The following is a 72,089-nucleotide window of genomic DNA, read 5'->3' as shown; positions in this document are numbered from 1 at the left end:
CTCAGATACTGCCAACAGAAGAAAACTTCCTATTATTTTTTAGATGCCAACAGCTGAAATCTAGTGAAGATTTCATGCAGGTAATCCACATACATTTTCACTTGTGAAAAATTGCATTGGCAAGGTGCAAAACTTTGCATATGGATGTATGCAATTTTTTCAGTTGCTATTTTCTTAATTTCAGACATGGCGAAAATATGATAGTGACCATAGTGGATATATTGATGCTGAAGAGCTTAAGGTAAAAAATTTATATAATCATTTCTTAGATATTTGGGGCATTCAACATCAAAAGTATTTGCATAAAGCAACAAAATACGGTAAACAAATCTTTAAAAGTAAAGGCTGTACAACATAGCTGTAAAGACCAAAGAGTTTAATTTACTGTGCTACTTCTATTCCAAGTACATTATGCCAGCAACATTTAAAAATTATAATTCCAAAGAAGAAAACTTACAGAATACAACTACAAATTTCTTTTAGAGTATATAACCTCCCTGAAACCAGTTTTGCAAATCATGAATGCCTACAGATTATTGTTTTCGGATTGTACCATTGTTCTGACTGGACTGCAGGAATAAACTTCGTATGGGAACACAGAAAGCTAAATATTAGGGAGAAAGCCCTAGCTTAAATTTCTTAAGAAATACTTCTTTCTCTGTGAAGATAAGGTATTCATCTATGTAATTACTTATTCCTGGAACCTGAAACAGTACAGCCTAGGAACTGATTTGTTTTTACTAAATGTGTTTTGCCCTTCAGCTAAATTTAAAACAACAAATATATAATAAAACACTGATAAAGAGAGTAAATTATAAAATTAACAGAATCAAATATAACTACATGCATCACAGTACTTCTTAATGTCCTATCCGAGATAAAGCCAAGAGATATAGCTAGGGCTTTAGTAGATGTCAACTGGCATAAACTTCTTCAACAATGGATGACTATTGTACTAAGAAGGGCTACAGAAAAATTGTTTTTTCTAAGCATAGACATACAACTATCATCAGATCCAGCAGAAGTATATTGTGTATCCCAACTGCTAGGGAGCTGCACTTGGCAGTACCCAGTGAGGCCAGCTTCATCTCTGTTGATATATGGAAGTCGCTCATAACTGGATTATGCTATCAGGCCAGGATATTCCAGGGGACAAGTGAGGTACTGTGAAAGTTTGAGGTTGGCATCTGCTGCCCTCAATTTAATAGCAATTTGTTTCCTGGATATTTTTAAGAATATATTACTGCTTTATACTTTTATTATATACCATCTCAGATCACTTTTTGTGATATGGGCAGCCGTATAAATTCAATGAATGACTAAATAAACAGAGCAGTGACAGCTGATTGCAGAAGTGGACAGATTATGTTTTGAATCAATCTAAGGAAAGTCACACAGATTCTATGCCTTATTTGATCTTAAGACCTTTCATAGTTTTCTCAGATACTGTAGAATAACGAAATGTCCTGGGCTTCTGTTTAGTTAAAACATGAGCAACCTAGAATAGCCCAGCTGAGTTTCCTACATTTTCCCACTTGTGCCCATCCCTATTAAAAGCAAGAATAATACCAAGAAAGAAATTTAGAACAAGCATATGTAGGGATTTTTTGTGATAGACATTCATAATTCCCCAGCTCTCAAAATTTCTAGCTTAATAAAGAATTTTATCATGTCACTAAAGTAGGGCAACTGGCTGCCCATCTGGGAAACAAAATTTTCTTGCAAGGTCAGGAAAGCAACTTCGGCTCTGCTAACTAATTATGGAACTTGCATTTAAAAGAACAGGCACTGCCAGAACTGAGTGATCAGGAATGGCAAGCTTGTAGCCTTAGGGTCACGCATAATACTTTTGGAAGGGCCAAGGGTTCTCCTAAGGGCTTGATGTCCTTTCCCCATAGCCTGTTGCTTAGAAGAAGTCAGTACCAGAGAAAATCAGGAGTGTTTGATGAGAAATGACCTTATCCAAATTAGTTCTGACCTCACCTGCTGCTTGTCTCAGTTTTCCCCAACATACACCTACCCAAAGGGAGTCCCATTCTTACACAAAGCTCTATTCAGAATATTAAACTCATTCAAATGATGACATTTAGAACTCAAAGAAGTACTGTGTTCAGGAAACAAAATTTTAACTTCAAGTTGAGGACCAGTTGATGGGGAAGTGCTAAAGCAGTACTACTCAAGTCACACGAGTCACATATCCCCTTTCTCCTAACACTTGGCTTCTGTCCTTATAAAAAAATAAGTCAAGCTATTTGTACTCTTAGAAACTTCCAACCATTTTCAAGTAGCCCCAAATCACAAAACAACCAACATTCATGAAGTCACCAACAGGCTTACCAGTTGGTCAGAGGAATGAAGCTGGGGCTCCCAACTTGTGACACTGTTAACATAAACTGGAATAGAAGCTTTCCTTATGCCTGCTAGCTGGACAGGGAATTATTTAGTAATATAATGCTAATACATTAGATTTATATTACGGTATAATGCAGGCTAATCTACCTGATCCTCCCCATTGAGAGGACTAGGCATCTTGAATGTAGGAGACAGATTAAGTTTTCAGTTGGCATGACTGTTACTCGCTATACTTCTGTCCTTTGCATTTCAAAGATATATAGGGCAATCCATGATTACTTAGAAAGATCTATTAAGGTCAATGATTCTTACCCCCATACGTGAATGAATTGGGATTATAGCTTTTATATTTTCATGGAATAATGAGGAAAAATGTTATTTCTCTATCCATAATTAACTAGAAGAAAAAGATTTTATTCTGCAAGGATATCAGACAAAGTATTGCTTTTTGATATATATATATTAATTTTGTTTCAGAACTTTTTGAAAGATTTACTACAGAAAGCAAACAAACAGATCGATGATTCAAAATTATCAGAATATACAGATATTATGGTAAGACCTATAACTGCTATTTCTTTATTGGAATTACAGTAATTGCCCTACCCCATTTTAAAATACCCACACAGAACTTAAAATAATATCTCATAAATGTATTTAGACTTTGTCACCTCACCCTTTGAGTTACAATTTAGTTGGCTCCATAGGGTTCATAAATAAAGAATGGGCAATAAAAAACTCTGAAATAATAACTGAAGAAATCCAGCAGGCTAATCTATAACAGGTCCATTTTGTGTGTACAAGAACAGTCTGCTATCATCTTTGTCCATTTGTACTGCATGGATTTCATTTACAGAATTGTCTACAATGGCCATCCCAGCTGGGAAATCTGGGAATTGAGGACATCATGTTAGGAAAGTCTGCTCTCTGTCTTCTGGAGATAATGAATAGAAACTCAAGAGAGTTTTGGGAATGCCATATACTGCATGAACATAACATAGTTTCAGCTATATTAATGTAGTAAACTGCCATCGCCTTGGGAAAATTTTTGCATAATCAGCCTCAGAAGGTGGGATTTGGAGATGTGGGGCTTGGGGAGTGCCATTGTAGTTAGAACAATGAACAATAGAACCGTTATTGTGCATCTTGTGCATTTTGGGGGTGGGTGGGATAAATAATAAATTTAGTTTCCACCATTTTAACTCTAACATTTGTATAGTATTTATATTAATTTTTATCTAACTTTCCTTTGTGGATGTATACTTAAAGTGGCTCAGAATTCTTAATCAGTATGAAAAACGTCTTAGAAAATCAGGCTCAAAGACTGCATTGTCAGGTATTTTTCTATGCAAAGAATGACTTTGGATCTGATGGCTTTTAGAGAACATGATAACCAGCAATTCTCCTGCATAACCTATACTTTCCTGGAGACCTCCCAAGCTTTCAGAAATGAACCCTAACTGCAGAACTCAATGCTAGGATTTGGGATCCAGCCTGATCAAAACAAAATGTAAAAGCAGATGTAACAGCTGTTGAAGAATATGATATAGTAAAGTACATGTCATTAAAAGATCTCCTGAAATCCAAACATTTGAAGAGTGACAATGACTTAATGGGGAGGGGGGGGCTACTGGGTTTCATTGAGTTAGCATATTTCCCAGATATGGGAGACCTGTGCTTTTAGTCAAACTTTTCTCCTTTTGATTTTTTAAAAATAAACTTCTCATAGACTATAATTTAACCTTTTCAGCTGAAGATGTTTGATGAAAACAATGATGGAAAGCTAGAACTGACAGAAATGGCCCGGTAAGAATATTTGGAGGAAAAAGTAGAAAATCTTATCAATTGGTTGTGGAACATGACACAATAAGGGTGGGCAAAAGGAATGCTGGTACTGAGTACAAAGTGCAAAGCCAGTGCTATAGGATGTGCTGGACTGGTTCCTCCAAGGATAAACAAACTGAGCAGTCCATCCTTGGGTGGAAAAGGTCAACCCAAGCAAGCAATTGTCTAAATGTCTACATGCACTGTTCTTTGACATTGGGAAGAAGGAAATGAGGGCTTCCAAGAGAAGAAACGACCACACTTGTAGGCCCAGCTAGCAATATCCCCTACTCTCAGCAATTTATTTGTATCTCTTTATTATTATTACAAATAACTTAAGGCAATGAACATATACATATTCCTCCTCCTATTGTCCCCACAACTCTGGGGGTGAGTTGGGTTGAATGTGTGACTTGCCCAAGGTCACCCAGCTACCTAATTCTATGCTTCAAATAGGCATTTTTTTTAAAAAAAAGTCTTCTCAAAGGATTTCTCTACAAAATACAGGATATGTCAGCTCATTTGACTTTCTCAGCATCTATTAATCTTTAAAGAGAGTGAAGTGTATGTGGACAAAGTGTTTTGAAGCCAAAGTATTTTGACCTAGAAACAGTTTCAATTTGAAATGCTTAATTTTGAGTTCAACCAGCTGTTCACTGAAAAAGTGGTGTGAGCTGGAAATAATTTCTAGTGGAAAACACCTACAATGAAACATTAATGTTTTCAACCTGAAATAACTCTAAGAAACTGGATATGGGTTGTTTCAAGCTCAAAGCATTTCAGATTTGAAATAATTTGCTTTGCTCTGTTCTCTGCTTGTTTAATCATTATGGAATTGTTCTGAATTCCTCGTTTTCTCCCAAGGTTACTGCCAGTACAGGAAAACTTTCTCCTTAAATTTCAGGTATGCCAGTTTAAAAGTGTTCTATATTTGTATACTGATATCCTGATTCATTTCTGTTCTAATATTTGTCCTTCTTTTGAATATTAGGGTGTTAAAATGTGTGGAAAGGAATTTAATAAAGTTTTCGATACATTTGATTCAGTAAGTATACTTTTTTTTAAGATAAAGTCTGTGAACCAAAGTTTTCAATGTATTTCTAAGCTGCAACAAGTCAATGAAAGCAGCAGAAATGAGTAATGCTGTTGTTTTTTTTCCTATTCAGGATGGGAATGGCTACATAGATGAACTGGAATTAGATGCTTTGCTAAAAGATCTCTGTGAAAAGAATAAAAAGGTAATTCTAAGATTTCCATTTAAATTGTACTTAACAGGCCTTTTTCTCTTTCAAAGTCTAGCCAGTTCAAGAAGTTCTTTTGAAATGCTCTATATTTAGAATTCTGGATACAAAAGGAATGAAATCATATATGTAATACCAGACAGCAGAGTTTACTCCTACATTAACTCAATTCGCATCAGTGCTTTAGTAAAACAGCTACCATTTCTCTTAGATGTGTCCCCAGGCTGAAAGTATAGTAGCTGTCCTATCATCTTCCTACTTTGAATTGAATACCTATTAAAATGAATTTGAAAAGGATCACACAATGCTCTGTCTTAACAAAGACAAAAATAGCTGCTCTCTTCTCAAACCCCTTTCCACTGTTTTCTTTCAAGCAGCCCACAGGGAGCAGCAATTAACCATATTCCCTTAGAGGACCATAAATGTCAAACAAGAAGTCCATATCTAGCAACACCCCTGATAGTTACCATAGTTAATTCATAGTAAAATGGTAGGGAATGTGCACTTAGTGACAAAAGAATGGAAACACAGTTGTCAATATGGCACAATGTCACTCCTGAGGCAGGATTCACATAGGTTGCTAAGGTGAGGGTTAGCATACCACAGACAATAGCTTCCCAAACCAAAATTCTGAAGTAAAATCATGGGGTTTTTTTGCTCTTTGCCCCCCCCAAAGTATTTTCTTTTGCCAAAATAAATTTAAAAATGTGTGCATGAACCTTTATTAACACAAATGTTTTGATTTGATTGTCCCAGCCCAGAAATTCAACCCTTCTCATTCGGTGGCACATCACTGGCTGTGCCCATTGTGACCCCTGAGAAACAAATAAAAAGTAAACAAATACATAAATAATCCTCACCTGCCAAAGGACTATTATGCTTACAGTAGGAATTTTTAACTTTTTTAATAACCCACAGTTGACTGGGTTAATAGATTGCACTAAACCAGGCATGTCAAACTTGCGACATCACATGACATATCACAACTTTTTCCCCATTGCCAATGGGGAGGGCGTGGTTTCGGTGTGACACATCCGGCCCATGGGCCGGCAGTTTGACATCCCTGCACTAAACCATAAAGCAGGTATTATAATCTGCAATTGTTTATTCATAACTACACAAAAAGCAAACAGTAATTTAGTTTAGCACAACACATAAACACAGCCCCAGAAATACACACTGCTTCTCACACACGCAAACTTTTCTAAATCGACTCCTTTCAAATGGCTTGGTAACAACTGTTCCTGTTCCCAACCACCTCAGTGTAAATGTGAGAAATGCAATTCAACACTACTGGAGGATGTCAAGTCAAAAGGAATGATATCTAGTGACTTTAAAATACATTTTCTTTTTTTAAAAACAGGAATTAGATATCAATAACCTTGCAATGTACAAGAAGAACATTATGGCCTTGTCTGATGGAGGAAAACTTTACAGAACAGAACTTGCTCTCATCCTCTGTGCTGGGGAAAATTAGAGTCTGTCCTCATTTCCACTCCAACTAGTAATATATTGTATCTTAAAAAACAAAAAAGGAAATAAACTGTGCATTATAAGAGAATAGGCTTTATTTCTTTTATACTTTGTAAATTTAAAATTGCATATATATAGATAATTAGCCAGGTTATGTGGCACATTCTTCTCAGCTTGTTCCTACTATGTTCGTAATGTACAGCTTTTGTAACTAAAGAGGATGTCTTAATTACCTGGGCCAGTCTGTCAATACATTTACCAATAAACATGGCTTTGTTTTTGTGAGACATAGGAGGTTTTTAGAGCACAGCTGAGATTGGTATTGGCTCAGTCTCCATTAAGCAAATAGATTTTCGACAATGTCAGAAAGAAACACTCATTTAAAATCAGTTTAGGATGATGGTGGATTTATTATTTTTCTTTCCTTTCTTGTAAAGGAATGTAGGACATGGATAGGAGGGAGACTGCTGGGATCCACCAGAATTTTTTGGTGGTGTCATCTTCTAGAAAGTGAAGGTTAGCCTTTTTGTCAAGTGTACTGTAAGTCAATCAATCCAAAAAGACTAGTCACCTCTTTCTAGGAGATATCCCATATCTAAATATGCCAGAAACCACTGAGAAATATTTAAGAAGTTCATTATTTGCAAAACAGTTTCAGGTGAGAAAGGATTTGGGCATAGAAACATCAGCAGTGCTTTAGATTACATTGATCAGGTCAACTTCCAACATGTTATAAATGTCCCGCTCTCCAGCTTCTTTAAATTCACTACCAAGGTCAACAGAGGTTCTGGATGTGAAGGTGCTGAACTTCCTGACGTGTTTTTAAGCTTCCTTGTTGCCTGGCAAGAAGAACATTGTATTTTTACCAGACAAATGGCATATTTCTAATCAGTTAAAGATTAATACATAAAATTGCCTCATATTTTACTTTCAATCTTTAGCATTTGTAAATCAGAGAATGTCAGTCCATTTTTCTAAAACTATTTACACATTTTGCATAATATAACTCCTGCAAACTGCTGTTTTTACATCATTCTGTGTAATCTATAATTAAATTTAATATGCTAATATACCGGTACACAATTTGTTTGATATTCTGTTCTAAAATAAAGTCTTCACAATCATATGGATCATCCCACAACCCCAGCTAATTTTCCTCCTATTCTCCACAAGAAATAGTAAATTTATCTCCTAATTTTTGTAAGTGGTTGAAGCATATGCAGCACCAATAAAATTGCTATTATCATCCATGTACCTAACCTAGAAATGACTCAAGGAATACAGCAAACATTGTGTCTGACTCTATACATACCTATGTGAGAATTTCCATTTAAATATTTTGAGTAGTTTTGTCATTTATTTGTAACAATCCAATGAAAGTACACTCTACTACTGTTTACTTCAAAAGGAAGGTAGAGAGGCTTATTGTCAATCATATCAATTCAAATGCCATTATATAAACATTTAAAATATTATTTATCAAATCTTCATACATTCATTTATTTTAATAGATTTTGGGAAACTGTACTTTACTGGGCTGAAATTTATTCACTGCACCCAGTCAGATCTTCCAAACAAATGTGATAATATTCCCAAGTCTGTATTAATGTTGATTTAATTTGCGACACATCTATTTTTATTACTGTATGCTTTCTTGATCAATCTATTCCTTTAAATATACTTTCAAGGACAGTTACTTAATATAATGTAAAGCTGCATTTTTTCCCTATCATATGACAACTAGAATGTACATTTCACTGATACAAGTAAGATAAAATTAGCAAGTGTTTGTATGTTTTTTTAAATTTATACTACCATTTAGGAGTGTTTCTTCATCAGAAAGATTACTGCATCAAGCTTACTGCTTAATCAAGTCAGAAGGCTATTTTCTTAATTCTACTTCAAGCATTAACCATTTAAACAATGGTAACTTGTATGGGCTATTGCATGGTCAAAGAATTTGCATACTACTTCAGTAGAAGGCAGCTTCATATGGTTATAGAACTGTTTAATTATTAGCATTTAGTAATACTGTGAACAGATAAAGTTACAGTGAAATCATTTTAGCTAATTGTAAATTATGTAAGACATCAATAAGTCACTTGATATATAATTATGGCTTTTGAAAAAGCTTGTCTTATAGGATATTCCTTTTATTTACCATGGTAGATATGTATTAATACAGGATCAATACTCCTGTTGATCAAAATATCAATCCTGACTCAAATGTTACTCAAGATGAACCTATAATTAAGCATCTAAATATACATGCCCTAATTTTTGTTAATACTGTGTGGCTACAAAGCCCACTGGCATTTAATAGAGCAGCTGCTGTGAATCTTCATAAATTAGGCCAATGAATATTAATTACTAATTCATCTTAGTATATTTTATTATAAATTAAAGCACAAGGATACATGTACTCAAGAATGATTCCCAGCACCATTAGTTTTCGTTTATGTCAACGTCATCCAAGGAAAACACTACAGCTTAGTGACAGAAAGCATGCTTTTCTGCTAAATTTTCAAGGTCTGTATAGGGCAGTGGTGGCGAACCTATGGCACGCATGCCAGAGGCAGCACTCAGAGGTCTCTCTGTGGGCACACGCACCATCACCTCAGGCCCACTTCGCCCCGCGGTCCCACCAGCAGCCCCCTGGAGGAGAGTCGCCCCCAAGTGCAGGCCATGCAGAGCAGTGCAGCCAAGGACATGGCAGCCAAGCAGTGGAGACAAGACTTCACCCTTGCACCCGTCACACACAGTTGATGCTGCGGGGTGGGGCTGAGGGCGTGGCTACCATGGCGTTGCTGGGCCACCTGGGCAATCACTGGGCCGTGGAGGCGGTGGGTGGCCCCGCAGGCGGGCTAGTGGGGGGCAGTTTTTGGCACTCAGTCTCTAAAAGGCTTGCCATCACTGGTATAGGGCATTAGCAGGTAGAGTTGAGAAAGATTCCTAACTGAAACCCTGGAGAGCTATTTACAATAAAGGGGATACGTCGGTGTTCTTTAAACATTTTTATTTCTATTTCTGGCCATGATGACTACAAGTGAGGGAAACTGCAATCTGACAACACAAGAAAGGCCATGTTTCTCTGTTATTTAGACAATGCCAAGCTAGACAAAACAACTCTGCTCTGATGCTGGATTTTCGCATATTTATTTGGCTTAGGGAATTAATCTATTTCTGGGTTTATGTAGTACAGATACATTAAATCATGACAAAAAAAACAACCCATACCAAATCAAGTGGGTTAGCACAATTTAATAAACTATATCAATCCAAATAAAGTTAAAGAGAATGTGAGAATGCTGACCTTGATTAAGAATGTGGTCCAAATTCAATAGTTTCAGATGTCTTTTAAGGATGATTTGGTTTACTTCGTACAATGCAGTATCAATTATTGAGAACTGAATCTGGTCCCACCTGTCTAACACATTCTGCTCCTAGTAATCTGTGACAAAGTTAGAATTAGCAGTTGTACATTTAAGCAGTAAAGTTATGCTTAAAATCCTACAAGCTAGACTCCAGCAGTATGTGGATCGAGAACTTCCAGAAGTACAGGCAGGATTTCGAAGAGGCAGAGGAACTAGAGATCAAATTGCCAACATACGCTGGATCATGGAGAAAGCTAGGGAGTTCCAGAAAAACATCTACTTCTGCTTCATTGAATATGCTAAAGCATTTGATTGTGTGGATCACAACAAACTGTGGCAAGTTCTTAAAGAGATGAGAGTACCAGACCATCTTATTTGTCTCTTGATAAACCTATATGCGGGTCAAGAAGCAACAGTGAGAACTGGACACGGAACCACTCACTAGTTCAAAATTGGGAAAGGAGTCCGGCAAGGCTGTATACTGTCACCTTGCCTATTTAACTTATATGCAGAGCACATCATGAGAAAGGCAGGGCTAGATGAATCAAAAGTTGGAATTAAGATTGTCGGAATAAATATCAACAACCTAAGATATGCAGATGATACCACTCTAATGGCAGAAAGTGAAGAGGAACTAAAGAGCCTCTTGTTGCGAGTGAAGAAGGAAAGTACAAAAGTTGGGCTGAACATTAAGGAAACTAAGATCATGGCATCTGGCCCTCTCAATTCCTGGCAAATAGATGAGGAAGAAATGGAGGTAGTGACAGATTTTATTTTCCTGGGCTCCAAGATCACCGCAGATGGGGACTGCAGCCAAGAAATTAAAAGACACTTGCTCCTGGGGAGGAAAGCCATGGCAAGCCTAGACAACACACTAAAAAGCAAAGACATCACCTTGCCAACAAAAGTGCACATAGTCAAGGCTATGGTCTTCCCAGTTGCAATGTATGGCTGTGAAAGTTGGACCATAAGAAAGGCTGAGCACCAAAGAATTGAAGCCTTTGATCTATGGTGCTTCTGCGAGTCCCTTGGACTGCAAGGCGATCAAACCGGTCAGTCCTAGAGGAGATCAACACTGACTGCTCTTTAGAAGGCCAGATCATGAAGTTGAAACTCAAACACTTTGGCCACCTTCTGAGAAGTAAGGACTCACTGGAAAAGAGCCTAATGCTGGGAAAGGTTGAGGGCAAGAGAAGAAGGGGACGACAGAGAATGAGGTGGCTGGATTGGATGCAGTCACTGAAGCATTAGTCGTGAGCCTAAATGGACTCCAGAAGATGGTAGAGGACAGGAGGGCCTGGAGGAACGTTGTCCATGGGGTCACGATGGGTCGGACACGACTTCGCAACTAACAACAACAACAACAACATTAAATGGACACCAGCAAATACATCAGATTTCAGGGCCATCTGGTTTATCCCCAATGCCTTAAATGCCAAATTGAAATGAAGAGAACTCCTATAATTTCCAAAATGTTATATTAAATATTTATGCCAACATTTGCAAAAAAATTTCAGTTCAAGGATGCACTCCAATAATCATCAGCATCAAAAAAAATGGAAACAGCATCAACAGCATTAACTGAATTAATCAGAGCAATGTCTGTAAACTTTCAAATCAAGGAGAATGTGATACAAATTGTCAAATATTTTCAGGCTTTTATAACTAGAATATTGTGTTATGGTCCCCTCTAGTGGACACTGCTCCTTCCAATATTATCAAAATAAAATCATGATAGGATTCTTCCTCCCATTTCTATAGTAAATGTAGGAGCATTCAGATTTAATCTCTGCCTCTTCTTCTTCATTAAATGGCACAATTTCTTCCTCTAGCCCAAGCAAACATATCTTTATTTTTCTTCATAATAGAAAGTATGTTTCATAATGTATGTTTTTAAAATATTTTCTTACCAATGCCATAGGTACAATAATTATATAATTGTACTTCAAATGCAATTCCTTCTGAAAAATTATGGACACCTGTCCGATTTTCACCAAATATGAATATAGACTCACAAATCTGAATATTAAATGGTATAGTTGTTATATCAAACTGTCTGATACAGAGGCAAGTCCCATCTTAAGATTCTAGACAATTCAATGACATGAGAAATCCATTTGTTACTCAAGATAGACTACTGATCATAAACAATAGTTCTTCAATTTACTGCTGTTCATTTCACAATGTTTCAAAATTACAATGGCTTTGGAAGAAGTGATTGATGACCTGCACTCACACTTACACCTGTTGCACCACTCCTCCTGACTGCAAAACAAGCACTTGTCAACCAGCTTACATTTATGACTGGTTGCAGCATCCTGGGATCATGTGATCAAGATTTGTGACCTTTTTTTGCCAATTTCTAGCAAAAAAAAAAACCCAACACCCTTTGGGGAAGCTGGATTTGCTTAAGGGCCATGATGGTTTGCTTAATGCCTGTCTAAAAGTTGTTAAAAAATTGGGCTCAACCTCAACAACTTACGATAGAAGTTCTGGACCAAATTGTGGTCGTAAATCAAGCACTACCCATATACGAAAAGAAACTATGAAAGTATTAACATATGATAATTTGTGTATGCCTGTTAAAATACTGCTTCTAAAGAATGTAATATTGTGATTTGTAAACTTAAAATGGATACACGTGGACATACAGATAATTATCAGCAGCAGTGCATTTTATTACTAGAATACAGAACATTTTAGAAATAAGCTATATAAAAAGTCACATAAAAATGTAAATTATGAGCCTTTTGTTTTTCGTATCATTTGTTCCATCATATTCCACTGGTCATTGGTGACCTAGCATAGAAAAGAAAACAGTGTAGTTGAGATGCCGATTTTCTACTATCATCATGTAGTGTGTCGATTTAATGGGTATGACCCAGCCAGGGATAATGTTCTTAAATTGCATTCAGAGCAGAACAGATCCTCAAAGTTTTCCAAGTGAAATCAATGGGACTTAAGCTTAATACTCCAATAAAAGTATATAGTAATACGTCAAATTTTTAAGAGGAAAAATATCTCTTAAAAGTGGCTGGATGTTTTTACCAAACATCAAAAGCTGATATTGGGAGGAAAACGAGAACTATGATGGGAAGTATAGCAGAATGGAGGGCAGTATTTTTTTTTGTCTGTTTTTAAAAACAAAATTTTACAATATATCCCCAAATCCCTCCCACCCCAAACCCGCCCACTTCCCCTCCCCACTTCCCAGAGCTAAATACAGGATTATAGATACAATAATCATATTCTAAATAAAAATTATGCATAATATAAAGGTAGGTAAAGGTAAAGGTTCCCCCGCACATGCGTGCTAGTCGTTTCCGACTCTAGGGGCCGGTGCTCATCTCCGTTTCAAAGCCGAAGAGCCAGCGCTTGTCCGAGGACGTCTCCGTGGTCATGTGGCCGGCATGACTAGACGCCAAAGGCGCACGGAACGCTGTTACCTTCCCACTGTAGTGGTCCCTATTTTTCTACTTGCATTTTTATGTGCTTTCGAACTGCTAGGTTGGCAGAAGCTGGGACGAGTAACAGGCGCTCACTCTGTTACGCGGCGCTCGGGATTCGACCCGCCAAACTGCCGACCTTCCGATCGACAAGCTCAGCGTCCTAACCCACTGAGCCACCGCGTCCCTACAATGCTTAATATACAATTAACCAAATTCATAATGTGCTTTAACTCCCCTTTAACATAACTACAAACAAAGTACCAATAACAATATCCCACTAAAATCTACTCATAAGCTAAATGGAACTTTTTAGTCCCATATTTGTTCTGAATATAATTTGTCCATCTCCTCCAAACTGAAATATATCTTTCCTGTGAATGATCTTTCAAATAAGCAGAAATCTTAGACATTTCTGCAAGATTCGAAACTTTAAACACCCATTCTTCTATAGTGGGCAAACTATCCTTCTTCCAATATTGTCCCACCAGTAACCGTGCTGCTGTTATCATGTTCAACTTCAAGTTAGTTTGGAGGGCAGTATTAACCAATTAAACATCCAATGGAGTCTTCCATTTTGCAACCTTTTGTTACAAAGTTTTCCTTGTAAATTATTACCTTACGTAATTCATTGAATTCTCCAGCTATATTCACATATTCACCACCATCGATTCTAATGACCTGTAAGATTGATGAAGAGGTTGTTTCATTAAGAAATTCAAATTATCAGCTGAATTAGTTCAGTAGAGCTTTTGTAGAAGAAGAAATACCTTTAAAGTACTCAATTTCTGTGACTTACTGAACTGTACTAAATTTGTCCATAAAGCATTCTTTCCACTAGGTAGTAGGTAGTTTCTAAAAAGTTAATGAGTGATTCATAAAGCATTCTCATCAAGCTCACAGAGCTCCGTAAAAATGCTGTAATTAAATGCCTTCAAGGAATCAGGCGACACTTGTGTGAAATTACACTTTTCTAACAGCAGCAGTGAGCTTCATGCACCCAGGATCAACTTACTGCTCCATTAACCCAACTCGCATAATCACTACAGAGGTAGGTGGCAAGGTTGGCGATCTCTTCCACAGTTCCCAGACGACCACAAGGAATTCTCTGGATCACTTCTTTCTCAAATATCCCCGTGGGGTCCATGCGGCTGAAGGCTCCCTAAAGAAAAAGAGGGGGGGGAAAATGATTGCTATAGCAAAAAGATAAACAGTAAAATAAAACATGTGATCTCAAGGAAGCACTGCTCCACTCTTCCCAGAGTATTTCTATTTCTAAAAGGTCACTCACAATAACAGGAACTCTTTGAGTTACGACCCATCACAGCTCTAACTCTTGAGAGTTGTAAATTGGGTCACTCATCTGATCATCCCAATTTTATGACTTTTTTTGTGCTGGTGGTGGTTAAGCAAATTCCCAATTGTTAAGCAAACCATTGACTTCCTATGGGCGTGGCTTTGCCCCAAAATGGAGGTAAATACAACCCTCAGTGGGGCAGTGCTTCTGGACATTGCAAAGATCTCAGTTAATTTCTTAATGGGTAATAACATACCTTTGTCTTTATTGGACCTGGTTGAATCACATTGAATCTCATGCCATATCTACCCCACTCAGCTGCAAGAGACCTAGAAATCAGAGATTAAATATTCTGCATCCAAAGATTAATATAGCTGCAGCAAAATGTAAGACTGGTAAATGAGCACAGACTACAGTTCTGTGAAAAGTATAGACAGACAGATCTAAAACAAAGGTTTAAAGTAGAAGCAGTAAAACAGCTAAATTTACCTCTCAAGGAGAGAATCAAAGGTATTAAGAAAAAGTAATGCATTTTTAAGTAGTACTCACTTGCACAGGGCTTCTACACCTGCTTTGGCAGACGCACTTGGCACCACAAACCCAGACCCGCTTTCTGCATAGACTGTTGTAATGGCCAGAAATGCTGCCCCTGAAAAATACAGGAAAATAAATGTGGGCCATAAGTTATAACTTTGACCTGACAGTTGACTGAGCTTTTCTTATATTTCTTGTAGATGTATCAGTGAAGACCTAGATATTAGCATTTACATGTAAATCTTTATGGACATGTTTGTATCTTTGTATCATTTATTCATACAGATGCGCATTATGCAGTAATTTCAGTTTTTTGCTTTGTAGACTTTAAAAGCATCCATTTCAAAAATAAGAATACAATTTTAAACAAGAAATTCATACTCATGTTGACAGCACTATTTTGGCAACAGAAAGGGATGATACATACTGAATAATTGTAAAAACTATTATTTGTATTATTTGTGATTTGCAAATATGCTACCATCTATTAGACAAATAAATGAATTAATATATATTTATTTCTTTACTTTGCAGCTTAGTTCCAAAGGCTGCAGTTTTGTTGGCCAACTGTTAATAAAACAGAAACAGAGCATATCTTTGCCTACGTTTCCACATTAAGCAATAAGAATATGTTGAACATGTTGAATAGGTTGAACATGTTACTGGCAATATAAAGTTAAAGAGAAAATATATGACATATAATTAAATTGCAGATAATATTTAGCATAATTAATGATCTTATTTTTTTTAAAAAATGTTCTTTACAAATGTTGCAAAAAAGTTGCGAAATCCCCTTACAAATGTTGCAAAAAAGTTGCAAAATAATGTTTAAGCAGCCATATTTTTTATTTTATTTTATTTTATTTTATTTTATTTTATTTTATTTTATTTTATTTTATTTTATTTATTTTATTTTATTTTATTTTATTTTATTTTATTTATTTTATTTTATTTTATTTTATTAGACTTATATACCGCCCTTCTCCCGTAGGACTCAGGGCGGTTCACAAGGTTTTTATTTTTAAAAACAATACAAGAAGTTACAAAAATTAAAAACAATTAAAATAATTACACTAACCTTGAACTAAAAACCCCAATTACAATTAAAATACTATTAAAACCCGTTAATACTCTCAGTCCAGGCCAGAAAGCTCGAAGAGCCAGGTGTTCAGGTCCTGGCGGAATGAGCGAAGGTCAGGGGCAGTCCTAAGCTCTACAGGCAGCTGATTCCAAAGGGCAGGCGCACCCACAGAGAAGGCCCTCCCCCTGGGTATAGTCCGCTGGCAATCTTTTACCGGCAGTACCCTGAGAAGACCCTCCCTGTGGGAGCGCACAGGATGAAGGGTGCTTAATGCCGGCAGCAGGTGTTCCCTCAGATATCCCAGATCCAAGCCATTAAGGGCTTTATAGGTCATCACCAGCACCTTGAATCTCACCCGGAGGGCAACCGGAAGCCAATGCAGCTCGCGGAGTAGAGGTGTTACATGGGAGTATCGGGAAACCCCATCACAACCCGCGCGGCTGCATTCTGCACCAGCTGGAGCCTCCGAGTGGTTCTCAAGGGCAGCCCCATGTAGAGCGCGTTGCAGTAGTCCAATCTGGAGGTCACGAGCGCATGAGTGACAGTGCGTAGGGCATCTCGGTCCAGGTAGGGCCGCAACTGGCGCACCAGGGGAACCTGGGCAAAAGCCCCCTTGGTCACGGCTCCTATATGGTCTTCAAAACTGAGCCGCGAGTCCAGGAGAACGCCCAAGTTGCGAGCCCTATCGACAGGGGGTAACACCTCACGCCCCATCATTAAAGGTGGAATGGACTGGTTAGTCCGAGATGCCGGTATGCACAGCCACTCAGTCTTGGCAGGATTGAGATGAAGCCTGTTTCTCCCCATCCAGACCTGGACCGCCTCCAGGCAGCGGGACATCACGGCGAGGGCAGCACTGGGTTGGTTCGGGGAGGAGAAAAAAAGTTGGGTATCATCAGCATATTGATGATACCCCACCCCAAAACCACGAATGATCTCGCCCAGCGGCTTCATATAGATGTTGAACAGGAGGGGAGAGAGAACCGACCCCTGAGGACGCAATGAGGGCAGCAAAGTAATTAGCCTTCACTGTCCTCATTGCAGCAAGGTAAGACCTTATGAAGGTTCTTAACTGTAATCGGTCAGATTCGGAACAGCTGGACCTCCAACCGCTCTCTAGACCCCGTTTCTGACGCTTCATCTCCCGGAGCTCCACAGAAAACCATGGAGCCCAACGGGATCTGCGCCGGGTCAGTGGTCGCAAGGGTACAACACAGTTGAGTGCCTCAGTGGCCGCCTTTTCCCAGGCATCAACCAAGGCATCAACTGGGCTGTGAGTGAGGGCGATGGGTATAGACCCAAGTGCCATCCGGAACCATTCTGGGTCCATTAGGCGCCTGGGGCGGAACCATCTGGTTGGTTCTGCAGCCCAGCGGCAGGGGGGTGGCATAATGGAAGACCAGCCGCAGGAGATAATGGTCGGACCATGACAGGGGAACAATGACTGGTGAACCCCCTCCAAGATCATCCAACCACTGTCCGGACAGGAATACCAGGTCGAGAGTGTGACCCCCCACATGAGTCGGGCCTTGAATAAGTTGGGCCTTATTATAAAAGTCTTGCAGATATTTCCTTTGTTTTGTTTGGCTTATGTAGTGTCAGAAACAAAGCCAAGACATTTTGTAGGAGTCAGATAATCAGAGAAAAGTGATAGTCATTTTCAATCATCATATTATTACAAGGATTCTGTGAAAACTGCCTAACATTCCATAAAATGCCTATTTAGTTTGCATAATTTATATCTACAAACAAAAATATGACTGTAATGTAAAGTAACTGTTTTCTTTTTCTCCAGAAGATGGACAAGTAAAAAAAGTTGCCTCATCTTTGCAAAAGGGTTTGCTAATAAACTAACAAAGTATGAGGCTTATTTTCAGAATAATGAACTATACTAAAAACTGAAATCTCCAGACATCTGCAAGGAAATAAACATAGATGTCACTTTCATTCAGTGACAAAAAAGTGATGTTTATCAATCTCAGTTTACCTTTCTGGGCTTTAATCAATTCTTTTCCAATTTGCAAAGTTACATAAGCAGTACCATTCAAAACAATGTCAGTGATAGTCTTCCATGCATTTGCAGAAAGACGTTCAGAAGGAGAAACAAAATTTCCAGCAGCATTATTTATTATTACCTGAAATAAAGAAAAATACATTACATCTGTATTCAATTTGGTCTACAGTTTACTGGAGATAACAAATAAGCACCTACCAATTTCTACATAAACAGAAGACTAGCAGTGAAAACTTGTCATGTCAAGTAATACTTCTGGCTCTAGAAGCTTGTAGAGACTAGGAGACTATTTCAATATAGTCATGTCAAAAAATAAGTATACCCTATCTAAAATTGTTTTTTTATTTTATCTTCATTTAAATACTATATAAAGATATGAAAAAATTATTTTTGCAGTTTTTTTATTCAACAAAAATTTAACAGGTATGCCGTTTCTATGGAAAAAGTACACTCTTAGCTTTAATACAGGTACTACCTCTCTGACAGAAATAATTTCAAATAATTATTTCTTATAAATGTCTACCAGACTCTGACATTAGGAAGAATTGTTTCCCACTACTCAATGGAGATTTATTTTTTCAGCTGTGAGATTTTGAGTGTTTTCTTGTGATTAGTTGGCATCTTTTAAAACAGGATCTTCAAACTTGGCTTTGCTGGCTCAGTAATTCTGGGAGTTGAAGTCTACAAGTCATAAAAGGACCAAGTTTGAAGACCCCTGTTTTAAAATCTTCATATCCTTTCAATCTAGGTATGATACCACACTCATCAATAATAACGAATAAATAAACTAAATCTCTGAGGTTTAAATAATACAGTCTCTTCCCAGATCCTCTCTAATGATGTTCTAATCCTGTGGATCAGACCTGGTATACCTGATTCTAATTTTAGGTACTTGAGATAATGATGAATATGGGAAGTTTTCCACATGAAAAAAATTGCATTGATGTTTACTTGAATTACACATTGGACTATAAAATGTAAAAGTGGTTTGTTTGTTACATCTATCAGTATTTGTTGTGATTCCGTGCCAGCTAGTGGACCCGGCAGCTGAGTCCAGGGAATCAGAGGAGGAGGAGGAGGAGGGCCCTGGAGAGCCATCAGAGTCGGAGGAAGGCTCTGATGAACTCCAGGACTTACAAACTGATGAAGAGCCTGGCCCTTCCACTCATGCTCAGGCTGAGACCCAGCTGTGCTGAGGATGCACAGCTGGAGGACATTATAGATGCTCATAAACGCAGACATGCAACATGAGTAGGACAGAGGGAGGCAATGGGGTGGCTCCAAGGAAGGAGGAGAAGGCATTGAGAAGCCATGCCTTGGGGCTGCATAACAAAAAGGGAATGTGTGGGCAGGGCTGGTTGCTGAAGGCAACCGTTTGCAAAGGACTCCAGTTTCAAGGGATCATGTTTTGTTTGCTTTGCCTGTGAAAAATTCCCTGCTTGACTCGTGCTCCATTTGCTTTTGAACAATTCTCCGTTGGAAACGTGTTCTGTTGCTTTTGGGACAATTATCAGGTCTGTAATGCAAATAAAAGGGGTTTGTTTTCCAGCCTACTTGTTAAATAGGGGTTTGTCCTTGTGAGGGAACAAGGACTCACATAGGCTAGGGCAGAACAGTATTGTTGTAATAAAAATCAAGTACCTGTATGTTGAAATAGGTTAACAAAATAAAAAAATGAATGGTGTGTATTTTTCTCATGACTGTGTCTAAATTTGCTAACTGGCAAGTAAAACGACATTAATCATAAAGTAATCCATGCAAGTCAACCACTATTGCTTACTCCAGTGTTTCTCAACCTTGATGTGATGGAATCTGCAACTGGAGAAGGAGTGGAAGGGAATGCCGGCAATAGCATTACGGCTTCCCAGGGAAGAGGTACAATATTCCAAAGAGGACCCCAAATCAAGAGACAGCAAACTAGATGGGTAATGGAAGGGAGGAAAAGGTTTGTGTAGCCACACACTACAATCTCTCAGAATATCAATCAAAATTAGTTTTTGTCATTAGATCAAGGTTTTGAACTACAAATCCTGACACGTCACTCCAAGATATGACTTTCATTCCAGAAATTAAACTTGATATAAACAAACTACACTAGAATTTTGCCCAAAACAATTTGCAGAAAATTCTGTCAATACGGAAAATGCTCTACATCAGAGGTCTTCAAACTCGGCCCTTTTATGACTCATGGACTTCAACTCCCAGAATTTCTCAGCCAGGCATGCTGGCTGAGGAATTCTGGGAGTTGAAGTCCATGAGTCATAAAAGGGCTGAGTTTGAAGACCCCTGCTCTACATTATTGAAAGTATGCTCACAGTACAAGTCAACATTTCTACTGGGGAAATGTTTAATTAAGAGACAAGGAGCAACTCCTGAATCTACTGGATTCGGTTTTTGATAAATTATTTCTCATAAGATTCTGATTTGCTTACCTTATATCATATTATGGCTTATTTCACTGGATGGGGCTTTATGGGTATGATCAATTAGTGTATACACACACACACACACACACACACATTCTTTGTTAGCAATCCAAAAAAATTTACACAAATATATATATATATATATATTAGTTAATCTTACTTTGAAATTACAATAAAAGGCAATTTGTATTGCCTTTTGCTTGACTAGTTTACGTATATGACATTCTTTTTTGTTACACATTACGCTATTTTTCCAGGAATAATAAATCAAAAATTTTAATTACTTACATCAGGATGCCCAGCCACATCAATTAATCGACTGACTGCATTGGTAACAGATTCTGGATCTCTCACATCACATTGAATTGCATGAACCTAGTAATAAAGTAAAATAATTACATAATCACTAGCAGCAAAAATAAAATAAAATAAATTTTAAAAATATAATTTAAATTTAAATAAAATTTAAAATACTAGATTCAGATGTTGTGCACCAATATTAATAACAATTTTAAATACCTTATTTCCAGTTTTGGAAGATATTTCTTCTGCTGTTTGATTCAATACATCAAGATTCCTGCAAACAGTTATAAATAAGACTGAGTTCCTATAGATTACATAATAAAAAACCCTCCCTTTTTATGACCCTATAATCCCTTAATTTGGGTAGAGTTGGCGCAACTGGATGGAGCTGAGCGCTTACTGGCCAAATACCCTTCTGATGCCACACCGAGTTTGCAGCAAATATTTTTTCTTGGCAGCCTGGAAGAGAAACACCTGTCATTACTAAGGATTGAACTCTCAGCCTTCCCAATAGGAGGAAAGCATCTTATCCGCTAGGCCACCATGCTGCTCAATAACTTACATAACTACATACCTTGTAAAATATTTGACAACTACAAAAATATACTATATATATAGTGTTATATACTTTTGAAAATGTGGCTACAGATTCTTCATATTGTTCCTTATGTAATAGTTACTATTATCTGTACTATCTATATTATATTATATTATATTATCTATACTATACTATCTATACTAGTACTATTGATGTACTAAAGCAGGGGTGTCAAACTGCTGGCCCACAGGCTGGATGCGTCATGCTGAAACCATGCCCACCCCAGCTCTGGTAATGGGAAAAAAGTCGTGATATGTCGTGACATGTCATGTGACATTGCAAGTTTGACACTCCTACACTAAAGGGACTCAATCTTAGGGTCTTTAGGAGACTACTGGCATCTATCAGAGCCATGGTGGCGCAATGGTTAGAATGCACTAGTGCAGGCTAATTCTGCTGACCACCAGCAGTTCAAGTCTTACCGGCTCAAGTTTGACTCAGTTTTCTATCCTTCCGAGGTCAGTAAAATGAAGACCCGGATTGCTGGGGGCCATATGCTGACTCTGTAAACCACTCAGGGCTGTAAAGCACTGTGAAGTGGTATTTAAGTCTAAGTATTATTGCTACTGCTATCTTAGATGCTCTGAGAATTTATGGATTTCCCCAGAAAATGAAGAAGCAAACATGCTCTTGGGAATTTGCAGCAAGTCTGTCACTGTTGTGCCTCATCCAGTATACAACATTAAACAAAGCAAAGAGGGATTTATCCAGCAAGAGATTACTTTGTATTTATTGTTAAGGATTGTTATGCAGAGGTCTCCTTGTGCTACCAAAGAGTTGCACAGACAAGGAAGGGTACTGAGAGCAGTAAGAGTCACACAGTAACCACAAGAGTACACTGAGTTGTAAAAGCAAAAAGTATTTTACTTTGAGGTGGTGTAAGAACAAAAATGCACGGTCAAAAATAAACAGTCCAGGTCATGCACAATAGCAACAGTCCAAGGAGTAATACAAAATCTTCTTACCGGTCCAGAGGTCAATACACAGTTGTACAGGTTTATCACAGTAGTAAACCAACAGTACAGCAAAACAGAGGAAAAACAGTAATAGTAGAGAGCAGTGAATTCAGAGAGAGAAGCTACGTTCCTAACTCCCTCTTATGGCCATGAGAACACTTACACACCCATTGGCCAATTAACATCTTAAAGTCACAACATCATGGTTAATATATTTTCAACCCAACATTGTAGGCTATCACCATATGCCTAACATTTATCATCCAACTAGGATTAGTAGGAATAAAGAGAACATGGAGCTGTAATAAGTTTTGTTTTTACCGGCTTGCTATAACACATTCTGCTCCCAGATGAGACAGTGCATTTGTCATCCCTTTTCCAATGCCCGTACCACCGCCTGTGATAAAGGCCACTTTCCCATGAAAAGCATCTGGTGATAGCATCACTTTCTGAATCGGTGAAAAGAAGCCGCCTTGAGGACTCTTAGTTTGATATAGTACGTTTGTTCCATGGGTGAAATGCTGGAAAAGAAAAAGGGTCATTTTAACCTAGAGATATTTCTTAACTGTAACTATTGCATCAAGGCAGCTGCTACAGTGAATAATAGTGATAATGTGTATAAATGTTTTCAAGTATTCTGCTTTACATGTCTTGATGTTGCCATGCTCCTTACAAAAACATTTTATGTAAAGTCTGCCACTAATATTACTCATTACTTCAAGGCATGATTTGATTAACCGTGTTTAGTAAATAAATCAGTATTGGTTTACGAAAGAGTATAATGCATATAAAATAAAACTGGATTCACACAATAAACTGAGTCATAACTAAACGAACATTACCTGGCAAAGTAAGATTTCAGCTCATAATTGATTCAATGCTCCTGACATGCACCAAAACAATGTCCTTTCATTGTTTTTTCTTTAGATGATGTAATTCTGACAAGTAAATTGCCCTCAAAACATTATGCTCCAGAGGAAGTTCAACATGGTCTGCAGAAGGACATGGAAGTTTCCATTCCTATATTGGTGATCCTTAATCTGAATTGTTTATTTACATATCCCATATATCTCTGGAAGATGCTCTGTATCATTACCATTATAACAGAACCACAATGTAGGGTGTTCTTTTAAGATCCTGTTCCTATTTTAACGAGAGATATTGCTTGTAGAATGGAATGGTCTTATAGTTCCCTTTTAAATGATATAGAAAGTCTGCTTCAGAACCAAAAGTTTAACTACTACTAACTCATGGCTTTCAAGGAAGCGTTCAGTACGTAACTTCAGTCTTCTCTATATATATAATAGTCCTTTTAATCGGTGAGTTCTTAAAAGAACTGTTGTCTAATTGATGCCTCTAATTTTTGACCATGAGAAATGCAATATTCAGTTCAGTCGCCATGTACAGTTGCAAGAAAAAGTATGTGAACCCTTTGGGATTACGTGGAGTTTTGCATGAATTGGCCATAAAATGCGCTCTAAACGTCATGTAAGTCACAACAATAGAAAAACACAGTCTGCTTAAAATAATACTACACAAACATTAGCTGTTGTCATGTTTTAATTGAACATAAGATGGAAACATTCACAGTGCAGGGTGGAAAAAGTATGTGAACCTTTGGACTCAATAACTGGTTGACCCTCCTTTGGCAGCAATAACCTCAACCAAACGTTTCCTGTAGTTGCAGATCAGACCTGCACAACGATCTGGAGTAATTTTGGACCACTCCTCTGCACAAAACTGTTTCAGTGTAGCAATATTCTTGGGATGTCTGGTGTGAATCGCTCTCTTAAGGTCATGCCACAGCATTTCAATCGGGTTGAGGTCAGGACTCTGACTGGGCCACTCCAGAAGGCGTATTCTGTACTGTTGAAGCCATTGTTTTGTTGAATTACTTGCATGCTTTGGGTCATTGTCCTGTTGCATCACCCATCCTCTGCGGAGCTTCAGTTGGCGGACAGATGGTCGTACGTTTTCCTGCAAAATGTCCTGATAAACTCTGGAATTTATTTTCCCATCAATGACAACAATCTGTCCAGGCCCTGAGGCAGCAAAGCAGCCCCAAACCATGATGCTCCCTCCGCCATGTTTCACAGTGGGGATGAGGTTTTGATGTTGGTGTGCTGTGCCTTTTTTTCTCCACACTTAGTGTTGTGTGTTTTTCCCAAACAACTCAATTTTGGTTTCATCTGTCCACAGTATATTTTGCCAGTAGTGCTGTGGAACATCCACATGCTCTTTTGCAAACTTCAAATGTGCTGCAATATTTTTTTTTGGACAGCAATGGCTTCCTCTGTGGTGTCCTCCCATGTACTCCATTCTTGTTTAATGTTTTCCTTATTGTAGATGTGTCAACAAAAATGTTAGCATGTGCCAGAGATTTCTGTAGGTCTTTAGCTGACACACTAGGAATCTTCTTTACCTCATTAAGCATTATGCATTGTGCTCTTGCAGTCATTTTTACAGGATGACCACGCCTAGGGAGAGTAGCAACAGTGCTAAACTTTCTCCATTTGTAGACAGTCTGTCTTACCGTGGACACATGAACATCAAGGCTTTTGGAGATACTTTTGTAACCCTTTCCAGCTTCATGCAAGTCAACAATTCTTGATCGTAGGTCTTCTGAGAGCTCTTTTCTGCGAGGCATGGTTCATATCAGACAGTGCTTCTTGAGACCAGTAAACCCAAAACAGGTGTGTTTTTAAAGGGCAGGACAATTGTCAGCAACACATCCAATATCACCACACTGATTGGAGTCAAGATTGGCTCACTCCTGGCTCCAATTAGCTCTTGGAGAAGTCATTAGGCTAGGGGTTCACATACTTTTTCCACCCTGCACTGTGAATGTTTCCATCTTATGTTCAATTAAAACATGACAACAGCTAATGTTTGTGTAGTATTATTTTAAGCAGACTGTGTTTTTCTATTGTTGTGACTTACAACAATAGAAAAACACAATTACTTCTTCCAATGAAAGACTTAATGAACTCTATTCTACAAGGAAATTCTATGTACATCCAGAAAGAACAAGACAGGGGTGTCTTTTATCCCCCTTATTATTTATCTACTGGAATTGCTAAATGAGTAAAAGGATTACAAAGTAAAGCACATAAGTATAAACTTTGTGCTTTTGTTGATGACTTGTTTTTGATTTTGCAGGACCTGATAGAGAACATTGAATAGGTTATGAGAAAGGTTAAAATATTTGGAGAAGTGGCAGGTTTAAAAAGAAATAAATTAAGGATGACAATATTGACTAAGAATATGAATGCAGAAGAGCAGAGGAAATGGAATTTAAAATCTGATTAAAGTTATGAAACAGATAAAGTATTTGGGGGTGATTCTCATTAATGAAAATTCTAATTCTAATGATATATCGAGATCTACTGATATTTGAAAAAGATACAAACAAGAAGATAAAAACAAGAGAACAATTAGTAAGTGAAAGATTTGTTTGAGATTGGTTTAATTATTATATGATCTTTGAAAGATTAAACTTTTGAATTTGCAGGAATTAAAAATTGCTAAAATTTATAAAATGTTTTTAAGATGAATCTGGAAGATGAATTTTTTAAAGATTGTACAGTAAAATGGGCAAAGTTTGGCTACAATATAATGCTTGACTGATGGGAGAATGTATGGACCAATGATTTAAAATTACTTTGAATTATAGTCTGATTTTTTTTTTTAAGATGATGTACCATTGGTATTTGAGCCTCGATATAGACTGATAGAAGGGACGCGGTGGCTCAGTGGATTAGGACGCTGAACTTGTCGATCGGAAGGTCGGCAGTTTGGCGGGTCGAATCCCGAGTGCCGCGTAGCAGAGTGAGCGCCTGTTACTCGTCCCAGCTTCTGCCAACCTAGCAGTTCGAAAGCACGTAAAAATGCAATTAGAAAAATAGGGACCACTACGGTGGGAAGGTAACAGCGTTCCGTGCGCCTTTGGCGTCCAGTCATGCCGGCCACATGACCACGGAGATGTCCTCGGACAAGCGCTGGCTCTTCGGCTTTGAAACGGAGATGAGCACCGCCCCCTAGAGTCGGACCGACTAGCACGCATGTGTGTGCGGGGGAACCTTTACCTTTACCTTTATAGACTGATAGTTTTGGAAATGCAACCCAAATCCAGGTACATTCTATCATATGTGGTGATCTTGTAAATATGCTAAATCGTGTTGGATAAATGTAATATTGATAATGCAGAAAATATTCAGAATACAAATATTAATGAAACCTGAAACTTTTCTTCTAGGTATTATGGACAGACCAATTGAAAAACAGTTTGGAACTTTATTTCTTTCCATGGTGACTTCTGTAAGGCTTATATATGCTAAGCACTGAAAGAAAACAGGGACACTGTTGAAGAGTGGGATTCACTGAATTAGCAGATATGGCAAAATTAACTGTTCTGATTAGAGACAACAGATTAGACAAATTTATAAGAGACTGGAAGCCGTTTGTGGATTTTCTACAGGTTAAATACAATGACAGATGGTTAACAGAGGGATTTGAAGATTAGTTTTAACTTTGGGGTAACCTATTGACTATTGATGTTGGGTCAATTTGATTATTAAACAAATAGATTTCCACATCAGGGATATTTTTGTTATACTATTTTTGTTAAATACAATGGGAAAGTTTATAACTAGTTGTAGAGCCGTTATATAAGGGGAGGGGAATATATTACTTTTTATATGTCTTTCAGCATTCAGCTCTGGTGGATTTTTTTCTTGTTTAATGTAGATGTATTTGATATTTGGGCTTTTTTTTCTTTTGCACACAAGATTTTTCTTTTTGTTGCTAGTATTGGATATTTGTTAGTTTGTTTCTTTTTCCTCCTTTTCTCTGTTTTGCATTTTATCTTTGGTGATAAAAGAATAACATTTGTTTTTAAAAAAGAAGTAGCAAGTGATTACAAAAAAGCATTGCATCAAATTCTATTCTGCTTAAGTGTTAATCTGGAAGTAAATAAGGAAAAGATTACAAATCTGTGTTTTTTTTTAAACAGCTGGGATAGTGTCACAAGAAATTGGATAGTTTGAGCAAACTGCAATTTGAAGGTATGAACTTTGTACATATTGGCGCTGAAATCATTGATTTGAGAAAAATGGGTAAAGATAGATTAGAACTACCATTGATGTTAAAAGGGGATTATGATGGGTGAATCATTACAAATAAATTACAGTAGTTCATCTAAAAATTAGGCTAATCACCCATATGTTAAAAAAATTACACAGGAGTTTCACGTTATTAGCAAGCTGCTTCTTTTGGTTGGTAAATAGCATTACCCATAATATAAGCTGCACTTATGTGCAAAATTCCCAGTAAAACAGCTCCAAAAGATATTTTTATCTATTAAGTGATTCACTAACATAATACATGTGTTGCCATTTGTTTTATTTGAACTCCTATAATTAAAAGGCATTTATTACTATTACCATAACATCTGCATTTATAGATTACTGTACCACTTAATCATAAAGTTGTAAAGAAAAAACTATATGAGAAATTGAATCAAGTGGGGAAAAAAGATTCTAGGCTGCTAATGAGATAACAAGAGCACTATGCTCTCTAGGGTAAAGGTTACTAGCAAGCTAAAAAAAATGGTAAAAGTTACACAAGTTTTACAAAAGAATCCCAGCAGGAGCTAATTTGAGCAACAGCAGCAAATATTTTGAACTAGTGCCCAGACAAAGTTTTAAAAAAACACCCACTAAACTCTTTAAGAATTTGTTGTAGGTGTATTAATAAGAAATATTACTAAAAGAACCACAACATTTTTAGGCAATTTATAGCAAACAAAAGTCGGCCAGATCTCCCCTTCCAACGAAGTTTGGCAGGACTCCTCTTTATTTATTTAGCAGAGGTCATATCACAGACACACACATACACACACACAAAACACAGGATATATTAATTAAGATAAAACCATAATAAAATCACTTTAATATGGAGCCAAGGAACTGCAATGGGATAGATGTTATAATGGGGTATATGCTATAATGGAGTGTATAGGGGCACGTACCCCATATAGACTACCTCCACGATGGTAAACCCCGGGCAACTCTCTTAACAGAGGCTATATACATGGCGACTGAACTGGATATTGCATTCCTCATGGTCAAAAATTAGAGGCAACAATTAGACAACCGATTAAAAGGACTATTATATGTATAGAAGTCTGAGGTTACGTACTGAACGCTTCCTTGACGCTTCCTTGAAAGCCACGAGTTGGTAATAAACTTTTGGTTTTAACCATTTACTAGTTAATAATACTAATAGTTTCGGGGGTTTAATTATTACTAGTTAATAGTTTCGGGGGGCGAAATCTAACTTATTATTCCGCATCTGTCCAGATAACGGTGTTATCTTTCACTACTGCCACAGCACTGCACTTCCAGGGTCTCTTTTTTGGGGGGAAATAAAACGCTCAGGGCGCCGTTTCGGGACTCGCTAGAAACGGCAATTATAAAATCACCGCCTCTCTCAGAGAGTTGAAACGGTGCCCGAAGGAGAAGAGGAAGTTTTGAGCTTCTCACCCGCACAGTTGCCGAATAAAGCCACGGAGCAAATAAAGTCTGCGAGCCGAACCGAGCGAACACACCCACCGCCATCTTCCCCCTCTACAGCGGAGCTTCGGAAACGCTTCGCCTCTAGACGGCTGAGATGGGACCGAGGCTTGGCAGGAAGCCCCGCCCATATTTTTGCGGAGAACGGCAAGCCACGCCCCTTTCCAAAGGCAAAACTCGGTAGGGTGACTAAATATACTTCGCTTAACTTTTTGTGCAATTATCACCGCGTTGAGCAAAGTCCCCGCCTAGCGTCGAGCGCAATTTTGTAAACTTGACGGGCAGATTCGCGTTCTCAGCCCACAGATAAAGACCGGTTTACCATTGTTAAAATGTTTTAAAAAACGGAATAAACTAACCCCGAAATAAATAACATAAAAATAACAAAAGATAGTAAATTAACCCAAAAAATAATAAACTTCCTCAAGTCTACTTCGACTCCTCAAAGGAACATCGCTTTACTTTTTCACTGGTTTGCCTTTCTTCCCGGGAAATCCTTTTTTTTTTTTCACCCGTGGCAAGTCACGTTCCTGGCAGGGTAAGAAACCTTTTCCTCTCGCTGTCCCTAGATGGCGCCGATGGCTCTTTCCGGGTTTATTCCAACCTAGAGATGGGCTGCGCGCAGGCGCACTGTTGTTTTCTGCCTCGGCTGAGGGAGAAGGACGCGGCGGCCCTTTTTTTTTTGGGACTTGGGAGAAGCGGCACCCTCGATTCTTCTCTAGGGTTAGGATGTGGAAACTGTGCCCGGCCGATGAGACCGGAGGAGGTAAGCAAGAACACTGAACCGGGTGGACGGGAAGGGAAGGGTAAAGCGAATAAGTCTAGGCTGCAACACTCCGGACCATCCTCGCGTTGCAAGAAACGAAAGGGTTTTTTTTCCAGCCAGACTTTTGCGGGTCAGATCGCATGAAGGGAGAGAGAGTGTTTTCATATGTGGACTTCCTCCGGCTTGGTGCCTGTTTACCCTGCTGCTTTCCGTGTTGTTTAGTTCATCGCACCAGATACCTCAGCCTTATCAACTTTATGCTGTAGCAGTGTTTCTCAACCTTGGCAACTTTAAGATGGATGGACTTTTAATTCCTAGAATTCTGGGAGTTGAAGTCCACTGATCGTATTGTCAAGGTTGAAAAAACACTGCTATGGACTTCAGCTCCTAGAATTCCCCAACCAGAATGCAACATGCATGAAACACTCTACCTCAGAGGTCCCCAACCTTTGGGGCATCAGGGACCAGTTCAATGGATAAGAGCTTCTTCCATAGAGCGGAGGGGGCATGGTTTAATAATAATGATAATAAGTTGGAAGGGACCTCGGAGGTCATCTAGTCCAACCCCCTGCTCAGGCAGGAAACCCTATACCATTTCAGGCAAATGGCTGTCCTGTCTCTTCTTAAAAACTTCCAGTGTTGGAGCATTCACCGCTTCTGGAGGCAGGTTGTTCCACTGGTTAATTGTTCTAACTGTCAGGAAGTTTCTCCTTAGTTCTAGGTTGCTTCTCTCCTTGACTATTTTCCATCCGTTGCTTCTTGTCCTGCTTTCAGGTGCTTTGGAGAATAGCTTGACTCCCTCTTCTTTGTGGCAGCCCCTGAGATATTGGAACACTGCTATCATGTCACCCCACACCGTTCTCTTCATTAAACTACACATACCCAATTCCAGCAACCGTTCCCTATATGTTTTAGCCTCCAGCCCCCTAATCATCTTGGTTGCTCTTCTCTGTACCCTTTCTAGAGTCTCGACATCTTTTTTACATCGTGGTGACCAAAACTGGATGCAGTATTCCAGGTGTGGCCTTACCAAAGCATTGTAAAGTGGTATTAGTACTTCACGTGATCTTGATTCTATCCCTCTGTTAATGCAGCCTAGCACTGTGTTGGCTTTTTTGGCAGCTGCAGCACACTGCTGGCTCATATTGAAGTGATTGTCTACTAGGACTCCGAGATCCCTCTCACAGTTACTACTATTGAGCAAGGTACCACCTATATCAGGGGTGTCAAACTCAATTTCATTGAGGGCTGCATCAGCATTGCGGTTGCCCTCAAGGGGCCGGGTGGGTATGGCCAGGGTGGGCGTGGCCTACTGGGTTGGCGTGGCTAGAGTGCATATGGCCTACTGGGTGGGCATGGCCAACTCTACATCGTTCGCATCAAGGGTGCCTATGGGGGCCTGGGCAGGAGTGGGACAGATCTGAGGGTCTCTGGCAGAAGGAGGGTCTCTGGGCCAGGGCCAAGGCAGTGGGGGCCGTTCCCTCACTGTTTCCAGGATGGCTTTGCGCGCCACATGAAACCACTTTGCGGGCCGGATCCGGCCCCCGGGCCTTGTGTTTGACATGTCTGACCTATACTATACCTGTGCATTGTGATTTTTCCTGCCTAAATGTAGAACCTTACTTTTTTCACCGTTGAATTTCATTTTGTTAGATAGCGCCCAGTGTTCAAGTCTGTCCAGATCCTCCTGTATTTTAAGCCTATCTTCTGGAGTATTGGCTATTCCTGCCATCTTGGTGTCGTCTGCAAATTTGATGAGTTCCCCATCTATCCCCTCATCCAAATGGTTAATGAAGATGTTGAAGAGCACTGGGCCCAGAACAGAGCCATGGGGCACCCCACTACACACTTCCTTCCATGTAGATGCAGTTCCATTGAGGACCACACGCTGAGTACAGCCTGTCAGCCAGCTACGAATCCATCTGGTGGTGATGCTATCTAGCCCACATTTTTCTATCTTATCAAGTAGTAGGTTGTGATCTACTTTATCAAATGCCTTACTGAAGTCCAAGTAAATTATATCTACAGCATTCCTCTGGTCCACTAATTTTGTCACTTGGTCAAAGAATGCAATAATATTTGTCTGGCATGATCTGTTTTTGACAAACCCATGTTGACTTTTAGTGATGACTTTGTTCGTATCAAGGTGTTCGCTGATTTGTTGTTTGATTATCTTTTCCAGAATTTTCCCAGGTATTGAGGTCATGCTGATAGGTCTGTAATTTCCTGGATCTATTTTTCCCCTTTTTTGAGGATGGGAACTACATCAGCTCTCTTCCAGTCCTCTGGTAGTTCCCCAGTGCTCCAGGATCTTTGCAAAATATAGTTCAGTGGTTCTGAGATCACGTCTGCCAGTTCCTTGAGAACTTTGGGGTGTAATCCATCTGGTCCTGGTGATTTGAACTCAGTTTCATGTGCTGCCTGCATCCCACGGATGGGGCTTGGCTTGTTTGCAATGACTGGTTTCTGGGATACTGCAGACCAGTGTTGGTCCATGGACTGGGGGTTGGGGACCCCTACTCTGCCTAGATGAATTTAGCAAATTTGCTGGATGAAGAAACTGCATTAGCCAGTTGAAGTTCAGAGTCACGTGTAAGTAAAGGCAGCAAATCAAATATATTTTGAAACCATGGATTGCAGCTCTCTTGATCATGGGCTTTGGAGTATGTGAAAAACAAATATATGTGCCAACTTTTCAGAAAATAATGAAGAATTTAAAAAAATGATCTGGATCTAATGATCTGGATCCATCTCTCAGAAGTGGAGAGTATGATAGAGTATCTTACATTGTCAGTGTAGTAGCCATGAAAGAAATTTCAGTTTATGATATTGGATTATGATCCCCCAGTGAAATCACTGTAAGTGATAAGTATTTATTTGGCAGTGCAAAACAGGAACATAGAATTTGGGGCACATGAAATGTATCCCCATTGATATTGATATTACCAGAATTGTTTTTGGGTTTTTTTGCATTGCTTAACGTTGACCATCTCCTAAAAACTGTCCAGTAATCCATCCATTAGTCTAAAGGGAAGTAGGATGAGCTTGCAGAAAGTGCTAGGCCAGACACGTCAAACTCACGACGTCACGTGATGTCGTGCAACGTATTGGAGCCTTTTCGCCATTGCCGGCAGTGGGGTGGGTGCGGCTTCTGGATGATGCGTCCGGCCTGCAGGCTGGCAGTTTGACACCCCTCTGCTAGTTTGAAGTGTGGTTGCTAATTTGTGGCTCACCCAGCTAGGCAGCAGCACCTAAATGAACTTGACTAATTAAAAAAGATAAGTATTTAACTGGTACTTGGATGGAAGACCAGTAGGTGAAAGATAAACTGGGAAATCCCCACCACCAATTCCCAGACATCAGTGAAAAATCACTTCCATATTATTTTCAAAAGCATGGACTTCTCCATAAAGTTACCAGGAGTAAAACGTGACTTTATTTACTATGGAGAGCTAACAGCAGTTTCCTACTTTCACCCCCACTTATACAAAAAAAAGAGAGCAAAATGGTTGCATATACAAAAAACTAATCCACCTATAAGCTTATTAAGCTAGAATAATGCCGCTAGTGGGTATTTGTTCTTTCAAAGATGGTAGAGAAAAAAGATTGAAAATAATTCTCAGGATAAATTTTATTTATGAGCTTGAAAAAATAATTCAGAAAGAAGAGAGCTGTTGTTTGGGCTGCCTCTTAAAATCATCATTATCACTGAAGATCTATACAGCTGCTAAAACTAAAGTGTCCATTGATAGCTTTATGTCTTTTATTATGCCCTTTCCTGGGCAGGGAAAGCCTAGTTGCATTTGTTCTCCTGCTAATAATTTCACATTGATCTTAGGTATCTATCCTGCAAGGCTACACTTGTGCTTGGCCAGGAAGCTGCAACCAGCACAGAGTGCAGTGGCTGCTTGCTAAGTGGTGTTTTGGCTATATTCATGTTACACCTTTGTCACTCCACTGGTCACTAGTTAGCTATTGATGTTCAGAGTTTGAATTATGACATACAAAGCCTCACAAACCTGGGACCAAGATCCCAGTCAGATTACCTCTGCAGTTATAGACTTGGTGACTCCCTGAGTTTCTATGGGGAACTCCTGCTCCAGGTACTAAGATCTAGTGAATGCTACCTGGCAGCTGCTTGCAGGAACACCTTCCATATTTTCACCAGTGTTCTGGAATGTTCTCCCCTCTGAGATGCTTCCTATACCATTTTTATCTCCATCATTTTTAAAATGTATTGTTAATTAGGTACAGTTTCTTATTGTATGCTTCAAAATGGTTTATAAGAAACATATAAAACAATTAGATACACAGTTTCAGTAAGCCTGATTACATGAGATATCAAACTATAGTTCATAAATACAGTGTATGCATATTCAATGACACTCTAGAATTTGCCTTTCTTATTTAGTTTTCAAACTTTTTGTAATTTCACACTGTGAAATGAATGATAATGCTTTTTCTTGCTTATGGCCATTATTGAAACTAACATTTTCTTTAACTTCAGGACAGTTATATCGGCTTCTAGTTGGTGTTGAGTATGTTGTTGGACGAAAGAATTGTGTAATTTTAATTCAAAATGATCAGTCAATCAGTCGAAGTCATGCAGTTCTTTCAGTTAATCATCCACAGGTGAACCTTGTAAGTATCACATTCATAAATTTTCTGCCAACTGCCTGCTGTATCAAAACACGTTCTTTAATTGAACATTTGTTGACTTGGTACAAATAGTATTAAATGTGTCCTGATGTCATTATAGCAAATATTCCAATTATGTAATTTGGATATGAAGCCACTGACAGAAATTATGTACCGTAATCTGTGTCATTTAAGTAATAATATTCTGATAGCTTGTTGCAGGTGAATATGGTTTGTTGTACCTCGTTGATCAAGCTGCATTGCTCAGGAAAGATTTTTACTGAAATATCTTCAAATAAAACTCTACCTGGACATAAAATATAAGGTTTCACTTTGGCTTTATGATTAGACGTATTTCACTTTTCAATTAATTATAGTCTCTTATTACCTCTGAACTGGTTGGTACAAACAAACCCATTCCAAACCATTATTTAATATCCTGGTTTTACCATAACTAAACCTCAATTTAAGTAACAAAACAAACAATAATTTATTAGTTGAAAGCAAGCTGGATTGTGCCATTTTTAGCAACTGCACAGGGAACTCAAGGAGGTAAGTCACTAAAATAGACTTTAGAGGTTCATCCAAACCATCTTTCTAGTTGATTATGCTTAAATTTAAAATATATTCCTTAACATTTTATATATTAGATGATTAACATGATTGCAAGATAAGACTATTAATATAGATAAGAAGCAGATAAGATTAATTATGCTTGTCTTATTTCTGATGTATAGTATTGATTAAAAAATGTTCCTATTCATCTACATATTTTCAAGAAATTTTTTTTAAGTGAAGTAAAGCTAAATTGTGATTCACTTGGATGATTTGTTAGTTTATTGTGTAAACTGTATTGTGTCATTCTCAAAAACAAAGCAATTGAGTTACTTGGGGTCTTGGATGCTCTTTGAGTTTGGTTGTGTATTTTTTGTACAGTTTTTCATTACCAAAGTAACATCATCACTGATAATATTACCGTACATAATTTGATAATGAAATGTCTACAACAAAGCAACCAAGCTCAAAGAGTATCAAAGACCCCACAACAAAATAGTATTTTTATGTTAATATGTATGTAGAGGGTTTTTTCCCCCTTTCATTCAATCATGTTCAGTTCTTGAAAACTACCTGAACAAATTCCTGCAGTTTTATTAGCAAGACTTTTGGAAGTGTTTTGCCATTGCCTCCTTCCGAGGGCTGAGAAAAAGTGACTGACTACACAAAGCTGGCTCTTGTATGAAAACCTATAGCACATTGATATTAACACTGAGTAGTTTGATATTTTAATGATGTGGGTTTTTTTTAAAAAAAAGAGCAGTGAGTATATTATGAATAGGCTTGCTGTCCTTGAAACGTTAAATGCTATGAGCTTTATTGTACTTTCAGAGTCAATCTTCATCATTTCCTGAATTAACTTTAAAAGACACTTCAAAATATGGTACCTTCGTTAATGGAGAAAAGCTACACAATGGTAGTACCATAACATTAAATACTGGAGACAGAATCACTTTTGGAGTTTTTGAAAGCAAGTACAGGTATGATAGATTTCTGCTAATCTTGAAACAGTTAAGGGGAAATCTATGAGTTTCTTGTGTATTTCAGATGTGACAGATCATGGTTATGGATGAATTAAACATATAAAACAAAATGTTCATAACTGTGAAGCTTATAGAGCAGAGCTCCCCAACCTTTCCGGACTGGCAGCCCGGAGGGAGAGGGAGGAGCAGGGAAATGTATGTGCGTGTGTGCATGCACCCGCGCAAAATGGGCATGCGCATAGCAGTGGTGCTAGCGCTCATGCACATGCACAAGCAGGCTGCTCACACCCACTATGGTGCTGATGGTGCTGGAGCCCCCATGCATGCACAAACGGGCTGCTTGTGCCCACGTGATGCTGGCAATGCCGCTAGCGCCCCACGCATGCACTGGGGAGGGTGCATGCACACATGCGCACACTCACCAGCCATTCCCTTGGCCCAGTGACCAATAGGCCACAGACTAGTACCGGCCTATGGCCCACAGGTTGGGGATCCCTGTTATAGAGGACTGAAATTAGTTGATAAAAACAATCATTCAGTATTCCAATTCTTTTTTCATTAGATATAAATTGTAACACTACATAGGTTAATTTAGAAGCATATCTACAGATTCAGCAGATCTTATTGCCAAATAACTGCTAGAGCCTTAGTCGGAAATGAGTCCCAATGAATTCAAGAAATCATCAATGATTCAGTTCAGTTTCCAGGAGGCCTTTCTGCTTTTTAGTTGGATGAATAGGAAAGGGAGAGTTTGCTCTCATTTCTCTCCTGAAAACTTGCTTCAAAGAATTACAGGGTCTACAAGGGGAATAATGGGAAACTATTTAATCTCCTTTCTCTCAGTGAAGAGAACTACACTCTTTTGACCAGAACTACACTCAGGGAGAACCCTTGGATGAAGAGAGAAAAAGAAAATGCTAGTGAATTTTTACAATTGCCAGGTTCACTAAGCTTTGAAATATTGGCCTAGAACAGGGGTAGGCAACCTTGGCTCTTTTATGACTTGTGGACTTGAACTCCCAGAATTCCTGAGCCAGACATGCTGGCTCAGGAATTCTGGGAGTTGAAGTCCACGAGTCATAAAAGAGCCAAGGTTGCCTCCCCCTGGCCTAGAAAGACTAATTTTTCATCTTTCATCTTTTCCAAATCCAGTTTTGTATGCTTTACGTATCCATTGATAATGTTAATCATGGAACGTTGGCTTTATGTTAGTCTTCTCTCTTTGCTATCTTCTTTGTTCATATTGTTTCTCCCTTTTCAAAGTCACAGAAATCATACTCTTTCTATCCTGTTGACCCAAGTTCTGGTCTCTTTTTAAATCTATCTCCCATTACAGTTGATACCCCAAATGAGATAAATATTCCTTTCTTACCTTGATTCTTGTACATCTGTTGAATAGCATGTTGCCAAATGAATCTTCTGCTATTCTGCTCTCATTATAACCTCTGAAATCTTATTTTTCACTGCCTTTCTGTTTGTGGATCCAGCATCAAGTTTTTTCCCCCTCCAACCTGATGTGTCTTTGCTTAGAACATTAATTCTTCCACTTATTATCTTCTTAATCCAAAACTGTGGTCTCCAAGATTCTAGCATTTGTCTCTGGATATCCTATAGGTTTGCTATTATCTCGGTGGGGATGGTTGAACTGTAATGACACTTCTTCAAATCTCATCTTTTTTGTGAAGTCTTTGATTTAAGCAGAGCAACTGAAACAATCACCTGTTGCTCATTGCCCCACCTGCTTTATATCTTATATATATCTTCCCCTAACAGATGGTAAGCTGTTTGGCATTATTTGTAATCATATTCTGTTTTATTGTACTTTGCAGAGTGGAATATGAACCACTGGTAGTGTGTTCTTCATGCTTAGATGTTTCACAGAAAAATATTTTAAATAAAAATATTCTTCAGCTGGGTGGCCATGTAGTAAATGAGTGGAATGAAGATTGTACTCATCTTGTTATGGTTCTGGTCAAAATTACTGTGAAGGTGAGTGATACATAAGCATGATACAATTTTTTAAAACAGTGTTAGAGAAAATATTCTCTACATGTAATAGTGTTTCTTTGTTCTTTTCCTATTGGCCTAAATTCTTGATTTGAAAATGGAGGCATCCCAGCAATAGTCATTGAAGGCTGGATAGGAAAATTGTTTTATTAGCACTCTTACACAAATTTTCTAGGAAACAAGTCCCATATGTCCATCTGTGCATAGGAATGCAGGCTTGGATGCCTAGTAATGCAGTTATTTATTTATTTAGCATACAACTAGTAATGCAGTAAGGAAGAGAAAAGGAATATAATATTTTTGGCATACACTAAAAAAGGATAGCTGCCACTGAGATATGTCTATAGAGATTCACAGTCATCCAGTTCATAGTTATTCCAAAGATGCTATGTCCCTAGTTGATTGAAATTATTAGTTGAAATTAATTAGCTGAAAATGCTGACTTGAGAAGTTTGTTGTCAGCAACTCTGTTAATTACCTTATCCCAATCCCAAAGATGCTTTTTCATGAGGCAACTGGACTTTCTTATTTTTCTTTGAAGATGTTTCGCTTCTCATCCAAGAAGCTTCTTCAGCTCTGACTGGATGGTGGGGGAATGGAAGGAAGAAGCTTCTTAGCGAAATGTATTCAAAGAAAAACAAGTCCAGTTGCCTCATGAAAAACATTGTTGGGATTGGGATGAGGTAGTTAATAAAGTTGCTGACCGCAAAAATTTCTTGAGTCAGCATTTTCAACTAATAATTTCAATTAACTATGGACATAGCCCAAGAACTATGTGTATTCTAAATCAAATTGTACTTGTTTGCATAACACATTTTTTTCTGAATTTTTTTGGAAAATTTTCCAATGCAATTTGTCCAGAAAACCCATATATTTAATAGTGGCAACTGAAAATACAGGTAGTCCTTGTTTAAGCAACATCCTAGTTTAGCAACTGTTTGCAGTTATGACATTATGAAAAATGACCGTAAAGCAAAGGAACCCAGTGATATAAGACCATAAGCCCAGTGATGATTGCACTTTGTTTAATGACTGAGTTGCCAGTCTCAATTGTGGCCGCTAAACTATTTGTATTGATGGGAATCCTTTTGTAGAAGAATTGGCTGTACTGTATTGTAAAATTAAGGTACTGACTGGAGGAAGTAATAAAACAGTGCAAATTGTTCTATAGTGATGGTAGAATTTATTATAGGACTTCTGTTCTTTTTTCTAAGGGAAACTCAGTTTAGAATATGATCAATAGTGAATGAGTTTAGAAGCAGAATGGTTTGTAATAGGCAGAAGAACCTGAATTAAAATCAGAGACATTACATGTTTTGTACCACTATGAATTATTATTATAATTTCCCACTTTTGTTGTAGACAATATGTGCACTGATTTGTGGTCGACCAATTATGAAGCCAGAATATTTTGATGAATTAATCAAAGCCATTCAAGCAAAGCAACAGTTACCACTGCCTGAAAGGTAATAAGTTCTAAGGTACATCCTCATTTTAAAAAAGTTTTAATGTTTCATGTTATAATAATCTTATCAGTTAACATTTGCTGAGATTACATTCACTTTCCAAACTACTGAAGTATGCCTTGATTAAATGTAGCTATCCAAGATACATTAATCATGTGCTATATATTGCAATAAATTTGTATATATCAGGTTATAATACATTTTAATTTTTTTGGTATCTTTTTGACTGTGTATGAAGTTTTATTTGTTTAATTGTATCTGAAATTCATTTTACATGAAATGCTACTTTTATTATTTCATAAGAAAATAGTTTAAATTCTCCTATTGACTATTTCTAGCCTTGTGTTAATGAATGGCATTCTTTCTGCAATTCATTGTTTATCTAGGCAGGGAACAATGAAGCATAAAAATACTAATTTAAACAATAGACGGATCAATAATGAGACAGTGGGATCCAGCTCCATGTGTATCTTAGTATCTTTTAAGGTTAAAAGTCCGAAAATCCCACCTACTTAAATCAATGAAATTGATTTATGTAGATTTAATAAATCTCAGATGATGAAAATTCTACAAATCTAGGGTTAATGAAAGATATAATCTTGACATTGATGGAAGACACAGATTTTTGTTTCTAAATTATGCCAAAGCAAAAAAAAAATTCAGTTTTGTAAACCCAATTTTAGTCTGGATTATCTCAATGAATGAATTAAATTGGGAGACAAGCAAGGAGGACAGCAAATTCTTACTTGTCTTGATTTTATTTTTGTTCCAGAAAATAGTTTTGTAAATTAAGGATTGATCAATTGTTTGGCATATATACCCTGCAAAGTTTCATCCTGACTTTAAAGAAACAGATTTTTTAAAAACATTTCCAAAGCAGACCACATCAATTAAAAAAGATAGACTCTACTCTCAATTTAGAAACTAGGTATATCCCTTGATGAACATCCACTTTTAATTGAAAGTGTGACATTATTGAAAGCAATATCCAGAACTACGGACACGTAATTATAATCTGTTATATAATCTGTAAGCATCACAAAATTCTTAGCCTGTAAGGTGTAAACATTTCTCCAGGGGGCACAATAAAAAATAGCTTTGAATTGCCTGGATTATATTTTAATGTATTCATGCTTACCTGCCCTATTACAGATTTCAGGATGTTAATCAGCCATTATACTCAGTTCCAATAGAAAAAAAGCTGAATGTCATCTATTTATCAACAACAGCTCTTTCTATAACTCCCAGTCAGTATTTCCAATAGCTTCGTGGAAACAGAAAATATTTCTCCTTATATTGTATACTATAATTGTCCACTGAGAAAGTATCAGAACCTGCAAAACTATTTGATTGATATTCTTGAATGTTGTGAGAAGTCAAAAGATTTAGCTTGTACCATCACCCACTTTCTGGGTGAAGGTTATTGAATGAAGGGTGCATAATGTTTTGAGGACTAAATGTTATGCCTTCCTGCTGCACTCTTTGGAACTGCTCTGAAAAGGGCTGTTCCACTAGTAATTCAATTGGTTTAATTTGGAAAAGGACTGTTACAGTATAAGCTACCTATTACAATTAAGACTATATTTCAAAGTTGGGTCAATTACACAGAATAATCCATTCTGATGAGAGAAGACTTCCAGTGAGGTTGAAATGGCTGAAGGTGGTTCATGAGATTTAAAGGTTACAACATTTGACTTTGCAAACTTCCACTTATCAAGCAGCCTTAGATGACAGCAGGTGGCTGATCTTGTCTGGACTTAAAAGCTAAATAAGATTAACCCTGTTTAGACTGGTATGGAAGATAAGCAGATAATATCAGGCTAGATGGAAAATTGAAGAATGTCCTGGAGAAATGCAGTGGCAAAACATTTTTGCATTGCTGCCAAGTGAACAACATGGTTATATCCATAAAACCATTGGCTGTCTAGATCAACCAGAGGACATCTTTAACTTTTTCACTTGTCAGAGAATGATGATAACAGTTGTTTCTGTCTTGAGAATCTTTACAGGACTTCCATTAAAATTTTGTTGTTGTTAGCTGCGAAGTCGTGTCTGACCCATCACGACCCCATGGACAATGTTCCTCCAGGCCTTCCTGTCCTCTACCATCTTCTGGAGTCCATTCAAGCTCACGCCTACTGCTTCAGTGACTCCATCCAGCCACCTCATTCTCTGTCGTCCCCTTCTTCTCTTGCCCTCAAACTTTCCCAGCATTAGGCTCTTCTCCAGTGAGTCCTTCCTTCTCATTAGGTGGCCAAAGTATTTGAGTTTCAGTCCATTCAAACAGTCATTACCTATATCAATATCCTCCCATTTTTTCATTATGAGGACCATTACATAACTAAAACATTTTTCATGGCTGTTACATAAACCACAGAGGAAATATCTATTTCTTTTGCCATTTACACTTATTTCTTCTTACAGGCTGTATAAAACTAAGCTTAATATAGATTTTAATTTGCAGTGTGTATATTACATTTATGATACAGGGCTATGTGCACTTTTGAGAGGCTACCAGGTATTTTCAATTAATATAAGAATATCATTGGCTTAATTGCATCAAGTTGCTATAGGGATCTCTACGCTAATATCTTCAAGTCAATGTAAGCCTTGGGAGTAGATACATTAACAAAGATTTTAAATAATACTTTTTTGTGCAGTAAATAGTATCCTGTAAATAAATATATATATATATATATATATATATATATATATATATATATATATATATATATCCAATTTCAGTACATATTAATATCAGCAGAAAAACACCTATGAATTTAAATATTACAGTTTTGTGAGATTTGATAATTAAAATTGAAATGAATATTATCACTAAAGAGGAGCTCATATTTGAACACTTTAATCATATTTCAATATCACGTATCTTTTTGGATCCATCAACTTTTTCTCTGATAAATGGTATACTGTGGGTACATCATGGAATCCCTACTAGTATAATGATGAAGATGTTGACTTCTAGTTCACCATTAGCTACAGAAAAACCCTGGATGGTTTTGGAGACAATCACTCTGTAGAGAAAAATGAAACTCCTGAAGAAAGGTGGGATACAAAGTAGTCCTCAATTTATGACTCTGAGCTAGGAATTACTATCTACATCATGTCAGTTGTTAAAAAGGTCACCATCTGACTTTGCCTGATTTTTTACAACCTTTTTAATGACGTAAGTGAATCACCACAGCCACCTAGAATCACTCAGTGATGACATGGGTGTTATACAAATTTAATAATAAGCAAACACTATGGTCGTTATGCAAATCCATTGTCTGCAATGAGTATTCTTTGCTGGAAACTGGAAGTAATCTGAGCATTACTTCAAATCTGGATTGTAAGTAGTCCTGGGGAGACTTGTTATAACTTGGAACTGTCACTAAATAACTAGTCATAAATCGAGGAATACTGTGAATCTAATAAATAACTTTTGGACATACAGATGCTTGATGGGGAGTAATAATCTTTGTTTTCATCCGAGGCTTGCTTTAATAACATGCCCAAGACAAAGGACGGTGCCAAATAGAATCTCAATCAGGGATTGATGAGAGGATGAGAAGAGAATATATTTTAAGATTTTATATTAAAACATTTTCAAATATAAAGGTTGAGGGAAAAGCTTCTTTGTTTTTAAAGAAAGTCTTTCTTTATAAATAAGTTACATTTTTTATAACAGTGTCCTTTGTTTTTAGATTTTTCCCACAAGTTGATGAACCAAGTATTGAGAATGAAAATATAGATCTTACCAAGTATCCTAGAAGAAAAACTATTTTCAGAGGAAAAACTTTTATGTTTCTAACGGCAAAGCAGGTAAATGGCTCGCTATTCAAAGCCAAGGGGCTAAGTGGGGGTGGAATTGATTCATACATGGATGAAAGACAACCTGAAATCCAATGATACTATAGGTTAGAGTGAGAAGCTGAAAAGCATGTCAGAGAAGGCAATTGCAATGTGAAGAGTGCCAAAAGAACAAGTTGATTGGGTCTTTAATTTTCATCAAAGCCTGATAAAGAATTAAAGGTATTCTTATGACAGGAGTTCTGTTAGATCAGGGGTGTTCACCCTTGAAGCTTTAAGACTTGTGGACTTCAACTCCCAGCTATGCTGGTTAGGGAATTCGGCGATTGAAATCCACAGGTCTTAAAGTGCTAAGGTTGGACATCCCTGGTATAGATTCAACTTACTTTTAGATAAGTTCTTGATATATTGATATGTTGTGCCCCTCTGTTCAATTTGTTATTTGAGAAAACAAAGTAGTATAGCATGTATTAGATTTTCAGTGAGAATATTGTATTGATTTATTTGAAAACAATATCCCTGCTCCTTAATAGGAGGAGGAAGGAGCAAAACTTTCTGGGGATCTATCCCTTAATGTTCTTGCCCATGTGCAAAAAGATCAAATAAGACCTCTAGTTAAAAGAAAAAAAGGATAACTCCCTTCATGTGAATGATGAGTGGGACTACATCTTAGTGTAGGTTGAATGAATGTGGTAGAGTGCTTATGTGATTATACCCAAGGACTCTTCACCTAGACAGAATATCTGAGATGTCCACTCATTCATGTAGATTCCCCTGGCTGATATTTTGTTTGGGTTTTGATGAAATGGAAGCAGCTTAGGCATGATCATGTGAATGGACCAGAAATTATTTCAATAGATCTGATGCATATGTTTGAAAAATAGGTAGGTAACCTTGACCAAAGCGTATAATATTAACATTTCATAGAGATCTAATTTTAGTTTGTGGTCATTATAAAGGCAGGAAACAAATCCGATTCCTTAGTAGATAATTGCATATATGTACCATGTATGATCTAAGAGGAAAGGTTTTTAAATTTCTTAGAATTCTGTCTTTGGCTTTCAATCAGATAATTGCTTTGGTTTATTTAAAGTTACCTGTTGAGTTTCACTCATTGATCAAAGGCAAATGAACATGCAGTTTTTAAGGGTCCAATAAAAAAAATTACCTGAAAGGAAACAAAGATTCAAGACTTGTTCTTATGCTTATCACTTTGAAGAAATTGAAAATGGCACGTATACCTTCTCTCTTATGTTGCCTACTCATATTATTTTATGTACTATACAACACTCAATTTTTAGAGTGTATTAGCTCCCTATTTATTAGCTATCTAGATATCAATTTTAAGAAGGTATTATTATAGACAGAACAAAACAATATATCACAACTGCACTCAAAATTTCTGTTGCTAAGCAAGACAGTTTTTTTAGTGAGATTTGTTCCATTTTACAACCTTTCCTGTCACAGTTGTTAAATGAATCAATGCCGTTATTAAGTGAATCTGGCTTCCCCCATTGTCTTGCTTGTCAGAAGGTTGCAAATGATGATCACATGACTTCCGGACACTGCAGCTGTCATAAACGTGAACCAGTTGCCATGCATCCAAATTTTGATCATATGACCCTGGGGAGGCTACAGTAGTAAGTGTGAAAAACAAGTCAGTGCCATTGTAACTTCATATGTTCACTAGATGAATGGTCTTAAATCAAGCACTACCTGTACTTAACATTTGTTTATTGCAGTTTAGAGAGGCCTCTTTTTGTTGTTCTAATGTTTAATTTTGAAATGTCCAGTATATTTATTATTAAAAAATTACACATTAATACCAGCTCAGTTCTTTAAATTTAATTTCATTCCAGCATGCAAAATTGAATTCAGCAATTAAACTTGGAGGAGGAGAGGCAAAACTGTTGACTGACAAAACAGAAGATGCTGCTACCTTAATAACGTCTAACACTTGTGTCATTGAAGTAGGATCTACAAACTCCCAAGCATCAGTTTCTACCTTGGACAAAAAATGGATAGATAACATCACAGCTGCCTTGCAAAGGTGTGGCGTATGTTTATGATTCAGACAGAATTGCTGAGTCAACAACATTTGAGATGTGGTTCAAAATTAAACATGTAAAAGAGATATTCATCTTACACCATAGTTTATTATCTTGTGCAAGAAAGTACTATTGGAATTTGTGTGATGAAATGAAAAAAACTCTTAATCAATTTGCCCCAAGGATTCTAGTTTAGCTTATGCTGTATTTAGTAGGATTTCTAAAAGTTTTTTTGCTAGCTAACCCACTCTCAGTTGTATAGTGAAATGTATTTTTACAGAATAAAATTTTGAAATATTTTGAAATAAACTCTCAAGATCATGCATATATTTACATTCTAAGGTTCCATATAACATACTAAGGTTCCTGTAACCTCCAAAATCTTCTGAAAATATGTGTTCATTTACTATCAAGGCTTTGGATATAACTGTCCAATGAGAAATAGTAAAAAAATTCAGTTGATTGATTAAAGGGTTAACCAATTACAAAAAATCATTTTTATTTTTTTTATATGAGAACCCTTAGGTTTTAAAAACTGGCACAGTTATAGATTGTAGACTTAAAACTATACATTAAAAATGAATTGATCACTGATATTTCAAGAAAGCATTTTAAAGAGTAGGGGAAGATCTAGCAACCTACCTGAATGTTTTTGTGCTACTGTGAATTCTGTGTAAAAGTCTGTTTTTAAATGTTTTTCTAGATATTTTTAGATGAATGATACTTTTTGATAACTCATTTTATTTCTGTTAGGAAGAATTACAGAACAATTTCAGAGGCAGAAATTGGTTTAGCAGTTATTTTTGCATCTACAGAAAAATACTGTAACCCTCAAATTTCACCCAGTGGAGGTAACAAAAATACTTTTTTCACTTTGTTTTATCTTTTCTTATTAGTCTTTTGTTTAATTGATATTTAGTGAATAGCACTAAGATGGTTGTTTACCTGTTTTACTAAATTGCAGCTTGGTTTTATTTTTAATGAATGTACAGTATGAAAGTAATTTTCATCTTTACCCCCCCTCAAATATTGTTCTTTCTCTCTTCTAATTTTTCCCCCCATGAATTTACTCAACAAACAATGCCTAAGCAAACCATGCTTATTCCAATTTATAAAAACAATTGTTGTGAATCTCATGCATTTGCATTTAATTTCTAGAATGTAACCAGATAGTCCTTTTTTCTGTGTTTATGCATTGTGTAATCCCCTCCAATTACTTATGAGAGAGTACACTGAAATTCACGACATATAGGAAAAAGTGAGTTGTAAATTACCAAAACCCATCAGCACTGACTAACCTGAGAGAGGATTTCTGAAATAATTTCTAATTTCCTTCCATATAGGAAAGAAATCTTTTTGCTGAGAGTTAGATGTAACTCAAACTTTTTTCAAAAACTCAGGATGCTCAGCAACAGTTATAATCTCATCAATACATTAAAGTCATTTGAGCAAAAAAGAAAAAAAACATATACAATTTCCTTTTTTATACAGTAAAAGTAATTTTTTTCTTTTTTTCTTTTGATAAAATATTTCAGAAGACCGGAAAATGTTAAAAGTTGACATTACAAAGAATGTTTTAATGAATAGTTTTCTAATAAAAGATATTGATGAATGAAGCCTGTTATCCTAAGATTTAATTCCAGTTCAGATAGATTTATATAACAGCAGACATGATCTGCCACTCCTGTTACTCCTGTTATCATCTCAGTAGTTCTGTAAGTTTGGTTAGATAGCTTGGGAGAATCAAAGATATTGTAATTCAATATATTTTATGAACAAATGGTGTTTTGAATATAGACCTTCATGTGGAATGCTAGCAAATGACGCTGTCATTGTAAACTTGCATTTTGAAGTTTATAATTTTCCTCTTTTTTTTCCAAAATATGTTTGTCTGTCTTCTAACTTTTTTTCATGAAAAAAATACAAAATAAGCGTGGGCCTTTTGATTGGCAGCACTAAGCAGTGCCCATCTTTTGAAACACCATTTAGTCCAACACAAACTTTCACATTTACTGTGAGTCCATTATTTGCCTGTGATTAGGGTCACAAAACCATGGGCTATATCAGACCTGCTTTATCTGAATACTTCCTAGTATTACTATTAGCTGTTACGTTGTACTAAACCAGATATGAAGGTTGTTGTGATTTACAATAATAGTGGACTTTATTGTTTATGTTTTATGTTGGGAACTGCCATGGAGTTGTGGGTTGCAAATATCATAAATATAATTTGTTAGATTTATAATCTACCTTTGCTTTAGGAATTCAAGACAGCATAAATAGTGCTTTCTCCTGTAATTTTAACTCACATCAGGAACCCTGTGATCTGTGTTTAGTTGAAGAAAGTGACTGGCACAAAATTATGGGGAAAGGCTGAACATTAATCATGACCACTAACTAAACAGGGATTATTGTTAATTGTATATCAGCACCAATATTAGGATTTTTAGTTGGTGGGTAGTGTTCATTTGTTAGAACACAATTCTTCAGTAATAAGAGCAGATCATAAAAAAACTAGATTGGAGATTTAAATACTCAAGTCCTACTGAAGTCAAGTTTAAAAAATTTATGGCTTAGTTAATTTAAAGCCTGAAATATGAGCATGTAGTTTTTTGGATTTTTGGCATATAATTTGATTGAAGGATACCTGAAAGCTTGATGCTAATAATATTGTATCGTTAGCAGCATTAAAAATAGTTTTATTTGAATATTTTTACCTTCATATCTAAATTGCAGATATAAAAACTGATACCATAGCATCCCATGTTGCTGAACAAAGTCAGTCTCGGATTGTGGCAGTGGAGGAAACAACAATGGCTTCCAACCAAGAGGACATCACTGCATATGTAGCTGACACAGAAATGGATGAAGTGATGGACACATTACTGTAAATTATCGTTCAGAGTTTTTTTGGGTTGCTACTAAACTATAATTTCTTATCTTCTGTAATTGTTGAAACTAGGGACAACTCATATAGTGTGTGGTTTAGTATAGTGTAGAAACTTCTGTAATTTCAAATGATTGTTTTAAAAATTAAGCTGCATGTTGAAAAGAATCTAGTTGTGTGTTTCATTCAACTCTTGGCTGAGATGGATAGATATAGAAAATGAGTAAATAAATAATCAGTCAATTGTGGATGGACATCTAAGTATACATGCATAGGAATTGGTTGTTGAAATTAGTTATTTGCAACAAACAACTTTTTTTTTACAAAATAGCAACCTACACTTAGTATGTCAACATTAATTGCAATGGAATATTAATTGGATTATATTTAAATACATGGATTTTTCTCTGTATTTTTATATAGCCCTTATGCTCCAGGCAATTAATTTTTTTAATTGTTTCAACATATCCCATTTTCTTTGAAATAGCATGCAAACATACAGTCTTAAATAATAGCATTTTTCTCATATTAGATAATAGGAAAAGATTAAAATCATTGAGTGTCAGTAAGGAGGCAAACTCTGATAGGGATAAGACTTTAAAATATCACACCATTTTGTATTATGTTAACATTTTCTTACATGTCGAGACAATTTAGAATTCTGCAGTTATTTTCAGGGCTTCATGGATTATAGTTCAGGGAGTGTGTTTATCTCAGTTTTGATTAATACTTTTTCAAATCTGTTTCATTTTTACAGTATTGAATTATCGCAAGAGAAAACAAAGACAGAACCACCTGTCATCCAGTCACAGGATATTATTGTTAGGGAGACTCCAGAAGGAGCAGGAAGTGTAAACAGAGGGAAAATCCTGCCCGAGCTGAAGAAGACACATGGAGCTGACTTCACCAGTCTAGCATGCTTATCTTCTGAAATTTCAAGTCACAGCGGGAACAGACAGAAAGATTCACAGCAACTCGGTTCAATTAAAAATTACTTTCACGCCACTGCTAAAAAAAGGTACATTAATGCTTTTTCTGACTTGAGTCTTAAGGGTTAAAATAAGCTCTCTTTCTTAACCTTTATTTTTATGTTAGCTAACTTAGTTCCTAAGGTCTTAAGGGGAGCTCTTATTTGATATTTATTCCAATAATGATTATTACAGAGGGATGTGAACTTGGTAGAATTTAGAATTGGCCTTGCTTATAAAATGTAAATACTTCCTTATCTTGTTGAAATATCCATAGGTCCTCCAACTGCATTTATTCAATTACCTATTGTTGACTGGAAAGGTATTTCAAAGTAAGATCAACTCTCAGTCTTTTTTTTCTACTTTAAGAGAAAGGAATGAGGATGTAGAAACACCATTATCAAAACATGCAAAGATGGAGAAGAAGTCGTCACAGGTTTCCCATCAAACGTCATCTGTACCTTTTTTGCTATGGGAAAATAATATGGATTCTCAGAAAGGACAGTGTGCAGCAACACAAGGAGTAAGTGACTCAAACATGGACTCAAGAAAATCTTTAATAGTGGAAAATAACAAGTTAAAGCAAACAGGAATGGAAAGTATTCCTGTTGAAACGCCAGCATCAAAGAAGAGGAAAAAAATAGAGGACTCTGTTGAAGATGAAGCTTCGTTAGAACTTGTATTTGCAAGCCAAGAGTTGGACCCAGAAGAGAATATAGGAGATCAGGATGAGCAAAACACTCAAAATGCAAAGAAAAAAGTAAAACTGGATCTTAAAGAAAGCACTTTAAGAAACAAAGAAACAAAAATAGAAGCCACTGGATTTTTGGTGAGACCTGCTTTTCCTCATGGGATCTATCCATATTCCCTCAAAATAAGAGACAACTTTAAAAAAAGCCCTAGCCTGATTTTTCAGGACACTCGTAATATAAGCCCCACATGAAAAATAAGCACCAGTTAAGATAGTCAGCCAGACGGACGCACTTAGTACCATATTTCCCAAATATAAGCCCTAACTGGAAAATAAGCCCTAATTTTTGGAGCAAAAATTAATATAAGACCTGGTCTTATTTTTGAGGAAAGACAGGTATTAGGTCCTTAAATTACAGACACACTATTAATCAGTTAGCATTTACACAATTTCCTTTTACTTTTCACATATCTATTCTTGCATATATAATACTAATTTTGTTAAGCTGCTGATTTACTGTTTCCACAATGTAATGTAACTGTCAATTACAGATATGCAGTCTGGGAAAGCACACAAATCCACATACACAAAATATCACATTGTAGTAATCTTGAATAAATCAAAGCATCTTAAATCACAGTAATACAGTGGAGTGCAATATTTCAAGCATTTTTCTTGAATTCATGAACTTTAAGTGTCAGCTGCTTTGTGATTTCTATCTTAAAATTGATTATTTAAAATAGGAAATATAATTATTTTTCAATAGAATAATTCAAGATTGTGGAACCTCATGAGATTATTGATGGTCAAAATATGGGAAGCTTTAGAAGGGTTTGAATGCATTCATGGACTGTAGTAATGGCAATGATTATACTTGAATTGTCTCTACTAATGGGATCAGTGAATCGTGGGTTAATAAAGGGAGGATGCTGTTGCACTCTGAGTCTGCTAGTGGGTTTAATAAAAGCAAATGCCTGTTTATTATAAGAAAAGAGTTTGGGATATATCTGAAGGGCCTGAATAAGCATGACTGTTCAGATATTTATGATATAGTTGCAACTGCAGCAACTTTAAATCAGGATGTTAATGAATAAAAGCTAACTTTTTTATATTATCCCTTAATAATACAAAAATACCTTGTCTGTAAAATGAAGAAACAGGAACTCCAAAAAAAAGGGGGGGGAGAATGATGGTCGTACATGAGCTACATGAAAGGAATTATCTTGGGAAGCAGGGTAGGGTGATGATTTGCACATTAGAGAAGAGCTGGGGAAACCCAGTTAAGTTACATCCATTGTCGGTTGTACAAAATCACTGCTATTAGCCAGTTAATTTTAGCTCAACTTACCCATAGAATTAGGTGTGGACAAAATGGAGGAGTGAGTACTATTTATACCACCTTGAGCTTTTGATGGTAAGGTGGGATATAAACCTAAATGTTAATCATAGGACTTAAACAGTTTTTGTAGAAATATATACAAATATATCTTTCTGTTGAACAGGAAAAAAATGAGGAATCCTTTCCAGCAGAAAACCAGAAAGAAGAAATAAAAAAAGAACAACCAGAACCTGTAAGAAGTGACTCAGATCTAAGGAATCTATTTATGTTTACCTGAAGCTTAACAGGGCTTTTGGGAGGATAAAATGGCAGAGCTGTGTATGGTGCCTTGAGCTTTGGAGGAAGGTGGGATGTAAATAGAAGAAATAAGTTTAGTAAAAGGTGAATATAGAAGGAACAATATTTTTAAATTAAAAAATGGTTAAAGTGTTAAGCAAAGCTTTTTAAATAACCGTTTCTTACCCGAAACAATATTGGGGGTAGTGTTAAGAAAATATGTCATGTGTTTTCTGCCTCTTTTCCTCTTTCTTGCTATTAACTGAGAGCAAACCCATTCCTTACTGGCAATTGATGATGTTTCCTAGTTTGGGTAATGAAATATATGTAAGAAAACAACCAAGCTTAGAGAGCATCAAGGACCCCTCATTTCTACTCTGAGCTACAAATATTCTCCGTTTTTGACTCTTGCTATTATTTGTCAGGCAATCAAACTAATTATTCCATTTTAGAATTAGGAGTATAGAAGGAGATCCATTTTGTTTTATTTTTTTATAAGGACTGTTGGGAGATTTATAAAGAGAATGTCTGTTAGAAAATGTTGAGACAGTTAGATCAGAGGTGGCTAATCAAGAGCCTGAGGGGTTGCATGTAGCTTCCCAGATTGGAAACAATCCCTAGATTGCACCCACTTCGATGGTTGCTTTCCTTTTTGCCTCTAAAATAGGTAATATTTTTATCTTCCCATTGGTCCAAAAGGAGAAAAAAAGATCAAGAGTTGTCAGAATGACTTTGTAACAGAATGCTGAATTTTTTAAAGGAAAAAATACCTGTGTATATTAGATGAATTAGTTGTTAGGAAGGTTTCATAGCACATGATTCTTGTATGAGTTCACATCGTTTGAATTTTTCATGGTGAAATGGATTTAATTACAAAATGTGGGGAAATATTGATTTAGGATATAATCCCCAGAGTGGGGGAGGGCGTATTTTTGGTAATCTCATTAATAATAAGAGTTTAATTAGAGTGCCTATACACTCTAGTGCCTAACTGCTCTTCCTTTTTCTTCCTAAATAAGAGTACAGATAAATGTGGAGATGATTCAAGTTATCTACCTGGTAAACTTTTGCTAATGGAATTCAGATCATTGGTTGTTACTCAACCAAGGAAAATCAGTTGTCCAGCAAATTCAGACTACAGGCATCTGAACAACTTTAAAAAATTTAAAAAGGTTTGTATACTGTAACAAGGGAGCCTTGTTTAGAATATTAAATTTTAAGGATATTTGTTTAAACTTGTTTTATCCCTCTTTGATTTTGCATATGTACAATTAGTAATTTTTTCGATGTATTTGTCTCCTTTTGCATTTTCTGAATGTTTCCATATGTAAAAGCATTTTGAGAGATTACTGTAGGTACTGCTGACATATACAGGACCTTTAGTGAACAAATAATATAAAAAATGGTGTTTGTTTCCTTTATTTCATAAACATAATAGTCCAATATGTGTGTCAGTGTGAAAAAGAAATCTTCTCCAAGTTCAGTTAGTTCAATTAAAAGATATGTTGTCATTAGAAAATCAAGGCTAAAATGATTCAAGCTAGAGCTATATATTAATCCCACAAACTTTTGCTTTCCTCATCACAGTGAAGTTCTCACCATAACAATTGCAGAGGCCTCACTCAAAGAAATTTCAGAAGTTTTCTGTTTAAAAAAAGGCATCGTGTTGTCTACAGTGCAGAACAGGTTTTGGGACTCAGTTGATCTATTGTCAGAGACACAGTCCTAGGATGAACAAAACTTGGAACAATAATAAATCTTAATAGAAGGATAGTTTTGTCCAAATTACTTCAAGGGCGCTGCATAAAGTCATCCCAGATTTAAAAAAAAACCCCAAAACATCCAGAAATTTTCTGGTCTCTGTTGCCTTAACTAAAATCTAACTCCACCACCAAAAAAATATGGGTAAAAATGGGATTTATAGGAAATTATAAAGATGGAAATCCACTGTTCACTAAGAAAATTGCCAAAGAAAATTTTGATAGCTGTCAGGATGACTAGATAATTTGTTCTAAAAGAATAACGTTGGGGTCCTAGATGAAGGTTGTTACAGTATATCTGGCAGAAGCAAAGCACTGCCTGCTACAGCAAGAACCTAATATAGTTAGTCCTTGACTTACAGCCATTTGTTTAGTGGTTATACAAAGTTAAAACAGCACTGAAAAATGGATTTATGATGATTTTTCACACTTATGACCATTGCAGCATCCCCATGGTCATGTGATCTAAATTCAGATGCTTGGCAACAGGTTTGTATTTATGACAGTTGCAGTGTCCCAGAGTCACTATTTAACTTTTGCGACCTTCTGACAATCAAAGTCAACGGGGAAGCCAGATTCACTTAACAACCATGATACTAACTTAGCAGCTACAGTGGTTCACTTAACAACTGTGTCAGGTACGGTTGTAAAATGGGACAAAATTCACTTAACAATCATCTTGCTTAGCAACAGAAATTTGGGGCTCAATTGTGCCTGTAAGTCAAGGACTACCTATACAATCTGTCACACTTGGAACTTCTTTTTCTGATGCAGAAAGTGTTTGTGATATGTGGGAATCCTGGCTTAGAAAACTTTCCTGACTCAGAACCTGGATGATTTACTGTAACAAAAAAAAAGAGTCTTACTGGAGAGTATTAAGCTATCTTGTCTATCAGCTGAAGCTGAAATACAAGTGAGTCATTCGGCAAGACAATGATCCCAAAATGACAAGCTGGTCTACAAGTGTTTTCAAAAGTTCAGTCCAGGCCTAAGTCTCGTAGAAATTTGTGGTAGAGCCAAGAGTTGAGCAATTCATACTAGAAAGCCGTGAAATATTGCTTGAAACAATTCAGCGTAGAATAATGGTCCCAAAATCCTACATGAGGTCTGATGGGGTGATTACTTTTTCATCCTGGCATATGTTGTATTGAATTATTTTGTTTATGAACTGAATGAAGCAAAGACCAAAGTTGCATTTATTTTCTTCTGCTTTTGCAACTATTGCCACTAATATTTCTGTTCACAGTGATATGTTTGTTTGGTTTTTTTGGGGACAGATAGTTTATCCTGGGGCAGGGAGGCTTCCAAATATTATTGGAGGATCAGATCTGATAGCTCATCATGCTAGAAGAAACCCTGACATGGAAGATTGGTTGAGACAAGAAATGGAGGTAAGCAATACAAACATTTGTTCTATAAGCACAAACATTTTAATAGCTAAAAACAAATATTATTAATAATTTATGCTGCTTGTCTCTCAAATGATTGTGGGAAGGTCAAAACAGTCAAAGGAATTACAATAAAATCAATAAAGATAAAAGATAAAGATAAAAGATACAAGCATAATACCGTATTATTTTTGTACAATATTTTACAATATAATAATATTCTATTTTCAACTGTATCATATTTACCATTTCTTTTGTTGTTATACAATCTGAGTTTGCTTTTTTCTGCATTTATCTTTAGTTTTATCAATTTTAAAATTACCCTCTAAACAATTACTTTAATATTGTGAACATTCTGTTGCAAATTTTGACTTGATTTTACATCTGTGTTTATCTTTTCCTTTAAGTTTAAGAAATTAGTAGTTTCTTTATCTAATTTTCAGCAAGCCATATTTTGTTGAATGCAGCTTACTTAAATGCAGAGATGACAGGCTATACATTTTGTGCTTCTTGTTTCCATATTTTTTTAAAAAGGGGTATCTTAAATTTACTAAAGTTCACTATTATAAAGACAAAGCGTACTTAGTTTTTACTTTTAATACCCTGAGCTGTGGTGGCACAGTGGTTAGAATGCAGTGTTAAAAGAAAAGTTTTCATCAGGATCCAGTCCAAGCCAGGAATAAACAAAATGGAGACTGCTTTAGAAAGAAGGTTGTAGTTTATTGAAGAGCAGAACACAAGACTTGAGGGTCTGGAGCAGTACATGTTGCTGGGAGTGGTGGGGTTTTTCTACCTTCTTGGGCTTTTGAGGTTGTTTCCTGTTCCTGTGGCATGAACTTTGACCTGAGGTTCAGTGTGCCTTTCTGGTATTCTAATGGTGGGTTAATCGTATTATGTCCTAAAGGTCATACCCTGCTTCCCTGTGGCTGTGGTTGTGGCTGATGACTATGTCCTGTGTTGGATTTTTGGGGGATCTTTTGTCTTTCTAATCCCATCAGCTCCAAGCTTCCTGGCTCCAGCCTTTCTGAAAGGATTGTCACACCTGCATTTCTACAAACCTGTTTTCTGCTGAGTTTCTGGCTGGGGGGAGGGAGAAGTTTCTGCCTTTCTTTAAGATCATCTCCGTTATTCCTTTGGAGAAATATATTCTGCCTTTTTAATATTCCCCAAAATATTTCTTTTTCTGGGGGGGAGGGGCTGACTTCCCACAGCAGGATTGCCATAAGTCAAAGTGCTACTGCTACTGCTATTGCTATTATAATTGCAGTCAATGTAATAATTGTGCTTCTAGTTCCCAACTACGTTTCATATTGAATTAAAAGAGATAATATTTGCCTATGTGTATGTAACATAAATGCATATAAGAAACTTAGACTTTCACTCCCGCTACTTTTTTGATGTCTTCATTGTGATACCAAAGTGGCAAAAGATAAACATAGATACAAATTCTGGAAGCAGAATTTTAGTATGCTTTGTAACACTTAATTGTTAATGCAGTTAATGACCATTTTAAGTTGTGGTTGTTCAACCTTTTGGCTTGCCTGTACTGTACTGAATGAAGGGGAATAGTCTTGTAAAGTATATAATATAGTTAATATATATAAATCACATAATAATGATAAAAGTTTACAATCTTCATTACGAAGCTTCACTACTTGATGTCCAGGGCTGCGGATTGGATAAGCATTCTCTACATATAGTAAACCTGATAGCATAAAAAGCTTTTCAATCAGTCAATATTTAATATTTAATACCTAATATAAACATGACTGACATTGTTAGTGCTTAAAATATTTTGCAAAAATGGTTGTTCAGGTTTGTAAAAATATATGACTTTATAGCATCTAAAGCATGTAGCATAGAATATTTTTTTCTTATCTTGATTTTTTTTTAACCCTGTCTATGCGCCCACAACTAGACTAAGTTGAAAGAGTTTATAAACCCTAAGCTCCGTGATTCAGTGGGGACATAAAACAAGACTCTAATTTAGGATCACTTTTTAAAGTTATTGATAATTTTGTTGAACAAAAATTTTAGGAATATGTCTTGTGGTTCAATGAAGGCTTAGACATAGTATATAGCTCTATGTATTATATGTATGTATGTATTTTGTAAGCCAAGAAAAATAGTAAGTGAATGCCTATAGTAAAATAGTGTTTTAAATAAATCAGGAATCGCAGATAACATGTGCTCAGAGGTTAGACTAATTCTTGAGAGTGCCTGATCTAGGTACGCTCAATGCTGTTTGATACAATGTTCTCTGAGAAGATAGCACACCTCAACTATATAGAGCAGGCATGTCAAACTCGCGACGTCACGTGACGTCGTGCGACGTATCATGACTTTTTCCCCATTGCCGGCAATGGGGAGGGCGCGGTTTTGTCGTGATGCATCTGGCCTGCGGGCCGGCAGTTTGACACCCCTGATATAGAAGATCCATGAATACGATTGATGTTTATGAGCATGATTCTTAGAAATATACTTGCTGTGATTAAGAGTCCTTAGGAACCCATTTTATTTATTTTGTTTATTAAATTTATATGGTATCCATGCTACCCAAAGCAACTCTGGGCAGCTTGGAATGCAATAAAAACAAGTATAAACATAAGAACTATTAAAATTACAAGAACTAAATAACATTCTTTTTTTAAAAAAACCCATAGAATTTAGTTTTTTTATTAAATCCTTATCCTTTCTAAATGTAGCAGAACATTGAGTGCAATTATTAGAATATTTCATGTACACAACATACAAGGATGGCAGTGGGAATAGAAAAAGAGTTATTGTGAAAAATCAGAGGGAGCTGATATGCTCCTTCCCTGCACTCCATCCCCTCCCCATTCACTGGAATCCTCAGGAAAGGCTTGAATTTGCCCATGTTTGCGGTAGGAAGGAAAGATTGTGAACAGAAATAGCATTGTGGTTGTACAATATAGGATATTATTTATGAATGACTCTATTTAAAATTGTTATTAAAAAGTCCTTGTTACTCATTCTTAAAGAACCATTTTTTCCCCTAGGAGCAGAATTGCCAAACAAGAGAGGAGTCACTTGCAGATGATCTGTTCCGGTAAGGACCTTATTTTTAATACTGAAGTCAGTGGCACTTTTCTTCTTAGCAGTTTAGTGAAATGGCACATGACTGCTGTTTTTCTGTTCTGACCAACAAATAATGATCAGCATTATTATATAAGTAAGTTTGCATATGTAAACAGATGCATAAAGTAGATCACAACTTACTACTTGATAAGATAGAAAAATGTGGGTTAGACAGCATCACCACCAGATGGATTTGTAGCTGGCTGACCGGCCATACTCAGTGTGTAGTCCTCAATGGAACTGCATCTACATGAAGGGAAGTCAGTAGTGGGGTGCCCCAGGGCTCTGTTCTGGGCCCAGTGCTCTTCAATATCTTCATCAATGATTTGGATGAGGGGATAGATGGGGAATTGATCAAATTTGCAGACAACACCAAGCTGGCAGGAATAGCCAACACTCCAGGAGACAGGCTTAAGATACAGAATGATCTTGACAGACTTGAACACTGGGCGCTATCTAACAAAATGAAATTCAGTGGTGAAAAAAGTAAGGTTCTACATTTAGGCAAGAAAAACCAAATGTACAGGTATAGTATAGGTGGTACCTTGCTCAGTAGTAGTAACTGTGAGAGGGATCTCGGAGTCCTAGTGGACAATCAGTTAAATATGGGCCAGCAGTGTGCTGCAGCTGCCAAAAAAGCCAACACAGTGCTAGGCTGCATTAATAGAGGGATAGAATCAAGATCATGTGAAGTGTTAATACCACTTTACAATGCCTTGGTAAGGCCACACTTGGAATACTTCATCCAGTTTTGATCACCACGATGTAAAAAAGATATTGAGACTCTAGAAAACGTACAGAGAAGAGCAACAAAGATGATTAGGGGCCTGGAGGCTAAAACCTACAAGGAATGGTTGCTGGAATTGGGTATGTCTAGTTTAATGAAGAGAAGGACGAGGGGGGACATGATAGCAGTGTTCCAATATCTCGGGTTGCCACAAAGAACAGGGAATCAAGCTATTCTCCAAAGCATCTGAAGGCAAGACAAGAAGCAATGGATGGAAACTAACCAAAGAGGAAAGCAACTTAGAACTAAGGAGAAATTTCCTGACAGTTAGCACTATTAATCAGTGGAACGACTGGCCTCCAGAAGCTGTGAACGCTCCAACACTGGAAGTCTTTAAGAAGAGATTGGACAGCCATTTGTCTAAAATGGTATAGGGTTTCCTGCCTGAGCAGGGGGTTGGACTAGGTGACTTCCAAGGTCCCTTCCAACTTTGATGATGATGATGATGATGATGATGATGATGATGAATATGTAAATAAATACATGACATGTGTAGCTCTTTCTTCAAGCCAAAGGTGTTTGCTCGTGTATGTTTTTAGAAGGAAACTCTTGGTTTTTTCCCCTACTGATTATCCCTTAATTTTTGCTACCCATTTTGTTCTCCATTAAGTGAATTGGGGCTTTAAACCTATATCACTATTCAAATATCAGACGGGGGGATGCATGTGGTAAAGATAATTTCCTGTATGTCAGTTGACTGGCTAGCTAAATGGGATTCCACACTATTCCAGAGTATTAAAGCAGTCACTATAAATAGTTTTTTGTTCTGTTTGAAATTGTACATGTTCCTGAACAATGGGTGGAGACCTGTACTTTGGAAAGATAATTTTAAATTATGTTAAGTATGATGTTGAAATTATGAAGGATATAATATATGAAAATTGGAATCTCATATGTTAGATTCAGTGGAGAGGAAGACTGTGGTTTAATGTTACGTGTTTACATTAGCATCAGAATAGTTCAGTATTAATGCGCCTGTAGGAGAAGGAATGGCATAACCTGGATCTAGGAATCAGCCTAGAGTTCCTACATAGCCATAAGTGAACTAAATCCAACCCTCCTTGAGTGCTGTTGACCCTTATCTAATTCTAAGCAATTAGAGCAGGTTAGTCTCAAGCATTAGTTGAGAAAATTCTTGTGCATAGACTATAGCAATAAATCAGGTTAATTGAATTTCATGTGTGGACCTGGTCATTCTGGTTTTTTGCACTCAACAGCACCCAACCTAGAAATATTGATAAAATTCCAACGCTTGTTTACCACCATTATATTCAGACTTCTTTTTAATGATCTCAGGGTTTCCTCCTGGCTTCCTATAGTAACCTGGCGACAACTTTGTAAGATTAGTTAGACCATACATTTATGGCAGGACTGAAGTCACCCAGGCTTATGTAGGAATTTTAATAAGTAACTTATTCTACTGTAGTCAGGTTTCCTAATTGCTACCTCACTTTATCCCATTTAATATTTTTGTAAGATTTCTTGTTACTTTATTTCTTCATAATTGTCTGATTTTTAGTCAGTTTAAGGTTCTATTTATTAAACATATTTTTTCTTAATTTACAGGTATGATCCACGAATAAAAAGAAGATAATTGTACCTCTAATTGCTTGCTAGGAATAAACTGCAGTATCAGAGAGTTACTTTATAATCAACCACATCTGCTGAAAATGAAAGAATGTTTTTGTTTATAAGAAACAGAACTTGACACGTCCCAATTAGTGATGGATCCAAAACTAGCTACCGTAATTTTCTTGTAGGTTTTGAAATATTAACCCAAAGGAAAATATTAAACATCTCAATCTGAGTGGAAGACGAATTTAAGCTTCCTGCATTTGCATAATCTTTCAAGCCTCCCCCAGCCTTGTTACTATTTAGTGAAATTCTCCACCTACATTTGTGCTGCATGTCGGGTCCAATCGAGAGGAATTCCTAGAAAACCCATTGAATGGCATCGGAAAACTTGTTCTCAGTTTTTCCATTAAATACACGTTTGTAGCTTGTGGTGAAAACTAGTGGATGAGGGGAAGGCCTTTTCCTCCTGGCACATTGCTGTACTTGGAGTAGCTAGAAGATATAGTGAAAGAGGCACAGGAAGAGGCAGATGATTCTGAACATATTGCCATGTATCTATAGGACTGTGGGAGCAAGATTTGTGCTGATATTAGAGATTTCATCAAAACAATCTTGGAAGCAGTCTTGAAAATGCCAAGCTTTTAATAGCATTCCAACATAGGAAAGTTTTGGTTTTGGTTTTTGCTAACCAAGGAGTTTGCCCATTGATACTGAGCTTAATAAGTTTTATGCCTTTCGAATTCCATTTCAAGCCACATTTTAAGAACTTTCTATGAAAGCCTTTGTTTTTATAAAAAGAAATGGAGACACCACATTTTAAAGTGTTTGTTTAATTTATGCATTGCAACTATTTCTATTTATAAAAGATGGCCCTTTTAAAAAGTCACGCTTTATTTGTCTGTAAGTCACATATTACAGACTAGTCCTTGTAATATTTAACTCCCTTAACTAGTTCCAAGAAAAAGATCCTGATCAGGGAATTTGAAGTAGGATGTGCTAAATTCTTTTCACACTGGATTTTTGTGGTGTTTCTGCCTGCTCAAATATGCTATAAAAAGGTGCTTTTTCATATCATATTTTAAATTTTGGAGTCTTCAGTGTCAATTTGAATCACTCCAATATGCATTTGCACTACATATTATGCTGGATAAATGAATATTCTGTTGGTTTAGCTGAGTTATTTTCAACTGGAGAATCATACCATGAGCAGCCATTTGTGTAATCTAACCAATAAATGATTTCTGTGAGGAAATGTACCTTTTTCCAAAAGTGTCCTGTTTATATTGTTCTCTAACCTGAAGAAGGAAAAGAAATCATTTTCAAATGTTGATGACTTTGCCTTAACATATATTATCTTCTAAATACCGGTAATGAGTAAATTGCTAAAGCAAAAATTGAGAAAGCCTCCATTGCTTTCAGTGCAACAGTTGTTTGATTTGCAGAAAATTTAGCAACATGATAAAGGGTAGAACATCTAATGATTATAAGTTATTTTAAAATAGCATCAGCCTGAAGAAGTGTACTAATGAGCTAGCAGTACAAAATATTAATTTCCTGTGCGGATATGAAGACTTTTCCCAAGCTGGTAGTTGTAATTCAATTGATTTGCCAAGCATTTCTCTCTTTCGCGCCCCCATCCATTTGAGATCATCGTTCTCATTTATCCATAACATTTCTCCAATCTGTACAGGAACTCAACATTATTTAACGTGTTGAGAATATGAATATCTAAAAGGCTATGTATAGAAACTAGAGAGTCTTGAAACTGCTGGATACATATTATGTCTTATTTGTTGAGAATCACATTTTTGCCCATTTCCCCCCAAGTTCTTCATTATTCCTTTAAAATAGCTGTGAAAAAGTGTTATTTTGTCCTGATACCCTACTCTTGAGTCTGATAATAAACATCAGTTAAAGGAAACCCCAGAGACGCGGTGGCTCAGTGGGTTAGGTCGCTGAGTTTGTCAATCAGAAAGTCAGCAGTTTGGCGGGTTGAATCCTGAGTGCCGTGTAACAGTGAGCACCTGTTACTCGTCCCAGCTTCTGCCAACCTAGCAGTTCGAAAGCACGTAAAAATGCAAGTAGAAAAATAGGGACCACTACGGTGGGAAGGTAACAGCGTTCCGTGCGCCTTTGGCGTCTAGTCATGCCGGCCACATGACCACGGAGATGTCCTCGGACAAAAGCTGGCTCTTCGGCTTTGAAATGGAGATGAGCACCGGCCCCTAGAGTCAGAAACGACTAGCATGCATGTGCGGGGAAACCTTTACCTTTACTAAAAGAAACCCCAATGCAAAAAAGTAAGGGCCGAACCAGCTGTATTGCAAACGGACAGTTTGGAAATCACTCAAAAGAGAAGGCAAGCCCCAAATTGCTGTTTTCTTAAGGAATTGATGGAGTTGACCCCATTTGGACTTTATGCTAGATACAACTTGCGGAAATACAGATAGGTTGACTCTTCTGAGAGAGGCTTGGTCCATTGAATCAGTTTTCTAGCAGAGTTAATAGCCCTCTTTTGCTACAAAAGATGCCATAGATTGCTGAATATCAAGTATTCTTTTCTAATGATTTTCCTTTCAGACATGATCTTTTTTACAGCTATTTTTAATTTATTCTGAACAATTATAATTTATACTAGTAAATTTATACTAGTGAAATTTTAATGATAATTTTTTAGGAACTCAAGTGCTTTTGAAGTGGAGAGGATCTTTATTCCATCAACTACCAGTTAAGAATACTATTACTTCATTGTACTATATATAAATAACTTCCAGGTTTTTTGCATATATACTACAGCAATTGAACTGTGTGATTAATAATGTAAAATTTCTCAGATCAAAGTTATAAGTAAACAAGAAAATGAAAAGTTATAATTTTCTAGTGAAAAGCAAAGTATTTAAAATCTATTTTTGGTTGATTTTATTGGAATTATTCATGCAACACATGGAGCTATGATTTATGATTTCTTGGTTAGTTTCATGCAGCACAGTATGCTACAAACAAAATTGTGTTAATGTGTTGTGAGATTGTTATATCCTCCTTTTAGCAAAATTTAAAAGGTAAGTCAAATCCATACAACTGCTAGCATGTGTATCCTTTCAAAATATTTTTATATCTTCTACAGTGCTCACTGGCTTATGCTTTCACTTTCTCACCTTAATTACTGAAATAACTTTAGGCTGCTTATATGTTAGGATTGCTTCTTTCGTTGTCCAGGCAGAAAGGGTAGCACAGATCAGAGGCGAGATTGAATTGGGTGTCCTCTGGGAAGGTTTCTGGAGAGAGTGCCTGTTCTCCTTCCCAAACAGGAAAGCTGTTTCCTTGCTTAAATTTAAAGTAACCATGGCCAGTTTCAAATAGAACGTACTTAAAAGTTTTGAAGAAAGAATACTATCAAAGCTGATACATGGCTGAAGTCAATGATCAACGTGGCATCAGTCTTTAAATTTATATTGAAATGGGACCATATCTACAGGATTTTTGTGGCAAATGCTTTGAGCAAAGATTGAAATGTTGAGTGAACAAACATCATAGTTCTTTCCTCAACAGGGAGTCTAGAAATATTCCTGAAGATTTCTTCCTCTTAGACATATTCAGAAATGCTGTGTAGCATCTAAAGATGCTTCTAAACAGTTCTGGCCAATGTCGCGTGATGTGTCGCGACGTATCGCGACTTTTTTCCTTTGCCAGCAATAGGGTGGGTGCAGTTTTGCTATGATGCATCTGGCCCATGGGCCAGCAGTTTGACAGCCCTGCTCTGTTCATTTCTCTCTATAAGTTGGTAGATTCTTAAATCAATCTCTCTCCAGGCATGTATTCTTCCAAGACACTGAGCCTCTTTCTCATCAGGGCACCGATATAGAGGCTCTTTTTATTTAAACTTTTGGGAGGAGAAGGAAAGGTGAGCTTCCATTCTGCAGAAATCATTTAGGTTCTTGACAGTTCTGAGCCCAACAGGAAGAAGAGCATGTTTTGACATGACTACATAACTAGGGTCGTGGTGGCTCAGTGGGTTAGGACACTGAGCTTGTCAATCAGAAGGTCAGCAGTTTGGTGGGTCGAATCCTGAGTGCCGTGTAACAGAGTGAGCACCTGTTATTCGTCCCAGCTTCTGCCAACCTAGCAGTTCGAAAGCACGTAAAAATGCAAGTAGAAAAATAGGGACCACTCCGGTGGGAAGGTAACAGCATTCCGTGCGCTTTTGGCATCTAGTCATGCCAGCCACATGACCACGGAGACGTCCTCAGACAAACGCTGGCTCTTCGGCTTTGAAACGGAGATGAGCACCGGCCCCTAGAGTCAGAAACGACTAGCATGCATGTGCAGGGGAACCTTTACCTTTACCTTACATAACTTACATAGTAAACCAGAACATCTAAACTTTCTTACTTTCTAAAACTCTAGAAACCTTGAATATTGTTCTTATTCCAAAATATATGCAGGACTTGGGCAAAATGTAGGTTAGATTTAATGACGTTTCTTGTCTTTCCAGATACTTGTAGTACAGTATCTCTAAAACTTTAGCTTCATCAGAGGAATTGTACCTACCAATAAAAGAGTGGAGTTATTTCACTTTGTTATAACTCAAGTAAACTGAACACTGTAGTGTTCAAAAATACAATTTACATCAGGCTTTTAATTAGATTATTTTAAGAAATTATGTTGAAAGGAATATATGGGTAACATAATTGCTGCTAGAGGAAAGTAGCTAATCTTTCTTTCCACTGTTCTCAGGTCTATGCAGTTTAATAATGTCATTTTCTCCTTCAGGTATAATTGAGACTCTAGAGACACATGTAACTTTTATTATTGCAATTTAAATTAATGTATCAGGCTGGCCTCTAAGGAATTAACAGCAATTAGACTAAAGAACATTACTTTGCAATGCCATATCTTTCCAAAAATACTCTAGCAATTAATGACTTTTTAAAGAAAAAATAATAATTTTCATTTATGTCAAATCGCTGTATAAATTCTTGGCCCAGGTTTCAGTAAGTAAAAAACAAATCTAGTTTCAGTATTTCTTCAAATTTTTTAAATTTATATTGAAAAATCATTAATAGCTTAGTGAACTTCAGTTATATAATTTTTTTAGGGAAATAGTTTAAAATATGAACAGTTTAGTTAATATTCAAGACTGAAAACTTCCATTATAGAAAGTTAATGAAGCTCATATGAGTTAACTGTTTGTGTTGCAAAACAATTGACCATAATAATTAGAGGTTCTCCCTCTCCCATAAAAAGTTCATTCTCTTTATAACTTCATAAAGTCCTATTCTGCCTGAACATAAATGCACATTGGGCATGCCAGCCACAATGTACTCACAACATTACTCACAAATGATGGTTCATCCATCATGGTAAGCTTAGCTATCCAAACCCTGACTGACAGAGTATTGTGTTTGCACTTTGATTAGCCCAGGAGAGAGTATAAATGTGAGAGGCCTCCAACAATCTAAAACCACAACTTTGTTTTTGGGTTTCTACTAAGCAGGCAAAATATATTTCTATATTCACATCAGATTCAGCTTGATTAACGAAGGAAGCCATGGGTGGCTTTTCAGCTACAAACATTATCAGGTAAGCTGCTATATGCATTTTTTCTTCAAGTATGTACAACTTTACATGGCAGTCATATAATATTGTGGGGCATTTTGCAGATTCTTGCCAATGTAATCTGCTAGTAATTTATTCTCTTCCTCTTCCAGGTCTGCCTGGATTGCAGGTATTCCCATCTTGAGCCTTTACAAGGTGTTTGTTCTTCTATTGGGAGCAGTAAGGATTGATCTCAAAAATTTTGTTGGTACTGCTTCCAGTGCATCCTTCGTTGCATAAATTGCTGTTTGTGCACCATGGTTTGGCCTCAAAAAAATGTTTTAATGCTGCAGGCTTCAACTGTCCACCACATCTGCAAGAGTGGACCTAAGCACTAACTGCACTATGTGATTCTCATGCAGGTTCCAGGTGCCTTTAGCCCTAAGATATTCAAATGAAGTAATTTGCTTTGCTCTTCAGAATAGTTGGATGGCTTTCCTAGCAAAGACCAGAATTTTAGATTTATCAAAATTCAGAACCAGGCAATTTTTGACTGCAGTACCAAACAAAATATTGCTGTTATTGCTCTTTTCATCACTATGAGAGTTTATCATCAATATGTTTATGTTTATTGGACTTATATACCGCCCTTCTCCCGTAGGACTCAGGGTGGTTCACAAGGAATTTAAAATAACAATACAAATTACAAAAGTTAAGAACAATTAAAATAATTAAATTTAGTCCTTGAATAAATAAAACCCCTATTAAACTCCAATTAAAACCCAATTAAAATAAAATTAAAATTAAAATTCTCAGTCCTGGCCGGAAAGCTCAAAGAGCCAGGTCTTCAGGTCCCGGCGGAATGAACAATAAATTAGTATAGGGATTTTTATACCAGGTTTAGGTGCATGGAAACCTGTCTTATGAAGAAAGTCCACCACTAAGCTGAGGTGCAAATTGAAAAGAGAGGGGGCAAAGAATACATCTTGCCACACTTCTTTCTGAACACCTATTGTGTCAGAGAAGGACCCTTGGAGATTGCACCTGGTTCTTAAGGTGGTGATGGAATACAATTTCTGTATCAGAAAGAGGAGACACTTGTCAATAGTTGTGGTTCCTAAATTTTCCCCAAAGGTCATTCCTAGAAAATGACTCAAAGGCATTTCTATGGAGATTCTCAATCATTCAGATCATGATTGTCCTGAAGAAGCTTCTTGGATGAGAAGTGAAATGTCTTCAAGGAGTCAAAAGCTTTTCTAAAAAAGTAAGCCCGCGAAAAAGGAGGAGTGTGCAAGATAGTGGAGCACCAAAATGCAATCCAGATAAGGAGGGCTTGGAGGAGTATGATAAGCCATTGCCTGAAAGTCCAGTTCTTTTTAATTGTACAGACTTCTCTAATTTTATTAGACATTTTTTCATCTTCCTGAAAGAACCTGAAGAGCAGACATTGTCATTATAGGGTTTCTAAACAATTCCTAATTTCTTTAGAATATGACCAACCCAAACAACTGCTCGCTCAAAGAATAAGGGATGTGAAGTTTCAGACTAAGTTAATAGGATGCTCCAACATTGCAGATGTTGGGTTGGATTAATAAGGGCATTTGGGAACCAGTAAGCTATTTCCAAAAGGATTGCATTTTTCTAAGCTATCACCAAAGACATTTTACCAAGGCAGATATTCCCGAACCCCATTAACTGAGCAAACTTATCCGTGATCATTGGATGACAGGGGATCAAAATAATTTCACATGCATTATTACATTATAAACTCTACAGGGAAATCAGATCTGCTTATATTCTGTTCCTGGTACATAAATTTCCAGGAAGGCCAGATGATTTCTATGTGAACTATCTTTTAGACGATTCAAAACCTTTTATCACTTGTTCGGTAGCTAAATTGCAGTTTAATACATCTAGCTATTTGGTTTTAGGTTTTATATATTTATATTTACTTCATAAATTCTAATATCTTAGATTTACACTTGCACAGGCAATCAACATACCATTTTAGTAACATACAGTATGTTATATATTTATCTGTTTTATCTTTGTTATCCTAGTATTTTATATTTATTTTTTTAAGTTCTATTTTTAAAACATTTAGCTGGTCATTTACCAAATAATCCGCATTGCTTTCTTTGATTTGCTAGTATGTATGATTGTAGAAGAGGGTTTATTTATTTTTCAGATTTATATAACTGTTCCTCTCATGAACGCGACTGGGTAGTGTACAACAAAACAAAACAATTGAATCAAGTCTTAAATAATAATTAAAGAAATTAAACCAATAAAAATAATTACACCTAAATATAAATAAGATCATTGGAGAATGCTCCAAAATCTCACACACAATACAGCCATTTCGCAGCTTCTGTTTCCATGGGATCCCTAAGCCTATTATAACACCTAATGTAATGTAGTGTATGATTTTGATACTTTGGCTCTAAGTTTCTAGTTAACAATATGGCTTTCAATAGTACTAAACTCTATGGGCAAACATACAAATACTGTGGTTCTTTTTCAGATTTTACTTGAGGAGAATCATCGAATATGGATTTCTGGATTGTATCACTGAAGTGTCTTAGATACCTGCAAGGATTAACACACACACACAAATAAATATATGACCAAAAAAAAAAAAAAAGATTTCCCCCCCATCTTGGGCATGGGGGTATTTGTATAAAAAGGATATTTCCCTTACATGCCAAATTGAATGAAAACATTGAAAAAATAATTTTTGCATGCAAGGACTTCTATGAGTTAAGTGTTATTCTGATTTATGATAATTTCATAATCCAATAAACCATTAATTTAGGGAGGTCCCTCATAATGAAAATATGAAAAATCGTTTGTAAATGTTATTCCAATAAAGCAACCCAACCACATTCAAATTCATTTGCTGCTTCCAATCAAATTGATTTTCTGCTATACTGAAAGGTTCTGCACTAAAATGTTTAATAAAGATACAGTAATAATTAGAAAACCCCAAGTATGTAGATTTATACAGTCAAATTTGGACTAGTAGTATTCATTAAGTCTTTACAGGAACTTTATTACTTTTAGAAAAAGTTTCTAAAAGTTTAGTTTGTTATCCTGATGTGCAATGTAAATGATACAGACTTAAAAAGCCAACAACTGATTTGAAGGGACCCTCTTTAAAAATACTAAAATAGTTTAATGAATCTTGACAGTCTCTTTATTGGCTGTTTTACAATGAATTTAACTTATGTGTCTCTAACACTGAGGATACTTACCTGAGTTTACAATAGTTCTGATTCAAATTCATAAGAGACAAAGTGTAGAAGCCAGAGGGCGAGTTTAAAAATGTTTATGTAAAAGAGGGTAAAGACAAATCTTTTGAACGCCATGCTTTTATTTAAAATTATTGGCAACCCTGAAGTTTATCCCTACAATTAAAAATTGGCAGTCTTTAAATGTTGGACATTCATTTAATCCCACACGCAATGTAATCCAGAATTATTATGTTACATACTCCATAATATACATAAGGGTAAAGTGAATTAAAAGTAAAAGCCTTTTATACTAGCCAACTTTTATATTTATAGTATAATTGGTTAGCAATTCCAGTTCCATATATTTAATATATTAGCATAAATTACATTTCGTATTTTCTTCTCATTTTCCCTAATAGTAAACACCCCAGCTTTAAATGAGCAGGGGCATAATTGATAAAATTGGAGATTAGGAAACTAATTTGCTACACATGCATTTTGATGTCTATAGGGATTACTGCCAATGGACATAATCAAAGTTTAGGAGGCTAAAAAATAAACATTCATAGTTTATAAAAATTAAATACAAAGAGAACCACTAGTTATCCTTGTGGTTTCTATAGCAATAACTTTCATAATTAACATATATATTTTGCCTCAGATATATTGTGGATATATTGTAATGGAAACTACATAAAATATGGGCAAATTCTCCCATCTCCACATGCTTTCCTAGAGCATGACTTGTGTGTGAAATGTCAGATTTAGCTGGATTGTACTGCATGTTTTAGATTAATGATTGGTGCCTTCATCAGACTCAAGCACTAGATCTGATTTAGATGTACGAGATTAGGCACATCTCAAATTTGTAGCTAATTGAGATTCAGAATATGCAACATTCTCAGGTTGACTTTATAAAATCTTGGCTGCAAATAACTGGCTGAAAATTTGGCTTAATCTGTGTTAAGGAGAAAATTCTATCCTTGAATACTCATCTAGTTTTGTATAGCAAAACAATTAGCTTATGAGGAAAAACTTTATATATTTCTAAGCTTTGAAACCAAAGCAAATTGGCATGCATTGTTATCCTTTACAGTTGCCTTAATTGGAAGCAATTCCAGAAAAACTTGCCATTTTTTGCATTTTGCAAGGCTGCAATAATGTTGTAGCATCTTCCTCTATGAGGCAATGCAAGCACAAAAAACTGGTATGTATAATAAAACCAAGACTAATCACTTAGTTATTAATGGTCAGATTAGTTATTACCATATGCCTGCAGCTCCTCAGGTTATGTCTATGTCTACTTGCTTTAGGGCACTCCATCTGCACCTCTTTCAACTATAAATTGATGTTTCTTCTGTTTTGCAACTAAATGCCGTGTAATTCCCAATGCTCCCCCTTTTAAAAAGCGTACAAAATTGTCTCCAACCAATGGACCAAGTGCAAAAAGATTGGGTTCCTTTATACACTCATATGTATATGGATCAATTTCAATAGGGTTGCCCTTGCAAGTAACTGGTTCATTTGGATTATGGCATATGCTCTGGCCTTGATCCTTCAGGAAGCATAAGTTAGGATGCGAACCTATTAAGACTACAGCTAAAGAGAATTTTAAGATCTTCTTTAATCCCGAAGAACTCTGTAGGATACACTTCATATCGGGTTGAAAAGAAAGAACTTGATGTTCAGGGAAACTGGTATAAGCAGGATGCAAGTTGTAATCCAGAGTAATTGACTGGGTACACATCATATGGTAGACTTTATGATATTCTGGATAAAGTTTTTTTGGTAGCTGTTTGAAAATTAAACTTGGGTCAGTGACCCTCCTACGGAATGCATGAATAATAGGTATATTGTTATTGTAAGCATACAGAACTGCATCTGCTGCTGTGAGTCCACCACCTATAATTAAAACTGGATCGGTTTTCCCATGCAATATTCCTTTATCTATGGCAGCTCCAAAATCAGATATGGTATGGAGCACAAAAGGAAAGTCTTCTCCTTCAACTTGCAATCGTCCAGGAGCATCAAAAGTTCCAGTAGCGAGAGCTACATTCTCAGCAAACAAGCAGAATGGCATATGAGAGCCATCTGCTGATCTCTGGTAACCTCTAATTTCCCAATTTCTTTTGATCAGTGTAGTCTGCCCACCTTGTTCTTCTATCTGCAAAGAGCTTTCGCTTTCACAGTCCTGATCCCGATAAAACTTTGATACAGATGTTATATAAGTATTTTCTCTGAAGTTTTTCTGTAAGCCCATGATTTTAACATAGTGCTTGTAATAATTTGCAACTTCCTCTGGCAGAACTCTGTCACACTTTATATTTCTGAAAAATCAGATGAGAAAATTATATTTGTTATATTTAAAGTATACAATCACAACAGAAACATCTCTCAACTCTAAATTTGATTGTAGTATCCCTTAAAGCCAAAAAAGAGGGGCAGTATAGTTATTCTGTTTTATTTTACAAAACACAAATTTATTTTATACTATCTCAACATTTCCCTCTAGGTGGAAATCTGAAGTATGATTTCCATTGAGCTGGAAACCTACAGTATGATCTCTACATCCAGGCATCAGTTTTCTTTCTACATCAGTATAAAAAAGAGCTATGGTGGCAAAGTGGTTAGAATGCAGTATTGCAGGCTAATTCTGCTGACTGCCGAATGCCAGCTGTTTGGCAGTTCGACTCTCATCAGCTCAAGGCTGACTCAGCCTTCCATCCTTCTGAGGTCAGTAAAATGAGGTCCCAGATTTTTGGTGCTAATATGCTGACTCTAAAACTG

The 72,089-nt window shown here is 36.7% G+C and overlaps 4 protein-coding genes across 6 annotated transcripts in view; 2 read left to right on the top strand and 2 right to left on the bottom strand.

Annotated features, from left to right (window-relative positions):
- CALB1 (calbindin 1) overlaps positions 1-7,258 on the top strand; it is a 20,591-nt gene extending 13,333 nt beyond the window's left edge. Inside the window, exons 4-11 of the mRNA XM_083357390.1 lie at positions 1-80; positions 185-241; positions 2,830-2,907; positions 4,103-4,158; positions 5,041-5,080; positions 5,168-5,221; positions 5,343-5,414; positions 6,781-7,258. The exon at positions 1-80 is cut by the window's left edge and continues 4 nt beyond it. Coding sequence (XP_083213516.1) covers positions 1-80; positions 185-241; positions 2,830-2,907; positions 4,103-4,158; positions 5,041-5,080; positions 5,168-5,221; positions 5,343-5,414; positions 6,781-6,894 — 551 coding nt within the window. The 3' untranslated portion in view covers positions 6,895-7,258. The remainder of the gene's footprint in view (positions 81-184; positions 242-2,829; positions 2,908-4,102; positions 4,159-5,040; positions 5,081-5,167; positions 5,222-5,342; positions 5,415-6,780) is intronic.
- Positions 7,259-12,921: 5,663 nt separating this feature from the next.
- Positions 12,922-29,595, bottom strand: DECR1 (2,4-dienoyl-CoA reductase 1). Its single transcript, XM_083357963.1, has 10 exons — positions 29,462-29,595; positions 23,241-23,440; positions 21,582-21,639; positions 21,351-21,437; positions 18,610-18,757; positions 15,557-15,656; positions 15,264-15,336; positions 14,726-14,872; positions 14,329-14,391; positions 12,922-13,063 (listed from the first exon to the last, which is right to left on the bottom strand). The coding sequence occupies exons 1-10, from the start codon at positions 29,534-29,536 to the stop codon at positions 13,004-13,006; spliced, it is 1,011 nt and encodes a 336-aa protein (XP_083214089.1). The 5' UTR covers positions 29,537-29,595; the 3' UTR covers positions 12,922-13,003.
- Positions 29,596-29,704: 109 nt separating this feature from the next.
- On the top strand, positions 29,705-61,790 carry NBN (nibrin). 3 transcript variants are annotated; one of them, XM_083359681.1, is made up of 17 exons: positions 30,206-30,257; positions 31,222-31,275; positions 34,765-34,898; positions 36,282-36,430; positions 38,263-38,422; positions 39,803-39,906; positions 43,611-43,728; positions 45,576-45,766; positions 46,518-46,615; positions 48,501-48,651; positions 49,409-49,669; positions 49,989-50,448; positions 51,813-51,881; positions 52,945-53,097; positions 54,963-55,076; positions 58,094-58,143; positions 60,526-61,790. In XM_083359681.1, the coding sequence occupies exons 1-17, from the start codon at positions 30,221-30,223 to the stop codon at positions 60,551-60,553; spliced, it is 2,331 nt and encodes a 776-aa protein (XP_083215807.1). In that variant the 5' UTR covers positions 30,206-30,220; the 3' UTR covers positions 60,554-61,790. The 3 variants fall into 3 exon arrangements, 2 of the variants coding, with proteins under 2 accessions (XP_083215808.1, XP_083215807.1); XM_083359682.1 differs by lacking the exon at positions 31,222-31,275 and having other exon boundaries at positions 29,705-30,257; XR_014492120.1 differs by lacking the exons at positions 54,963-55,076; positions 58,094-58,143; positions 60,526-61,790 and having other exon boundaries at positions 51,813-52,030; positions 52,945-53,059.
- Positions 61,791-69,464: 7,674 nt separating this feature from the next.
- OSGIN2 (oxidative stress induced growth inhibitor family member 2) overlaps positions 69,465-72,089 on the bottom strand; it is a gene marked incomplete at its 5' end in the record, with an annotated part of 9,355 nt that continues 6,730 nt past the window's right edge. Inside the window, one exon of the mRNA XM_083361157.1 lies at positions 69,465-71,629. Coding sequence (XP_083217283.1) covers positions 70,612-71,629 — 1,018 coding nt within the window. The 3' untranslated portion in view covers positions 69,465-70,611. The remainder of the gene's footprint in view (positions 71,630-72,089) is intronic.

This window comes from Vipera ursinii (assembly GCF_947247035.1).
Source record: "Vipera ursinii genome assembly, chromosome: 3".
NCBI classification, from domain to species: Eukaryota; Metazoa; Chordata; class Lepidosauria; order Squamata; family Viperidae; genus Vipera; species Vipera ursinii.
The sequence above is the reverse complement of the archived record's forward strand: the minus strand, read 5'-3'. Positions and strand labels throughout refer to the sequence as shown.

Excerpts from the sequence above, each read along its gene's own strand:
- DECR1 (XM_083357963.1), bottom strand. The coding sequence starts at position 29,536 with ATGGCGGTGGGTGTGTTCGCTCGGTTCGGCTCGCAGACTTTATTTGCT. Across the intron at positions 15,337-15,556 it reads GGTGTAGAAGCCCTGTGCAA|GTCTCTTGCAGCTGAGTGGG; the intron begins GTGAGTACTACT and ends TCTGATTTCTAG. Across the intron at positions 14,392-14,725 it reads CGAGTTGGGTTAATGGAGCA|GTCATTAGAATCGATGGTGG; the intron begins GTAAGTTGATCC and ends TCAATCTTACAG.
- NBN (XM_083359681.1), top strand. The coding sequence starts at position 30,221 with ATGTGGAAACTGTGCCCGGCCGATGAGACCGGAGGAG. Across the intron at positions 30,258-31,221 it reads GGCCGATGAGACCGGAGGAG|AGTCTCGACATCTTTTTTAC; the intron begins GTAAGCAAGAAC and ends TACCCTTTCTAG. Across the intron at positions 43,729-45,575 it reads TGTTTCTAACGGCAAAGCAG|CATGCAAAATTGAATTCAGC; the intron begins GTAAATGGCTCG and ends ATTTCATTCCAG.